The 61901-nt window shown below is 41.3% G+C and overlaps 1 protein-coding gene across 1 annotated transcript; it reads right to left on the bottom strand.

Annotated features, from left to right (window-relative positions):
- Window positions 1-11966: 11966 nt before the first annotated feature.
- ARHGEF28 (Rho guanine nucleotide exchange factor (GEF) 28) lies at window positions 11967-57395 on the bottom strand. The gene is made up of 24 exons (XM_010144159.1): window positions 57290-57395; window positions 53981-54020; window positions 53286-53409; window positions 51876-52008; window positions 51568-51623; window positions 50153-50204; window positions 49431-49578; window positions 49200-49321; window positions 48165-48302; window positions 47429-47679; window positions 46414-46536; window positions 45903-46020; window positions 44799-45053; window positions 43754-43830; window positions 42870-43048; window positions 42105-42199; window positions 41049-41231; window positions 38684-38815; window positions 37873-37958; window positions 34365-34403; window positions 34228-34275; window positions 31918-32397; window positions 28678-28978; window positions 11967-12127 (listed from the first exon to the last, which is right to left on the bottom strand). The coding sequence occupies exons 1-24, from the start codon at window positions 57393-57395 to the stop codon at window positions 11967-11969; spliced, it is 3447 nt and encodes a 1148-aa protein (XP_010142461.1).
- Between the last annotated feature and the right edge of the window lie 4506 nt (window positions 57396-61901).

Consider the following 61901-nt stretch of genomic DNA (forward strand, 5'->3'; position numbering starts at 1 on the left):
AAGCATCTATATCGCCACTAAACTCGAGCAGCTGGAAAATAAATACGTGTGTTCAGAAACTTTATATAAGGAAAGCCTAGAGTAATTTATCAGGAAATTATGCTCTGCGTGAAACTGTTCTGTGTGTCTAGGGAGACAAGTCTACCTGTACCATATAAATGATACCAGTTTCATTTCCTTAAAGGTTCAGGACTGGGGCAGAGACAAGTAAATTTACTTGAACTAAATTCACTCGAATTTCATCACAAATCTGAGGACACTCCTGTTAGATGCTTCACTTAATTTCTGGCTTTTCCTTGTGTCATGGTAGCCGAATCGATACCTCCAGTCTATTTCAGTCCTTCCTATTTAAAATGTTCTCTACGTTTAATTTAAGCATATTCAAAACCATTCAGACATTTCTGATGATTTTTCAACTTTCTCTTAAAGATTCATGTTTTCACATTGTGGATTAGATGGTACTTTTCTTTCTGAAAAGGAGTTTTCTAAATCAATGTAAGAACAAGCAGCCTCTCATTAGCAACAAGAAAAACAGAAATAAATCTAAACTCATTCAAAAGGCAGGCTATAATCTTTTCTAATTTTTTCCATAAGCCTAAGGAAGCCACATTTCCCAGGATAGCGTCTGAGATAATCCTTGAATATTAAGAAATGAGCAGAAAATGCAGCAGATTTAGCAGTCAAATTGGAGAGCGAAAGAGAGGATTGAGCACCTGGGAAAGAGGCATGCTTCAGCATTCATTAGACTCACTGTTATTTCTTACAATCTCAAAAAAAAAATCCATCACTTTTCATTCTTCAGTCATGCAGACAACTTACAGAGTTTTACACTACAAATAATTCCATTTAAAAAAAAAAATTATTTCAAGTACTGATGGTTATATGACCAGCAGACTCAGGTATGAAATTCTGACAGAAGTGCTTAGAAAATAATTTTTTAAAATAGGATACAGGACTTCTGCCCCAGAAATTGTTTATTTAATAGCTCTCAGCAAGTTATATCATTGCTCTCACCTTCTACCTCTGTAGATGAAAGTGCCTAATTTTGTCTTACTAGTAGGAGTGGTAGAAAGGCATTTGTTAATCAAGAAATGCTAGACAATTGTCCTCTTAAAACATGGAGCTTTTGGGCTTTTGCAAAATTTCACTTGGAAACCCTGCAAATATTTTTCCTCCACTGCAGAAAATATGTATCGTTCTGAGAAGTTGATTTCAACAAGATACTCTTAGAAAACACTGTGAGCACTTTTTGCATTTCTTTTTCAAGCATCTGCAGCGTGCAGTTCCAATGCTACCAGTTACTCACAAATTAGCCGTGGCTGCTCTGGAGTACTGTATTCCTGCTTCCTAAAGGCTAAAAAGACCAAGTTCAGGTAATGTTTTTTCCACGGGATTGCTTATGACTTTTTTTCCTCCCTCTTCCTTCTGGATAACGGTTTGAGAATTTGTGACTGTTCACCTCCTCACGCAAAGGTGGAGGGAGAACAGGAAGAACAGCAGTGGAAGAGCAGATGCCCACCACCATGGTCACCTCCCTCTTTGGCAGGTGCTGCTCCTATGTGTGCCCCCTGATGCCCAAAAATCTTCCCTGTGAAGCTCAGGGCACATGCTGAAACACTGTAGGAAACTGTGCACCACTCTCGCACTGTCAGGCAAAGAGGAAAGAATTTAACATCAACTTAAAGATCTCAAGCCCTGCTACAGTAATAGAGAAAATACTCACTGAGCACAGGGAAAAGAATCGGGTTTGAAATGATGCTTCAGTGCTTTCTTTGAGCTCAGCAATACCCAACAGACTTCAATAAACCAGCAAGGAGGCCTAAACTTAACATACACATGCATGTGTATAAGCCATCCCCTCTCTCTTTGCATGTATAAATTTCTGTATGCATAAAAATGCCCCCAAAAGCTATGAAGTGTTTCAGCTTTCTAGGCTAACATGAAATGCTACTTTAATCTTGATCTATTTCATAGGTGAACCGGCTCTTCTGAATTCCTGAATTTTTTTAGGAACAAGGAGGGAAACTTGTGTCTTTGATTACAGTTTTTTCATGTGAAACATAATGACCCAACTACATGCTGATTTTGATAGTCCCTTTTTTCTTTCTTTTTTAATCTGTATTTTAGCATGTGTAGAATCACTGCTTTGCATACATGAATAATTAGTTCTTCCTGAAAAGCTATCACACACAAGTTAAGGTGGGTACCTCTCTCTTCCCTTGTTTCTCACCCACCCCACCCCCACGCCCATGTTAATTATTAGCAGAAATCACAAATGACACTACATACTCCACAGCATCTGCTCAGACCTTAATTAATCCAACCTTCACATGGTACCCATGGCAACGATGCTCAACAGACTCCCCTGACTTGGAATATTCAACAGAACATCTTACACTACATATTTTATTCAAATTATGGACACAGAATAATATTCTGCGTTAGCAATGTAGAGTCAGTGTTGATGGGAGCAGAAAGAGTCCTTGCTCTACTTGACCCCTTCTCATGCATTACCTCATTAAAATGCATTACCTCATTAAAATGTATAATGGAGTTCAAGCTAAGTCACATTAAAGCAGATATGCTCTTTTTCAAAATCTAGGAAGAACACTTTTTTATGTTTAAAAAAATATCTCTGGCTTCAGAAAATGAGTAGGAGTATTTTTCAGTGCTGTGCCTGCAGCTCCTATTATTAAGGCGATTATGAAAATAGCAAAATCAATAGCAAAAAGGAATTTCCTTGCTGTATTCCCTGTCTCTCTAGTCCAATTTTATCAGCTTAGGCTCCAAGCATGTGTTCTGGCAAGGTGTGATCCCTGTTATTTAAATCTTAATGGAGGCTGGAGCAACAGCAGCTGTTCCAGTTAATGGAACGGCTACATATTTCAGTTGTTGGATGGGCAAGAGACCCCCATTCTCAGTTTTTGGCCACACCCTCTCCAGCTATGTTCAGGAAGACACCAGACTGGATGTCCCCACCTCAGTGGCGCTGGGCTGCTTTGCCAGCTGGACAGCAGGACATCCTGCCTCCCAGGATCAAAAAGAGCATCTCAGGCCCCCGGCGAAAGCACTCCTGATGGCCAAAGGCCAGGAGAAACTCACTGACAGCTCAGGATCTCCCATAGCCAGCATGGCACTGGGAGGCTGTCAGGATAAATTCTCTTAGGCCAGCCTCAGAGAGGTAAGTACAAGCTGGCCCTGCTGTTTTCCACCTCGCATGTGCCCAGCAAGCCTCCTCCCCAGGGACGGCTGTGGAAAGGGGCCAGCAAAGGACTCCTATGCTCCCAGGCCAGGGTCCCGTGGTGAGGCTGGAGCAGGGTGTTGTGTGGGGCCAGAAATAACACTTCCAGTTATCATCCTGTAAACCCACAAACTAGTACTGTGTAAAAAATAAAGAAAAAACAAAACCTAAAAAAAAAATGTGACAAGACACTCGAGAAGGGATTTGAATATAACATTGGATGGGGAGGAGAGGAGCAGGCTTGAAAAATCCTCTGAGTTTTTGCATCTCATACACTGCCGTATCTTTCCTCTGGGTATTAAATTACATCTTTAAACAGTGACAGCATACCCACAGAGCTGAAAAGAATTATTTTGCTATTGTACACAGACAACCATGGTGCTCTGAAGGTATGTACAAATTAAATGTTAATCTGAGTCCAGGGATAATCTAATTATTACTTCCTTTTGAAGTAAGAGGAACAATATTTACTGAGTAAATTATGGACCTCTGAAGGTAAAACTTTCTTTGAAGATTAAACAACACACATGTTGTTAGTTATCATAACCATACTTGAACCATGCTGCTTTGTAAAAATTTATTCTGAATTTTCTCAGAGATGTTGCATTTCAGAACACACTACTTCATACCCTTGTCAAATGTCTTTAGACAGAAGCTGAAATGGCAATGTAACAGAGAGCACGAAATAGATGAGAAGCTGCTTGTGTGATACGTGTAGTGTACTCTGTGGTGTACTTTGCAATACAGAAGAAATACCCCTTTTAGTAGAGAGGGGATACCGGCAGCATGGAGAGACCATCTGCACCACCACAGGCCAGGCTTGTGGGTCAGCTGCCCACACACTCACACCTCTGCCCTTGGGGAGAATAGCGCTGGACGGATGGCTGGTGGAAAAGGGCCCAGAGCATCCTGATCTGGAGCTGAGAGGGTAATCACGGCATAGCAACAGACCTAGAGGAAAGATCTGGCTCCTCCAGAAGAGTTTAGAAGCTCCAGTGGGACCAGACAGTGCACTCTTCCTTTGTCAGTTGTGGATACTCAGTCCATGAAAAGCCTTTCCATGGATGGAGACAATCCCTCCTGCTACATGGCTGTGAATTCTTGTGCCATATTAAACACAGTCCATCACATATAGCTTTACTTTCAGCACTAGAGCTATTCAGTAATTTAATTACATACTAAACCCTAGTTAACAAAACACCCCAACCAAGAACAACAAATTATTGTTATAATAATGTAATTTCATAGAATGCCTTATGGCTTCTTTTCATCAGGAACTCCCTGAACACTCTACAGAAGAATGAATTTCCTCTATTTCTTGTGTTTATTTTCCTCAATAATTTATTTTTAACCCCATTCACTTTTTCTGACAGTTCATAATCTGAGTTTGAAAAACTTCACGTTGAAATGGAGCATTTTGTCTTGAGTCTTTCAAGCTTGGATTCAGGCCTGCGTGTTCCAAATATCTGATGTTCTTCAGATCTCTTTTATGTTCAGGCCCATCTCTGTAATTACCCCAGAACTGCTGACAGAAGTTGCAGAAATAATAGGTTGGAAACATCTGAGCAATGTTTAGGGAAATGTTTCTGCTTATCAGGAGGCAATCGGGAAATTTAGTGGAGAGCACTAATTGAGTTACATTTAATTGAAATTATAGTTGGAAAGATTGCATTCTGGGGAATTGCAGTTGCCCAGATGTTCTGAGCTCCCAATTTCCCAGAAGGAAGAATATTTTGAGTCTGGGGTCTGTAAACCATGTTCTGTTAGTCATGTTCAGAATATTCAAGAAGCATGTTGGAGTCCCAGCCATCTCCTGGGGGTTTTTAGTTTGTGAAACTCCAATGCAAACCTGCCTGCAGAAGAAGCAGAAGTGACATGCCCTTACACCTAAATGGCTTCCCCTCCTTTTGACAGTCTCATGCAATGCGGGTATATTGTCCTTGAAAGCTGATCTCTTTGAAGAATTATGCTGTAAATCAAACGAGAACAGCTGGTGTCAGAATTAGAATGGAACCGTTTCTGCGGTGCAAACTGAGCTTTCCAGTAAAACAGCAATGCACCCTACCTTTAGTCAATGAGTACTTCATATTGTGAAATACCCTTTACCGCTCAGTATTTATTTTACACGCCAAGAGTGGTTTCCCAGGGCTGTAAGCCACCTTTCACAGCCTGCCCACAACCATTGATCTTCAAAGAAGGTACCAGAGGGATGTGAGCCACAGAGCGGGGTGACCTGATCAATACACATGCTCCCCCAGGGCCCCACCACTCCACTGTGTGTCAAAGCAGGGTTGAACATGAAGTCACCTGTAGCACCCCCTGTGGCGTCAGCTTCAATGGCACTGAATGGCTTGGTCCTCGTACAGCTAGGTTTTCTGGATTACCGAGCTGCCAGCACCATTCAGCTGGCACCCAGGTCCCAGCCCCTGATGGGGGCTGGGAAGATGAAGTCCTTCCCTCTGTACCCACCGTTCCTGTTAAGAGCTATCAAGAGGAACACGACCTGTAGCTCATCTGCAACATTAGTGAGCATCCCTAGTTTCCCTGGGAGTTCACTCACCATCCACCATCAGCCACAAGCAAGCTCTGCTTTCATCTATTCCTCCCAAATTTCACTTGATGATAAAAAATTCTCCTGAGCCAGACGCAGGAAAGTATAAACAATGCCCTCTAGCCTGAAGCTTTACATGTTTCACTGAGGACTTAAAACTAAAGAAATTATCTTGCTAAATCTACCTGCAGAAAGCCTGGGCAACAACTGTAAGGTAGTCTGATATGCTTAAATGTGTTCCACAGATTTCAACAGCAGCACCAGGATCTCCTACAGTCCCATGACTTACTGCCCAGATATTCTGCATGGTTGTAGTCCAGATACCAAATGAAGGTCAGCTGAGGCCAGGGCATTATTTCCATGGTGGAATAGAGTCTTCGAGCCATCTGGAAGAAGGAAGAGAATCTTACCCAGAGATACAGCTATGTGCCAGCTTTTTCTGCCCATATGGCATCTAGAAGCATTGCTAGATCTCAAAGTAAGTGACTGGTTCGATGGGTGTTTTAAAGGAGGACACACCTCAGCTTTGGATCCGCAATCTTTTCTTTGCCTGGAGCATTGACACTGCTCAGTCTTCATCGAGACACAAGTGGTTCTGGTATTATTCAAGCACCAGGCAACTGGAGATAATTTTATGAAGTCTGTGTGCCACCTGGTCAGTTCACCAGGTGACTGCCCACAGGTTTAAAATCGGACCATGTCTGGTTGTGTGGGACTCTGATAAGGAAAGCAACATCAGCAGAGAGGCAATTTCATTCCTTCCAGTGTTTTCCTTTTCATTGACAATTTCAGCTGTCACTCTGAAACCTTGCTCCTTACACATATGGAACACCGGTAGTACATAGTCAACAGCCTCAAAAGCTGGAGAGAGGCCCCAAAAGATGAGAACGGTTACCCTCCACTCACTGAAAGCAGGAGACACTCAGTCAGAGATATTAAAGCTATTTTTGTCTTCTTGGCTGCCCTTGTATCTTGATTGGGCTTGGTTTGATGAGTTTGTAACTGACCTGCAACAGCTTGTTATAGCATTCAACCAGCAATTCTAGGACAACTGTGCATATGTAGGAAAAGAGAAAAAATTTAATTTCAGTTAAGGTTTTACTTACTTCAACCAGGAGCGACACTAGTTTCTCACGTTCTTGCACTCTTCAAGAGGAGCACAAGTGGGCCTACAGCTGGACCTGTGAATCCTTAATGAGCTGAACACAAGGAATGCAGGCATCATGTTTGTTCACTTGCACGAGAGGGCAGGGGATTCATGCCAGTCTTCACAAGCCATCTTCAGTTTGTGGGATTGTTCATCCGTGCAGGGCTTTGTTGCTAGCAGTGGTAACCTGGGTTAGCAGAAGGTTTACACCCCTGCATAGCTCCTGTAGGCATAGTTTTGGTAGCTGTATTGAAAGCTGGTAAGAAAGTTCCCTTGGGTTTGTTAACCAGCCTTCATAGGAGAAATTCTTCGTTTCAGCTTGCATGCTTCACTGTCAGTTCTGTAAATATCTGATCTTTGCTCCACTGGGCACCAGATTTAAAAAATATGGCACCTAAACAGTTCTCAGATTATCAGTCTAACAAATACTAAGTCGTATAATAATTACTGATTTTTGTTCTGCAAATAAAAAAGCTTGTTCCCTGAAGGAGCCTAGAAAACATCCCATGGTAGGGGACACTCTTCCCAGAGGGCCTTTTTCGTATGTCTTTTCTCCTGGTCTCCATTCAGCGTATTTCAAAACCGAACCTGAGAATTCTACAGGTGCTGCAGACCTCCCTGCAGCACAGCCCTTCCATGTAACAGGTGGGAACATCCTTATCTGAGTCTGCGACTGAGCAAGCAAGAAGAGGAAGAAACCTCTGCATAGCTGATCACAAGGACAGGAAACGGCTCTCTGGGAATTTGGGATCAAACTGCTGACCTGGACAGAGCTGCTGCCAGCACTGCTCTGCATCTCAGTGAAAAACACTGACATTCCCTGATGACATACTTGGACCGTTTCACTTCCATGGACCACAAAACACTTGCAAGTTCCCCCACAATCCTCTTAGTCTTTGGTGATCTCCTGATACAAGAAGCCTAGTAGTCTATTACCCGGTGCACTTTTGCAGAGCCAATCACTTTAGATTAATTCCAGCAAGGTTATCCTTTGAGGTTTTTCCTTTATATGGAAGAAATGAAACACTCCGGTTCCGTACCAGCATGCCAAAGGGAGACTTTATGCAAAATTCAAGCCACTGAATTCAGGCCATCCTCACAGTTTTATCTCAGAATCTAGCAAAAAGTGAGACACGAAAACCTTTCTGGAGGTTAACATGGTAAGATTACCAAGAATATTCACAGCTAGTTCTGCAGTGCTTCTATGTACAGATCTTTCTTTACTAGGTATGAGAAAACAACAAATACATTCATTTACCTTGGGAAAAAAAAAATGTCACAAAGCAACAGCAATTCCATAAGAAAGAGCAGGCATCCAACCTATGTGCAGTATACTAAAGCCCCACAACCTATACTGTTTCTACCTCTGTGACACAAACTGGGCAGAGCGAAGGCTTTGGATGGGAAGCATTTGGGGTTGGAATTCTTTTCAAACAGAACATTCTTTAGAAGGTACCCAAGCAGTCGTGCTATTTGTCATCAAATACATAAGGAAAACTGCCTCAACTGCAAAGTCTGCTTTCAAAATTCAGTCAGAGCAAGTTGTACACATTGCTTACCACAGCACAGCCTCTTTGCTGTTCTCTGAATGAACGCCGTGAACGTGATTTTACCAGTGGTACATTACCACAGAATTCGCACTTACTTGATTAAGAAGCAGTGAAAATTCTTACTTGCTTTTTTAACCTAAATGGGTGGCATTTAATTAACACAGCCCACAGGGCACTTTAAGTACAATGATTCATGTACCTTACATGGCAAATATTAATTCTTTTTTTTTTTATCACTTTAGTAAACAATCTTCGGGCAGTTTTGCTGAAAGTCTAATCTGTGTTTAATTTAGTCATTTGAAAATTACATGGATAGGCTTTGTGAAAAATCTCTTTAAAATGCAGCTAAGTGTGTTGTTTACCTCTATACTCAAAGAGCAGCCAAGTGAAGCATTTGTTCTATTCTGGCCCCATTCTGTAAATGTTGAATGTATAAATCCAGTGTAAGCTTGATCCTTTCATGAATTCCTTCTTTACCATTTTTATAGATTTGTTGAAAAACATTTTGTTGCAAGTTTTCCTTAAAAATCTCCCAAATTCATTAAATATGACATTTTTACTAGCATACAATAATAATAATGAGAAAATGTAGGACAAAGTCCAGATACTACAGTGAAGGAATCTCCCCTTTGTTAAATGACAGAAGAAAGGAAAAAAAAGAAAGAAAAAAAGAAAAAAACAAAGAGAAAGCTCAGCCTGGTGCAGTGGAGATTCATGGTACAGCAACTGCTCCTTTAATTTAAACACTGAAATTAATGACTAAATTAAATTTTGAGCTTTCAGAGGCAAGATGCCTTGAAAGGCATGGCAAAAAGAAAACACAATATATGGGATGAGTTAAAAATAAAAACAACAGACCTTGCAAATTAGCCCACTTCAAAATAATGTAACAAAAGTGAAGGGGAGAACTTCTGGATATGTATTTCTAATTAGAAAAGAAGACAAATCATTATTATATGCTTGACAATGACTGAAAATGCAGCCTGTTTAAATGTCTGCGTCTCACTGGGGCTGCATTTAAATTCTGCTAAGTATTAAGAAATGCCTAAATAATGGACAGAGTTCAGGAGTGCCTAATACATCTTGTTATAAAGAGCACCTGCCGAGATCATACTGGCCCATAGTTTAAACATTTTCTACAATTAAAATACCTAAAATCTAGAAGCCACCTGTTTCCTGCCTTTGACTTCCTCGAGTGCCAGAAGTTTTACTGTAAACACAAGTGAGCAAAATAAGACGCTGCCTGATGTGAGGTGGACTCAAGGAATCTGCACAACAGCTGAAGTCCAAGCCAGCCGCTTTTCAACTCCCAGGCCTTCAATTAAAACTGATGCGAGGAGCAATACTGTCTCTTCCTCTCCCAGTGGTTAAGATGCTTACATGGGAATTCACACACCGGGCTGGGACAGCAGCAATCCATCCAGCAGCTTGGATTTGACAGTAACCAGTACCAGATGTTTCAGTGAAGCAACAATAAAAACCAGACAGAGTAATTGTGGAGAAAACGACTCAGTTTTTCCCAATTTCCCACAGGTCCCTGGGCAATGCATATATCCTGGGACATACACTGCATCCCAAGAAACTGGCCTGGCTATTCAGAAATTTGCCAAAAAGCTGTCCAGATGGCAACCCTCGATTCACTGCTGACTGGTAAAACAGAGGGGCTGTGGACTGTCCTTACTATTAGGACCCTTAAGAGAGAGGCTGGATTCTCATTTTAATTCTAGTCTAACTGTGAAAAGTAAAGAAGGTAAAACATTTCCAGAAATTCTAAAATGTTTTTTTCTCTTATAAGGAGACATATTAAAGCAGTGCTGTCAGGTGAGCAGGAGGTCATTGGAAGGCTGGAAATAGAAACTGGAAAATACATCTGCAGGCCAAATATTTCCCTGATGACACTGGCATACCACTTAATACCTGCTCACTGAGAAGGTCAGTCACTCAGTTGTTAGCCCAAGATACCAAGTGAACAGCTGGTCTGGTAACCCGGTAACATACAACTCAGAAAAGTCTGCTTTTTGAGTAGACCCAATAGCCCACCAGACCCTGGAAGAGAATCCCACCCCACCCCCCCACCATGAGGAAACATTTGCTGACAAATATCTACTATCTAAAATTCTGCCCCCCTGCAAAAGGTTTTGCAAAATGCAAGTCTTAGGGTAAAACAGAAATGGTATGATGCTTGGGGCTGATCCAGACAAACAGGCAGGGTCAATCCTGCGCTCCTCTGCCCCATGAATTAAACAGATGTGAGACAGTTCTGCTCCAGAAGCTGTGCAGCTACACCCCTCCTGCACCACTGCTGATTCCATCAGCCATGCTAGGCAGCACCTGGTCAGTCCAGAGGGCTGCCTGCATCCGCCTGAATAGGCACATCCTAGGTTTTGCCAGCTGAGGTGCCTGGAGCACAGCTTTGGCTGTGCTGGACCAAGGCAGGCACTTCTGCAGCAGGAGAGAGTGCAAACCAGGAAAGGAGATGGGTTTTATTTTTTTCCTCCTGTTTTCAAACTTCTTTGGAGGACCTGACAATGAATAAAAGTTGCAGTTTTGCAGAAACACAGAGAACATTTATTCAGTTCAACAGAACTGTACAGTTATTTCCGAAACTCAAAAAGTCATGAAGCAGGTCCTGGTTTCTTACTAAGGCACAAACGATTCCATGAACCTTAAAGCAGGAAGGTAGCTGGCTCCTACATGGGAAAGCAGCAAAGTTTCAGAAGGGTTCAGTTCACTAAAAGCCTACTATTTTCCCCTTTCTTTTCTTCTGACCAGTGAGGTGGTTTCACCTGGTAAATTTTAATGCATAAGGGCACTTACTGAAATGAGTTACAGTTATAACACAATAACAAAGTTATTTACAGCATCTCTACACAGAAACTGGCAGTAGTACCAATACGATGATAAGCTTTGGGACATGAACAAGCACTTACAATTACACAGTTATGCTGAGACCATAAAAAACATCCTCTTATGAGCAGTTCCTGAGCCAGGGGATAAGGAAAAGGACCTGATAGTTAAGGGTCATTCAATAGGTCTTCATTTCAATGAAGATTATAGCCATCATTCTTACATTGTCTTCCCACGTTGTATCACAGCTATTAGAAGGTTATTGATCCATACTCTGATATCTCAAATAGTGGGCCCATCTCTTTTAACTTGCCCTTTTAAAAAGAGGACTCAAGATAAAATCACCACTAGCTTTCACAGCTCTTGATGGCATCTTTACAATTTCAAAACGTTACAGCTCCTCAGCCACCTATTGCTCTTTGCAAATTTGAAATCATGTCATAAATTAAAGATTATAAAACAAAGGCTTCAGAATAACTTAACTGTTATATTTATCATGGGGAAAATCTTGCACTGAATATTAAATACTACCCTTAAAGCCATTTGGTGATACAGAGAGCAACTACAGACATTCAGAAAAACAAATACAATTATATTTCCAAAGTGCTACTGAGACCAGAAAACAAGCCATCAGAGGTAAACGATCTTCTCGTCTACTCTGCCTCCACTTTCTGCATCCTGCAGGCTCTCAGGCTGGTAGTTCAGCAGCAGTGTACCTACTGGTGGCGGCTGGATGGATCCTTGGTTTGGCATGCTTGTTTGGGGACCCTGGATCTGTGATGCATTCAGATCTGTAATGCACAAAAGAAGGACATGTGACAATGCAGCTTCTGCCATGCCTGTGCCATTGTAAAGAACAAATCCCGACTTTTTCATTAGCACCATTTTCTACTTTGCTACATCTGTCTAGAAAGGGAAACACTGTTGTATTACAAATTACACTACAGCCTGCTGAGGGATAAACTTATCCAAATTTACCAAAATCTGTTAAGTCTGTCCACTGTCACCACTGTCACAGTGCCACTGTTGTTATTTTTACAATAAAAGAAATTTATACCCATACTTCACTCATCAGACACACAATAACGGAAAAGGAAAAAACACTGTCAGAGATGGGCTAGAGGGAAACATACAGCACATAATTAGCACCTTTATTAGTAATAATACAATTGTAAAAATAATACAGATTCCATTATCACACAGAATTTTATTTGCAAGCCTTCCTTTTATGGATGAAAAACAATCAACTAAGCAAACCTAGTTAAAAGTCTACTTCACTGGCACTTGCAGTCTGTAATGGATGTATCCCCATTCAGCTTTTTCTGCCAAGTTTATGTGTGTTTACTTGCACAAACTATCTACTCTATTCTTCTCTCAGTCCTTTAGGCGTGACATGGAGATAATACTTGCACCCAAACACGACAAATTTTTTTAATGAGGGTCTTTCCAATTTTCTCCTGCAAATGCAAATAAACAGATACTTGAGCTCAGAAGGCACTGATGATCAGTGCACTATGTAACAAAAAATAACCACGGTTGGGTTTTCTCGCTAGTCAGCTTTCTGTACAACTCTAGGCCCTCGAGAACTACACCTTAGTGGCTGGCTTTTCTACATCTCTATTTCTGCAAAACAATTTTTAGCATAAACCCAAGAAGTATAACAAGAGAGTGTGTATCCTCATACCTAAGGGATGAGAAAAGTCTGCAATGGACAGGCTGCAATAATTTTCACCATAATCTTGGCCTGACCAACCTCTGCTATTGCATCAGGAGGGCTAACTTTTCATTACTCCCTCTGCAAAAAGGATTCTGCAGGAAGAAAAGAAGCTTGGCATCCCTCCCACAACTTGGGTAATGCCAGAAGCGAGCAAACCCAGCACTGGGGTCCTTTGAGCCCTGATCACTCATGCAGAGAGCTAAAAAGGCATTTCGTGCCTACTCTGGTCCCTACCCATTCTCACATGTATGTGTAATGACAATCTATTACAAAGGAGATAGTTGGTTGATTTGGGGTTTTTTTGGTTTTTTGTTTTTTTACACACCATGTCACTCTGACTGGTGGCAATTTAAAATGACACCTGCCCACGTTTGGCATTACCCCAGTGCATGTGGCTTTCACCAGTCTTGTTCACTGAGGCAGAACTCTAAGGCAAAACAAGCTTGCTGGCACACTGCAAAGCCTAGACTCCCTGGCTGCTCCCCACCACAGGGTGTGTGGAGCAGTGGGAGATGATTATGCAATGGGCTTGTAAGAACACCTCATATCAATGCCTCTGCCTCCAATGTCTTCTCCTCTTTGACATTCACACAGCTGGGGGAGCAAACAGGCTTTGGGACTTCAGCTCCCTCACTAAGCCACATGTATGTTATACCTGCTGCTGAGATTGTAGGGTTAGTGGCAGCAGCAAGGTATTTGTAGGCAAACAGTGCTTGATCATAGTGGCATGACACAGAATGTTAAGAAAATTAATCCCAAATTCCCTTTCTTTTACCGTTTTGCAATTAATTTAAAGGATCAAGTTTCAGACTTGGTGAAAATCCAGAGTTAGTCTTGATTGCAGGTGAGTTATTTGCAATATGAAACAGAGCCAGACTTGATTCCCTAACTTAATCAAACAGCCCTGCTTTGTTACAGATGACTTTTGCATTTATTTATTTTTGATAGTGATATTAGAAAAAGATTATAATTGGCAGCAACAGAAGAAACCAGAAATACTCTACGTCCGCTTTTCTCTACGGAAACTGGATACTTCAGTTTTATTTATTTATTAAAAAGAGCCCGACCACTGAAAGGTCCTCAACCTCTAAATACCTACATTTTGGGGTAATTTTACCCACATTAATACTCCTTTTAAGTCCTGTGAGTCTATTCACCTTAACAAAGTAATGTGCATAAGAATACTAGGCAGAGAGCACTTATTTGAAAGATCTGTTTCCAGAGTTTATGAAGTACATAATTGGAGAAGCCTAATTACAAATTTGAAAAAAACCAGAAAAGAAACACCTTACATGCAGTTATGTTCCACCATCAAAACTAAACAGTAATTGCTGTTTAGTAGCTGTAGCTGTTTCCAAACCATTTTTCATTAACTATTACAACTCTACACACCAGAGCTGAGCCATGGAAAATTTCAGCATTCTGGAGAAACAAATCAGATTATGTCGCTATCAAAATACATGATTTATCACTAGTTTAACTGCTTTTCTATCTTACCCTGGTTTGTTTTTTTTTAAATTAATTCCGTTGCGTCCGGAGAACCTGAATAGCAGAAGAATACACAGGAGATGAGAACCCAGCTGCCACTGGGCTGACAAGTAGCTTCTCGGGCTCAAAAGGTTGTGCTCAATCCAGCTGAAGAGGGAAGGGGCTGGTTTTTGCTGGGCATTGGGTGGCACTCAACACAGGACCTGCCTAATAAAAGTACAATGTGTTCCCAGGCCGACATATTCAGCCTGCCGCCGGGGAGGGTGCCTGCTGTCTCACTGTCTGGTGCCATGCTGGAAGCAGCTGAGCCAGGAGACCAGCTGGTATCACAGGCGGCAGCTCAATGCCTCCCAGAAGCAGCTGCTTGAAAAGGGTGGAAGAACTGCCAGAATTGGTAATAACAGCCTCAGGTGAAGGGAGAGTGGGAAAAGGGGACCAATCCATCAGCCAGCACCAGTTCTTGTTATGTAGAGCAGAAACAGCTGCCAAGAAACCTCCCCCAAGCTCCCCGGTGCAGCACAGGAAAACCATCTGCCCTTAGCCCCAAGCAGGAGAACAGTGGGAGAAAACCTCCTCTTCAAATGCTTCCCAAAACCAGTGATGAAACCTCCAGAATCAGCCTTGAAAGCATCAGTGGCTGCCCACTAAAGAAGACGCTCAAAAAAAAAAAAAGAAAAGGGAGAGGGTGGGGACAAGCCAATTACCTGTAGAGACAACAAGGCAGGGGGGGACTGGCGAGGGGGGCCACAAAAAAGAAGACTCCAAAAAAAAAAAAAAGAAAAGGGAGAGGGGGGGGACAAGCCAATTACCTGTAGAGACAACAAGGCAGGGGGGGACTGGCAAGGGGGGCTGCTACTGGAAATCCACAGTCTGGGAAGCTCTCTTGTTCACCAGGCAGCTGGGCACCCACGGGAACCTCCCCAGCCCCTGTCCAACCCCACTCTCTGCTGCAGTCTGACTGATGGTCAGAACTCATTATTGGCCAAGAGACAGGTAAATAAGGACCACCAGCCTTTTATAAGACTCATTTTTTTTCATTATAAACTCACCCGCCAAAATCACTCAGAAAATGAGTTTTGTATTACTCCCTTTCTTTAAATTCAGCATTTATCTATTCTTTCCTCTGCTTCATTCCAACCTGCCAAGTAATGCTCCGGCAGGCTCTGTTCGGCTCAACAGCACACCCACCAGACGCGCTCCACTGCCCCTGCCTGCACCCCTCCTGCCTGCGCAGGACTTCAATTGCTGTCTTGCTCCTGCACCCCTTGCACAGAAAAGACAAGCAAAGGTGACTGTATCTGGCCAGGTCCTTCCTCTCGTTCATTCACACCTAAGAAACACAATTTTTCCTTCATAGTTCTGTAACTGCAGAAAACATTCAGAGAGTTCCAAAGCTTTAACTGAGCTGTAGCTCAGACCTTACCACAGGGTCTCTTGTGAGACACCTAGGTCCCTGCTCCCTCCCACTTCCGCAGCAGCCAAAGGCTGTCAGTATCTCACTGCATGCCATCCCCTAGAGTTTATGCGCAAACTGGAACACCCTTGAACTGTTTCAGTTATGTGAAAATTATTTCTCCTACAGAACTCCAGGTAACTCTTCCCTAAAGAGCCAGCTCTGCAGCTGCACCATGTATACCCTAAATAAACAGAGTAGCAGACCAGAAAAATCCATTATTTCAGTGTTGTGTTGGTCAAACCCCTCAGCAATAAGAGGTGTGCTTGAGGCTGGAGACCAAGTATTCAGTGATCTGTGACACCATTTCAACCTTCTGGTAGTCTGTTCAGCCCAGAACTGCCACACCAGAGCACAGAACATCATTTAAATCCAGCTCTTTCTCCTTTTTATCTCAGCTGAGACCATTTAATTAACCACAGAATACCCAGGCATTCCCTGTTGTCTTGTCTCCCACAACAATTTTCTCCAAAGGAGGTAGAAGCTGTTTCTAACAGATCCTGGGGAAAAAAATTATAAATTGTCTGGTACACTTGGACACATACTGCCATTTCCAACATTAAAAACAAACCCAATTTCCCGTGCCTCCCCCCTCTCCTCCCCCACCCCCCGGTTTTCCATGAGTTTAGCACAGGTATCATAAAGATAGGTATCAGGTAACTGCAGAGAGATACTCTGCTCCCCCAAAATAAAAATACTTTTCTAGGCAACCTAAACATAACAGTAATGGCAGACTGCATGCCTGCAGCACGTGGGGCGATCTTTCACAGGAGTTTTTAAGGGGACTTCAGTTTTCCAAACGGGGTCTGGGTCCAAATTCCAAGAAATGACAGCTAGTATTGTACAGGAAAGGAAAACAAGTGGCATTAAGCATCCTAACTACCATACTCTACCCTTCCTGTGGCACTAAGAGAGGATTAGGGGCACCACATAAACTGCTGGCAAGGTGAAGGACAAAGCACTGGTATTTGCAGGAATAATCTGGGATCAATACATACCAAAACAAACACAGCCCACGCTCCAGAGGGTGGGGGAGGTGTGTGCACAAAAGCCAAGTAAACAACTCATTAGTCACACTGATTCTCACCTTCAGTCTGCTGTCATAGGATGTAAGCACTTCCACATCAAACCAATGGCACGGATTTTCTCCTTCACCCCTCCCCTCTACCCTGAGGACCAGAGCTCTTCAGGTAAGCCTGGATGGCTCACAGTGATGATTACGGGAAGGATTATCAAGGCAATCCAAGAGAAAAAAAAAACCTCTGGAGTCTCTCGTTTTAATAGAAAACCCTCAGTTTTTCTCCTTCAGCACTAACCCCGATTTCACAGCATCACAAGTTGGAAGGGATTGTAGAGGTCCCTCTGTTTCAAACTCCTTGAAGATGGGTCAGCTCTCAGGCCAGGTTGGATACTTGGCTTTTTTCCCTTCCCGGCTGTTTAAAAAAAAAAACAAACGAAAAAACAAAAAAAAAAAGAAGGGGAGGGGGCAGATTTGGGAGGAACTCGGCGCATAACCACATAAATTTTCCCGAAACTGCATATATGGACTGAATTAATTTGCTGTGACTTTCAGAGATCTGTGTCACATGCTGGCTCTTTTTACAAAATAAAAATTTCATTAAATGGAGTTTACGGCACTTTAAGCAATAAATACGTTAAAGATACTCAAAACTATTACTCCTCTGAATATATAGAGTTAGGTTTGGTTGTTACCATTCATTTATAGTAAGTGGTACCAGTTTTTGTACCAAGTTCATCTGGACTGACAGCTGACACATCAACTTCAAGCCAAAGCTATCTGAAGTGGCAGAGCTGCTGTATTTAATCCCTCCTCACTCACTCATGCATAATGCAAAGCACAAGCAGACACCCAAAACCCAGTGCTAAGTCTACCGGGACTGGGATATTCAAAGGAATTCTAGAGTAACAGCCTCTCATTTGCCATTACAGTTCAATAACAAACGGCAGCCTAACTCCCCTGAGCTGCTGCGCTGGAAGTCCCCACCGGCAAATCCCTCGACACCTCTTTGTCTCTAATGATGCTCCCAGTTGTTTCCGTGCAGATTCATTAGTGACAGCCGAATCCCGAGGGAACTGCGGGTACCTCTGCCACTCTCCCTTTCCTCCCGGTGAAAGACACTATGATTTGTTTTGATGCCTTTTTTTTAGTGCCGGCTAGGACTTTCCCAATTCGAGATGGATTTTCCATACTGCAGGTTGAGTTGTTTACGGAGCTGATGGTTGGAGAAAGGGAACACCACTCGGCAGCACCAGACCTAGCAGGGCAGAACAAGCCCTTTGTCCTGGAACGGCCAGGACACCACTGCTTCCCACTTGGCATAGAAAAGGCAGCTATAAGCTTTGAGGATCTGAGGACAATGCCCAGCAGTTTCACTGGGAGTCAAGATTTCAATTACCATCAAGAAACTGGGCTTTCGCACCTTAGTAAATCTGGTTTCACAGTGGGGACTGAATTTGGTACCAGGTCTCAAAAAACACTGGGGAAAAAAAATTGACTCTGAAGCTACCAAGGAAAGAGGAGCCTAATCCATTTCCCAGCTGACTGAATAAGGCAGGAAATCAATCTGAGAATTTTAATGCTATTTACTTTCAACCAGCCCAACACCATGAAAAAGCAGCAGCTGCATTTCTTAGGCAAGCAAGCACCTTCACGAATAAGAGGTCTTTTCACAAAAAACAGATGAGGAATTTGATTGTAATAGATCCTGTGTTAATTAGTGTCATTAGTTTTTGGTGCTTTTTTTTTTGTTACAAAACAGAACAGAAAGAATTCAAAGTCTGTGATGAATAAGGTCTGCAACATAACTCTTCTTCACATCCATATTTTGAACTTTTGATCATAGTAAAACTACTGGACATGCCATTATTCTACATATTTCTGTGTTTTGTTTAGTTGTTGGCTCAGGTGAAACAGTGCAATTCAGATTTCAGGTTTTGCCTCAGAATTCTTTAGAAAAGTTTGGTCCAGAGAACTCGGACCACATTCTTAGCAAAGAAAAAAAATGACATTTATTCCACCAAAACTGCTTTATCATAAAGCTTCATAATGGTTCCAACTGATTTATTTGATACTTGTCTTATAGCTCCATGTTTTGGACTCCTGTGATGCTGCAGCTGTCTTTCCTTTTATTAAATCACAGTAAACACACTTTTTCTAACACTAGCATTATCAAATAAAAGATTTTTAAAAATATCTCAAGCTCCAACACTGCCAATGAAACCACTTTAACATTAAGGTCACAGCATGCCCCTAGGTTGAAAAAAGTTAAAATTTTAACCTACTTACATGGCTATGTTATCGGTTGCGCTGGCTTTAAAGCACATGGCTTCTAAACTATTTGGGCATGCTGTTTTTTAATGAATATCAATAAAAGAGGCTTAAAAATAGGTCTGACTTGAAATCATAACTTGTCTGCACAATAAATACTCACGGTCTCACCTTGGCAGGGCAAATTGCCTGCCAGCTGTCTGCTTCTGCTTAAGATTAATTTATTTAGGTATGAATTCCCTATTAAATTGTTTCTGTGCTAAGCTTTGAAGCTTTAGATCGTCAATTACAGACACACACATGGTCCAACAGGTATTCTACTAACAATGAACACATGTTTTATTGACCTACTTCTTTTCCAGCTCATTAAACACAACTGCACTCAATGATCAAGAGAAAATAACCGTAAAACCCCAAGAACACCTTTCCTACAAAGGATCACAAGGAATGTGGCCAGCTGCCAGCGTGGGGCCACTGCATGCCCGCACAAGGCACCTCTCCAGGGGCAGGGGCAACTCATCTGTCCGCTGACAACCACAGCAGGGAAGCACAGGGAAACTCCCACAGCCTCTTCATTTGGGTGTCCAATGTCAGTGTATCTGAAGCGAGCTGCAACTGTTTCCCCCCAGCTCATAATCTGCAGAAGATATTTGGCCAGCAGGCTTAAGTCAAAATAAACTGCAGTCAGGGGACAATGCTCCTGCTTGAATGTTTGCTGGAGAAATGGAAATCTCCTGAAGTTACAGACCCAAACACCATGTCCAAAGACTTGTCAGACAAAGAAACTAGCCTCCTTTTCTGCCACCACTCAGCATATCCTTACACCTCCCTTGCCCGCAGTCCCAATTTGCCCCGAAAAAACACTGTCTCTGGCAGATGAATTCACTTCCTTTGACACAAAAGGGGACATTTACACATCAAAACTATTATTTTGAGCTCTGTGTTACCACAGACAGACATTACTGTACCGATTAACTTTGCTTCATATTTTATGGATGGTTTGGGTTGTTTTTTTTTTTAACTATAATTTTGCTTTGAAATAAACATTAAATCAAAGACCTTGGCAAACAATTGGTTTATACCCCAGCTTTTGGCCAGTCTTTCGGGGACAACACAAAGGAGCGTGCTCTGGACTTTGGCAAATGCTTTCCTGAGTAGCAGAAGGGCATGACTCTGTTACAAAAGCCGGAAGGGGGAGGTCATTTGTAAAATACCCTCAAGCCTCCTCCTAAGCACCTTCGGTTTATATGGTAGTTTTCCAACAACAGACCAGACCCATCACTCCTTACTCATAAAAGCTGACGAGATCAAAACTCGAAGTAAGCGGCAGAGTGCTACTAAGCCAATATATATAGAATTGCTGCAGAAGCAAAAGATAATGCAAAACACCTGTTTCAAATCAATTATACGCCAATCTTACCCTTTAATAAAAGCTGCTGTTTGTTGATTAATGCAGGAAAAAAAATTATGGGTATTACTCTAAGAGTGAGCATCTGAGAGAAGCCTCTTATCTGATAGCCAGACACACTTGCTCTCCCCTGAGCTCAAAACATAGGAAAATAGTTGCTAATTTTTTACTGCCGTTTGAGTATTAGCCCAGCCATTTTTATCCATTTTTAGTCATGTTGGCAGGAAGTATATGCACTGATGTTTTCTTCTTGCAGTCATTGGGAAAAAATAGAAAAATTTGAAAAGCTGCACAATCCCCCAGTTTTGCACTGTAAGCATTGGAAGTTTCAGGGTGTGATCAAATGTTTTGCAATAGGTGCCCTTTTTAATTGTTTGCTAAATGCTCTGTGAACATAACTGCTGTGAAAACAGTGTGCATAAAAGCTAAAGTGAAAACTGTACATCAAAGCCAGAAAAAAGCATTCTCAAATAAGCATGTGCCTTCATCCCCTCAAGTAAGTGCCTTCCTTGAGTGCATGGAACGTACCTGGATCCAGTTTTCCTTTTTCCTTCCCACTTCCCTCTGCCACTGGTAACACTGGTTTTATCCTTAAGCCCAAATTCATCACCACCTCCTTCTACCTTGTCTTTACTACAATTTTTTTTCCATCTCTAGTCACACAGCTGCACCTCTGTAGACCCCAGTTCTTTTTCAGTCCAACTCCCTCCACTGCCTTCCTAACACCTTTCTTCACGTGCTGCAGCTCTGCAGTGGTCCCATCCCACCACTCCAGAGAGAGGGCCACTTCCATCCAGGAAAAAAAAAAAAGGGATGCTACGTTTTAAAACACCCTCCTGCATCCATTTTCACTTTCAATTTCAATTCAAAACTTTGTGTTTAACACAGCAGCCTTTATCAGCCCTTCATCCCCTTCCCATTGCCACTCTGCTGTAATGGCAAATGACTCTGCATAGGAGACAGCTCCTCTGCAGTTCTTGCTGTCAGCAACAACCGTTCTGCAATTCTCAACCTCAATTAAAAAAATAAAAGGAAAAAAACCCCACAACTCTTTTCTTTTCATTCTTGCCAAATACGCTAGTCTCCCTGTCTGTCATGCATTCTTTAACAGAATTTATCCAATAACTTTTAAAGGCACATGAGTTTCTTTGATTTTTCTATGGCAGACCCTAAACAAATATAGCCAAATCACAGTTATTTTCATGTCATTTATGTTCCAGCTCTAGATCAAACTTCCAAAGAACACTCTAGGAATCTCAGCAAGTGACTGTTAGACTGTCTTCCTATCTGATTAAACGAAAAACAACTTCCATTCCAGCACCAAGACTCCACCCCTCTACTGCCCCACCAAGGAAATTTTTCTATGGCATCTGGGGAGGCAGAACAAGACACTCCATGAAATCTCCTCTAGCAGTTTGGCTATAGCCAACATAATTTATGCGGAAGGTAATCAGGTAATCAGGTGTTCCTGCGATGAAGGCCAGTAAATGAATCACAGACAATCTTCCTCAGTTTCTCAATAAATATTTAACAGGAGATGCTGCTGAAGAAGTTTCATATTACTAAGACTTCATTCCTTTTACACAACATGCTACAGGCCATTTCCCGGAAGATGTAAAGTATTATACTAAATAATTAAAATGAGATTGTACTTTTCAAAATAAGCCAGACAGATACACTTGGTGATTCAGCTACATGATTTTACAGCGAGTGTTTGCATGCTCAGTATCTTGCAAAATTTGATCATCCATAAACAACTGCTCCCAGCCATTAGGATGCATTATTTATTCATACTCATGCCTCTATTTCAGGCCCTAACTCCATTACAAAATGTATAAAAAACATTTTTCATGTACTAAAGCAGGTCAACCAGGTCTCCACCCTCAGAAGACATTAACTGAGGAAAACAGGGACCTCCCAAGGTATCCTCCTGACATCAAACAGCAATTAGCAAGACTCTTGTTTTGTGACTGCTTTTCCTAAGACATCACGTCTTTCCCTGCGGACTTACTGCCGAAGTCACAGCTCTGCAAAACCCTGAACTAGAGCTGTTTCACTACAAATCAGTTGTATGGCAGAAGCCCCATGTCCAGGATATTCTGCTTCAAAACATAATCCTTTCCCTCTTATCTCCCTGAAACCCATACCTGTTGGAACAGCATTACCTAAGTAAAGAATAAATCTGCATGTAAGAGATATGGTCCAAACCATTCCCATTTCATTCATGTCAGTAATTCCGCTGACTTCAAAAAACACTACACTGAAGTTGCTGAAATCATAAATATGAGGAAAATGAGAAAGATTTGGCCATCATCCTATGGTTATCTTAAGTCTGCAGGTAATGAAACCCTGAGTATGGTGTGCAGTCTTACACCAACATCAGTGGTACCTCAAAAGACAGTGACGGACAGTCTCTTCACTTCATTCATCACCTTAAGGACCTCTGCTACTTTAAAATTCCTTCCTAATGAATGTGCTCTAAATGAAAAGATATTAGACAGAATAAAATCAGACGGGCATTACACAGGAAATTCTGTACTTACATTAGCATAAATAAAACCAGAACATCATTACCTGCCTTAATTAAAATCCTATATAATACTTCTGCATCTACTGTGATTATGTTCAGAAATGAGAAAAAAGTATTTTGATATGAGCAAAATAGTTATAGAACTACACAACTCTACTGCTGCAGAGCTACAAAGCAGGTATTACTTGAAATATACTAATTGCAAATTACATATAACAACATATTTTTCACTTTGGTATCACACTGTCATGTGATTTAACCCCTTTTGCCATCTGCTTTAAACAAATGGCAGTGTTGTTCCCAAGAGAGAAAAAAAATACTTCCCCTGTGATTCACTTCCACCAAGTAACCCACAGACATGATGCCTTATGGCAGAGCATGAAACTCAGTGTTTTGTGTACGGAGCGGAGGTAAATTTGCTGTTATCTGTTGCAGAGTTAAAAGTAAGAGCTTACTTGTTCTAAAAAACTGACGAATTTGAGAGATGAGGGTTCTGATATTACTCAACTTCATATTCTTATATCCTTCCATTTTAATTTTATTCTCATTATAATTTACATTGAACACTGAATGGGCTCTGTTCTCATCTACGCAGCTGTCCATGCAAAGAGGAGAAGAGGTTTGTTGAATACAGAAAGGGCAATTTGGAATTTGCATGTTCTTAATTTGGCATCTACTAAATTTAAAAAAGAAAAAAAGTTTAGAGTAGCTGAAAATACCACATCTACTCAGGAGGCTCCTGCACAAACCATGAGCTCCACAGTCATGTCATCCTTGACTTTAAAAGACTTCCCTCCTTCCCTCTTCTCAAATGAAAGAACAACAGAAAAAATTCAGTCACTGTGCAGGGCGAACAGTGAAAAAATGGCACTATTGAAAATACTGTGAAACACACCAGAAAAACTCAAAATAGGCAGAAAAGCACCTTCACGTTCATCATTCTGCAGGTGGTAACGGGTTGGCCTGTCATTGGCTACAAAGGATGCTGCTTGAACAGGAGATGTTTTAAGTGTGTACTGTACGGGACACAATTATATTCCAGCTTAGATGACAAGTGGATGAGATGTACTCAGGAGTTTATTCAACAGACAGTACAGAAATTAACTCACAATAGTCAATATGCAGACCTGTGATGACTTTTTTTGTAGGAGCTAGTCATTACTTAACGGGTTCCAAGTGATGAAAGTGGTCTTATTTAACAAAGCCCTCAATATGGCATCCCATTAACTGCCTCCAGCGCTGGCAGCGCTAGCTACAGTTACTTGAGTAAGGCCCTAAGCTACTAAGCTTCGGCCCTTGCCAAAATCCTGTGCTGACTTGGAACTACAGGGAAGCAGCTTGTATGTCTTCAGATGGCCTTTTAACACCATAGTGCAAAGCATGTTTCACCTGATTCTTATCACACTTGCGTCAGCTTGACACTGACTGCAACAATTCATCTTACGCAAGTGTGAAAAAAGAGCTGCCCATACAGCACCATCCTCAATCTCCCTGATGCAAACATATGCAGGTACTTTTATACAACGTAGTTAGGCCATAACGAATGTTAAGTAGCCAAAAAATAACATGTTGTTCTGAAACCCATCTCAGTTATCCGTGAGAAACTAAAACAAATGAATCTGATCCTCATTTTTAAGAACAGATTCAATACAGCAATCACCATTAGCACAATCTGCCTTAAGGAATAGGAAGGGAACTTCTTATAAAGAATAAGGGGGGGGTGGAGTTATAGGATACTATACATCTTCTATGGGGTTTTTTGCTTTTTCTATTGCAAATTAAGTATTTTACAACTCTAGAAACCACAAACTTCTAGAAACACTATAAATGGATTATTTTGACAAAATCAAACTTCCTCATTTGCTGATATGAATATATTTACAAAATTCTGTTCTTTTTTAAAAAGATTAAAATCACATTAGTCAAATAGAATCCTAGTTTTGCTCCCTGGTTTTGCATTTGGCTGTTTATGGAGATCACAAGTTTTTCTGTGTTCCCCATAAAGATTTAAACTATATTTTTCACTACATAATCCATAAAGATCCTCATGCTAACACTGTAAATGTCTGAGGAAAAATCCTCCCCCAGTCAAGTTTCAGTACAAATTTCCAGGTCTATCACTTTTCAATTCTTCCTGTATGTACGATATCCAAAAAAAAAAAAAAAAAATTAAAGGAATTACCAGTGCACAATGCTGTCCACTTCAAAGCTTAAAAGAACTAAAACTGCACCGATTTCTGAAACCAAAGAGGTGAATCCATAGGTAAATCCTTAGGCACCACTTCAGTTAGTTAACCTGACATGTCAAATGCAAAAGTAATTTATTCAATTCTCAGTCTAGTCTGACACAAAACCTGTACTTCCCCTGATTCGTAATTAGCCGAAGTACTTGTCTTCTTTCATGCAGGTAATTTCATAACCATTATTGTAAAGCATTAACACATTTTTCTTTCAATCATATTTTCCTCTTGTTGACTGACACACCTTTTCTAGTGAGTGTACTTGTGCCAGTTTCAGCTTTGTGGGAACTTGCCGCAAGGTGTTTAGTGAAGTTCCCTTCCATACACATAAAACAATGATACATAATCATGATGCTAGCTATGTGAAGAGACATATGTCCTACCTTAGAAAAAATAAATAGAACACTATGCAGTGAAGGAACAGACTCAAATGGAAATGGCTATATCTATGAAGCTAAATTACATAGTACTTAACATATGGTAGAATGCAGCAATGATAAAGTCCTTGACGTGTTCAGGTGGTGCTTCTCATTAAATAGTTAGGTTTTTTGACAGATCAGACCTCTTACAGGATGCCTAAAAATTCTAGGAAAATGAATCAAACCCAGGATACTCCTTTCGTGTACACAAAATGCAAGATCTAGCCACATACGTATCTGGTATGTGGCTTTTTCCAGTAAAACATACTCAGTATTAGTTTCTTATTTCTATTTTGAGTTATTATTTAGGAATGGGTTTTGGATCATTATGACACTTTACACACAGACCTGGTTGGAAAACGCAGGAGAGTGTCATGCAACATTAATCCACATGAAAATACTAAAAGTTTCAGCTTTCAAATTCTTTCTAGCCTTTCTCTCATTCCATATCTGTTGGTTTTCCTTCACAGTGATCAGAACTGACTATATCCTGCCGAGTTGTCAGGAAATGGAGACACAAGGTCAGAGATCTTACACTCTGCTAAACTCTCTGAGAAAAAAGCATGGCCAAAAAAAAAAACCACCAAACCCAAAAAACAAACCAATAAAAAGAAAATCAGCTTCCTTGTATGCAATGCTGATACTACTCAGCTTGATTCACATTGCTTACAAACAAGTGCTTTACTTCATTTCCATCTGCAAAGTCCTTTGCTGGGGCTTCGGATGCCATCTGTCTTTCAGGGGGAAACTGCTTCCCATGCAGTGCCTCCTGATGCTTGACAGAAGCAAGTCTGAATTGCACAAACTCATGCACTGCACAATCAGAGCCTAAAATATTTGTCATCCTCTGAATCACAAATGTAACTGTGGAATGTGAACATCTCTCTGGGGAAGAGGCTCCCAGCCCTCCCTGCTCTAGCAATATGCTGAGGGGCTTCACAAGCACCATCAGGATGCTGCAAGGAGTTGTTGCACTGCTTTGCCAAAGGCAACTTGTGACTAAAACAAGGCAGTAACTGCAGGTTTTACAAACAACACTTAGCCAGAGACTTGTTAGTATAAATCTCTCTGTCTCTGTTACTCTACCTCTTGGGCAGGCTTTGTAGACGGTGCTGGTCCCCAGACTGCTGGGACTGCACTGGTGCCCCATTACCAGGACAAGATATGGGTGTCTACACAAGGTGCAGTGACAGCAGCTGAACATAAAGCTGGTCCATTGAAGGGCATCTTTACATACAGATCCACCAGCTTATCTTATAATCAGTGCAATTAAACTGGTACAAGCCAATTTAATTAAATCAGACGCTCTCATGTGGGCTCAGTAGAAAGTATTCTGGTTAGCTTGCATCTGAACATTTGCCAGCGCAAGCTAATCCACTTTTGAGAGGTTTAAAGCCACATATGTGATCCTTTTCAAATCTGCACTACCTTAGCTAACCTATTACTAAAATGACAACTGCAGTCAAACTAAAACAAGTTTCACCAGGCTAATTATTTAGGCATTTTTAGAAATATTAATCTCTTTTACTAATCAGCTTGGTTTGCTGATTGTGGTGCTGAGACTGGCTGCCCTACCTTTGATTATAAAATCCTATTTTGGCAATCCATGTACCAAGGACTAGTAAGACTGTAGTGGATGCCTGTTTAACATATGACAAGGAGTACTAAGAAGCAAGTCCTTAACTGAGGGCTTTTTTATTCTAACGACTTCATGATTTGACAACAGACAATTAAAAAACACTGTAGCTGTGTATGTTTTCAACTTCTGATCTTAATGCTTTCTGGACTTTGCTGTGACCTGACCTGCATGCAGCTGGTGTGAGGACAGAATCCTGCACTGCCAGCGGCAGAAGAATGGGAGCATGGGCACTGCTGCAGTGTTGACTTGCCTTGTCTCACCTGCATTTCACAACTGTGGAGGAAAACCCTACCACATTATTTAATCTATTACACTCAAACTGCACCATTTTCTCCTGTTGTGTTTTTACATGCTGCTCTACAAGTCTCATAATAATTAAAGAATCAGATCAAAATTAGCATTGTGTAACATGAGAAATAAGCCCCATAGAGTTCAGAGTTTCTCATTAGTGTGTCTTTAAGTCCTTCAGGGAATTTTCAGTGCAATGCAGTGCTCAGGTAAGCGGCCTCTTCCACTCATTTTGGTAGCCATTGTCAGTAATTGCCATGCAATCTACCTATCTTTGGGGGTTCTGGTAAAACACCGGAATAAAGAAAGGTAAGACAGTAAGAGCTATTTTCACTAACACAGAAACTTACTGTCAAAGATTATATTAGCCCTTAGAAGAGCTTTAATTTCCTTTCCAGAGAGTCTTTCAAGATATTTTGATTTCATTCCCGGTGAAGAAAGAAGAGGATATTTGACCACTGATTATCATTTTAAGACAGTAAATCAAAAGCTATCCTAACTAGAAATCAAGAAGTAATGCACATGTTCTAAAATATCAAATAAACTGCACTTGAAACACCAAGAGTGACTTCAGCTCACAAAAAAAAAAAAGTCAAAAAGCATTGGGAAAGGACTCGGAGAGAATATCATTCCAAATACTGTTATGTAGGCACAAACAGGGGGGTTGTGGGTTTTTTTCAAAAGTTTTCTGTATTTCTGTTCTGCTCATTTTCTCACCTACCCTCAACAAGTTTGCAAAGTGGCACGTAATTGTTTTAGCGAAATGTATTCCTTCCACCACTACCAAGCTGTCTTAATTCCTACTACTATTTATTCTGAGAGGTGGCAAACTCCCCATACTAGTTGTTAATTAAATAAAGTGTTAATTACCATTATTAAAGGCATCCTTGTTGCTTTCGCAGGAAAAAGATATCTGCTGGTAAGGACCAGCAGATTTCCAGAGTGCACTGGTTAATGTCGGCTGACAAGAAGTGTCCATTTTGAGGTCAGTCTGACTTTCACTAGTCCTTGCTCTATCAGAATTTGAGGTGTTCAGTCCATACACACCATCCTCATAAACAAGAGAAGAATCTGATCTGTTGAGACTGCTTAGAGACACACACACTACAGCTTCATTTAAGTAGAATCTATTTTCACCATGTAAGTTGTCCGATTGACTATGTCCCATTATCTGCAGAAGGGAAAAAAGAAAAAAAACAGAACAGCATTTTCATCTTTGCCCAGCACCAGAATCGTAGAATCACAGAGTATGTCAAGTCAGAAGGGACCCGTAAGTATCATCGAGTCCAGCTCCCTGCTCCTCACAAGACTACCTAAAACTAGACCACAGGACTAAGAGGAACGTTTTGAAGAATCCTTATATCAGGATACGTAACATTAACTGCCAGACAGAATGGGGATTCATAGCTAACAGTCACCTAATTTCCCAGAGTTTAACTTCCAAACATGTTAAATTCGATGTGCATTCAGGAATAAACAGCAACAACCACGTACATTTTGCTTTAGCTCCCCTAAAAACACAAGAAAACTCAGAAAATAATTGCAAAAGAGCAAACAAAGGACCGCTACCTGGGATGCACTGAGCTCTGCTGTTAATATTTCGGTTAATTAATGTTGTTAATATTTTGGAGTTAATATTTTGCCCCATGGCTCAACAAGTTACCACTTCACGTTTGTAAACCTGTGTACACTGCAATACAAAAGTAACACTGTACCTCACATGAACAGGGGCATCATAGAGTAAGACTGCAGCAGTCAAATCTAGGATGGCAAATGGCATTCAGCAAGTGACCGTGGCTTCCAGGAGCTGAAAATGTAACTGACGGGAAGACTCGCTGTCTGCAAGTGTTTATCAAGGCTGAGCTCACAAAGAAAACAGGAGTAGCAGTGCGAGTTACTGCATCCAAAACTAGCTATGTTCACTCTGATGGCAAAAACACTGGGCTGGGAATATTGGCCGACTGGCAACCACTCAACCAGCTCTCCTGCTGCAAGGAGTATGGTAGTGGAAAACACAGGACAAAAATGATCCCAAGGGAATGGAATGCGTACAAAGCCATGGGGTTTACTTACACATGAAGTATCAGATTAAGAACTACTAATCTTTGACACTCAGCATTTCAGTGTTTTGCATCTCCATCTGTGTGATCCTGGCCATCCCCGCATAAGGCTGTCATCCTTCAGCTTCCTCTCCTAAAAGATTTCAGAAGTCCCATCCACTAAACCTGACGGACAAGTTCAGTTTTGGTTTTATCATCCACTTCTTAAGCGCTGTCATCAAGTCAAAATTATACCACAAGCTATATGAGCAAGAAGTGCCTTCGTCGTTTGGGCTGGGCAAGCATATATGGGTAAGTCATGTTGACACGGTGTTCACAAAAGCCAGATGAAAAGGGGGAGGTCAGAGGCCAATCCTTCGCCCCCTCATGCAGGCACAGGCTTAGATGCCAAATGGTCACTGCCTGTTATGGGTCAGTTGCCAGCTAAAAAACTAGGAAGGTGACGGCCTGAAGAAAGACCCAACAGATTTTCTTGTGAAAATGAAAACCTGAGGGAAAGAAAAGCTATTCGGGTCAGTGAGCTTCCTATATATGCAAAAGCCAGGCAAAATGTTTTGACTCTCAGGCACTTTTGAGAACAGTAATGGAAATCAAGACTGCACTCACCGAATCAGGGACTAGAAGCCAGGTCCCACCTGCCAGGTGAGCACCCAGAGAGCTGAGTTCAGAGTTAGCCTCTATCCTGCACCCTCAACAAAAACTTGATCATTTTTAGTATTAAATGCTTACCAGCTTCAGAACTACTTTAAATTCCATCCCCTACTAATGACCATCTCCAATGAATTATACTGTCAGAGATGGAGCCACACACCAACCTCTTCCCCCAAGGTGCTGCTTGTTTCAGGGAAGCAGGACAGCAGGACCTGACATGGAGTTCACAGGAGCCTGGCATTTCGAACTCCTGGAGCTGCCACTTCTCCTCACTGGAGACAGTGCTGTTGCTCAGGAACAAGAACAACTGTCAAAGACTTCACTAAAAGCTTTATATGCCACAAGCATTACAATTATATAGCTCTCTAGTAAGAGGCAGGAGACGCAATGTACCTTGCAAACACAGCAGCAGAGCAGAATAAAACATGTTCTCACACTTAAAACAACCATCTCCTCAGTACCCACTGGTGTGAGTTTGGCTTCTGTAGGGCACCCAGCTTAAAATCACAGAATGGTTGAGATTGGAAGGGACCTCTGCAGGTCATTTGGTCCAATCCCTCTGCTCAAGCAGGACCACCCAGAACAAGTTGCCCAAGACCATGGCCAGACAGCTTTTGAACACCTCCAACAACAGAGACTCCACAACCTCCCTGGGTAAGCTATGCTGGTGCTCAGTCACCCCTACAGGCAAAAAGCGTTTCCTAATGTTCAGATGGAACCTCTTGTGTTCGTGCCCGTTGCCTTTGGTCCTGTCACTGAGCACCACTGAAAAGAGCCTGGCTCCATTTAGGTATTTGTATACAAGTAAGAACACCCATGAGCCTCTTCTCCAGACTGAACAGTCCCAGCCTCTTCTCACAGGAGAGATGACCCAGTGCCTCAAAACATCTTTGTGGCACTTCACTGGTCACCCATTCTCACCCTCCACACCTTAGCTCTATGTCTCTCCTGTACTGGGGTAGCAGAACTGGACACAGTACTCCAGGTATGGCTGGAGTAGAGCAAAAGGATTACCTCCCTTGACCTACTAGCAATATATCGTACACTGCAGCCCAGGAGATCATTAGCTTTCTTTGCCGCCAGGGCACACAGTTGGCTTATGTTCAAGTTGGTGTCCACCAGGACCCACAGGTCTTTTCTGCAAAGCTACTCTCCTGCTGAGTGGCCCCAGTATATATCAATGCACGGGATTGTTCCTTCCCAGGGGTAGGACTTTGCACTTTCCCGATTAAACTTCAGAAGGTTCAAACAAAGCCCTTGGATATGCCTGAACCTCAGCTTCCTACACACTCATTTATTATGTTACTAACCAACAAAACCCAGACATACTAGTCTATTCATCAAGGAAAGACTCTCTAGGTTTGCAGCTGGAATGTAATTGCAATGGGGAATCTCACACCTCATAGCTCCCTGTGGATGACAACAGGCTACTTTGTTGACCATGCTTCCAGTGCCAGAGGAGCTGCTTTCGCATTTTCACACTGTTTTTTTCTTTCTCCACCATTTTCTGGCCCTCTTGGAGCCTCTCCAGGCTCTGCTGGTAGTCCTGCAGCTGCAGTGCCAATCCGTGACGGCTCCTCTCTAGCAGCTCTTCCTGGCACCTGCACTCCTTCTCCCGCTGCCCCAGCTGGTCCTTCCTTGCCTCCTGTTCCCGCTGCCGCTGGTCACATTCACGCAGCCATTGCTGCTGCTCTTGCTGAAACTGCTGCTTCAGTTTGTGTATGTTAGCCAGCTCCACCCTTTGTTTTTCCAGACTCCGGTATTTTTCTTGTTCCAGAAGGAGATTCAGCCGAGACCCGTGGCCCCGACTGGTCTTCTCATTCTCTTGCAGGAGTAACCTGTGGAGCTCTCTGTGGCTGTCCTGGATAGCTAGTGCTGCCTAGACACCACAACAAAATCAGACACAATGTTTAAATATTAGCATTAATACATTTCTGTACTTTTACACAGAAGCATTACATAAAAACCTCCTGTAGTGTCAACGCTTAATGCTTTTTGGGAGGTTATTCCTCAAGCAAGTAAAGAAAATGTGTTTTCATGCCTCTACCAAGACATTTTTCTAAAAACACTCAACCATTTTGAGCACTTTTAACACAGCTTCTGGTTTACCCTTAGTATTATTATATATTGTTTATGTTACAGCTGTGCATATGCACTTCAGTTCCAGCTGGGGTCCTGTTCTGTCAGAAGATGTAAAGAGACATAGGAAAAATTATTCTTTAAGGTTAAAGAGGGCATTATGGCACTGGGAATGCTACATTTAACAAAGTATTCCTAACGCTGAAGTAGCTTATAAACACAAAACTGTACGGTTTCCAGTACAACTCACTCCAACCCTAAGGCTCTCCTTGAAAACCTGCAACAGTGCAGTCCTACTAACATCAGTCCTACAGGCAACCTGTCAACGTAGCTGAGTGATCAGGACCATACTGCTACATGCACCTGACAGAGGTATCTGCACTGGCAGAAATCTGCAGTATAGTAATGATTTCAGTTTTGATATTTCAATAGTTTATTTTACAACTGAGAGCACTATAGTCCATCCTTCACAAGGATGTTGTGACATTGTTTGCATTAAAGATTGTGACATCCTCCAATAACACAAAAATAAATAGCTGGGATTAAGAAGAAAGAAAAGCAAGAAAGCCTTAGATCTGCTGAGGCACTTATTGCACAGCCTATCTTCAAGAGCTGACATGGGAATCTACTTCAGCAGACATTCCCAGAGAATTCCACAGTCCCGTTACCCCATGCTGTCCACACCAGCAAGTTTTTTACTTCATGCAATGTGCAATTCCCACTTTCCTTGGCTCTTCCTCCAGTACTGAGTCAGTTTCAGTGATCTGTAAACAGGACAAGGACCAGATCTTCCATTTGTTTCTCTGCACCTATACTGCCAGGTCACAGTCTGAGCGATTAAGGCCTGATCTCAAGCTTTACTTTATTGTCTCTATGGTGCTAAGCTACCTGTGTTTTATTTTTTCAAAAATTCTGCCTGAATTACAAGCTTTTTATTTTGCTTTTGTGTTCCTTTAATCCTCTTAACTTCTAAACCCAAGTTTTCCAGGATTATTATAAGATACGCTAATGTCAAGAAGGTCTAAAAATTAAACGCACTCAAATGAAACATTTTAAAATAAAACTATAAAACTGCATCTCAGTAAAATAAGTTAAAGCATTAAAACTTACAATCAAACAGGAAAAATCTTCAGACTAAGGCCATACAGAATAAACACGATAATTAATTGAGAGTGAAATCTCTAAAATGGGTTGAGTTTGCTACCTCAGTGGCAGCGGCACTGTTTACTAGTAGCCAGGAGAATATTCTGAACAAAATTCTGTAATTTTTCAACATTTTCAACTACAATTTCAGAAATCTGTACATGAAATTACATCAGTCAGAGCCATTATTTTACTTTCCCCCCTAGATTTTTGGACTGTACACACACATGGGGTTTTTTTGGTTTGGTTTGGTTTTTTTGGGGGGAGGGGGGGGAACTAATCTCCAAGCAAGCAGGCATTATTCACTTCTTAAAAGAAACATACCACGGATATGGAATACAAATATATTATAAACAACTTATGCAATGGTAGGTGGAGATAAGTATCCACTGACATAATGACTAAAAGCAGGGCAAGAAGAAAACAAATCTTAAGAAGTTAATTATTAAGGCTAATTACTCTATAAAGTTAGCAGCAGAATAGTCACCTGTATGCTGTACAAAAGACGGGTTAAGTTCTGGATTGCTTGTACAATCTAGAAAACAAAAGAGAAGGATTTTCAAAGGTTTGACCACTGTTAACTAAATAGTTACTACATTCTGTCCGGGGTTTAAATAAACTCACCTCTGTCCCTGTAGATCCTGGGAAACTCATACTTCCTCCCTAGAATAAACACATATTGCTTTAAAAAGTAGTTTTAAACTTTAGAATTGTATCATCTAGGTAATTTTTTTTTTAAAAAAACTAGCAAAGACATTCATATCATCAATATATGCAGTGCATCTCTTTGTGGGTATGTGAAAAAAAGACAGAAGCAATAACCGACAAAGACTAGTAATTCATCAACACTGGAGTTTCTGTGGAAATCCCTAGAGATTCTAGGCACAACTGTAAAAACAAAAATATTTCATCTACAATTTTAATCCTCTCGTGACTAATGCTACACAGAGAAGACATTTCCATTCATTCTTTGTTTACTTGACAGTTTTGATATACAGTAACCAGACTTCTGTATATACAGTAGAGTGAGTTGAGATCACTTATACTAGGATGAAATGACACAATGTTCTTCAAAAATATATTAATGTAGCAAGAAGCTAGCAGAAGTCATGTTAGTGGGTTACAGTGAAGCCTCAGAAGTACTGTGAAGTGCTCAGCAAAGGCTGCATGCCCACTATACTCTGCAAAACCCACCAGTGTGGTTACTATTGTGAAGAGGCTCAGCCACTTCACACTTTCCGCTCTGCTCCCTTTTCCTAAGAAGCTTTCTAAATTTATGAGGTGAAGCCACCCATAATCCCTTCAGCATGAACAGCAGCTCCTTGGAGAAAGATAAGGTGAAATGGTGGAGAAATAAAACACAATCCCTTCTGAGGCTATACTAAAAAGACTTCCTGCATGATTTTTCTCTTTTTTTTCTTTCTTTCAGAAGAACAGGGGAGGGTTTGGGGAATATCTGTGCTCTCTTTCTGATATTCCTAATTTCTCTACAGAGACTCATTTTCCACCACAGAGAGCAAAACAGATGCTCCATTTAGCTGCAATAACTGAAAATGAAGATGAAAAAGGCCATCTCCCTTTCCTTTCTCCCTCTGCCCCCACCCCTGCTACACCTCTCCCCCTCCCCAGCCCAGTATTTCCCTCCATTCTCTCTCCACAACTTCACCATCTCCTGCTGTTCAGCTTTGCACAGATGCTTCTGGGCAGCACAAGGACTGATGTAACGGAGGTCTACCTTCCCTTTGCTGGGCAGCCAAGATGAGCAGTGGGCAAGGAGAAAGAACAAGGCCAAGAGGGAGAGAGGAGAAGGAGATGCTGGCAGGGTGAGGAAGAGTCAGTGCACAAAGGAGAGCCTGTAGGCTGAACAAGAGTGGGTGTTCTTTCAGTTTTTGAAGTTCTTTTTCATTTAATAAAGGGGGTGTACAAGGGGATCGAAGACTTAGCTGTCTTTGGCAGGGCCAAGGGTTAGCAATTGGCAAGCCCAAGTGCCTGTGGTCTTCTCACTGAAGCACCATTTGAGTGCTGGGGGATGAGCCCAAGGGAGGTTTAGAGGTTTAGTCAAGGTAGCCAGAGCAACAGCAGCACTGCAGCTGCACCACTATAGCTTCAGCAAAAGCCCTGTAAGTGCAGCTAGGTCCAAAGCAATGTATTCAGCTGTTTAACCTGTGCTGTGGCACACCACCACCTCCCTGCCACTCCTCTTTAGAACCTGGGTTCAGAGCAATGAGCAGCAGCAGAAGACAGTCTGATCCCAGGGCAGACGGCGCTGACAGCGCCTCAGACAACTCCCTGGAGATGCAACTTCAAGGCAGGAAGAGATGAGGACCACCTCTCACAGATGCTTGCTTGGGAGCCCAGAGGCTGTACAGGTAAGGTTCTTCCTACTGATCCTTGGTCAGCATCTAAACCCTGGAATACAGGCTTTTGCTCCAGCTGTTCAGCTCTTGGTTTCACAGGCTAGCTGGCCTCGGCCTGGTGCTGCCACTCCACAACACAAGGACAGCACACTCGACCACCAAAGGCAAGTGGGAGACCATCCACCGCCCTTGAAAGCCATTGCCTTGCCTGTTCTATTTGTTCATTCTGCCACCTCCTGGTAAGTCTGATTCTGACACAGTAAGATGTGACGTGAGCCTTGCCCAAATAAGAGGCCAGGTCAGAACAGAAACTTAGGGTGGAAGAGTTTGCTGCAGATCCCTCTAGTCCAGCTGCAGGTCAAAGCAGGGCTAGCTTCAAAGTTAGAGGAGGTTGCTCAGAGCCTTCTCCAGTCAAATCAAAGAGACTATCAAGGATGGAGACCCCACAACTTCTCTAGACAATCTGTTCCTGTTTGATCACCCTTGAAGTGATCTTTTTCAGTCGGAATATACAGTCAGAATTTCCACTGCTGCAACTAGTAGGCTTGGATACTCATCCTTCTGCTGTGCACCTCTGAGAAAAGCCTGTCTCTATCTTCTCTATAAACCTAATAGCAACATTTTCACGTGGAGCTACTGGAACTTTTAACAGGCTAGATGAGAGCCCCTCTAACCTGTATTAGGTTATTTTATTTCCCCTCACCCAGCTTTTATCCCCTCTCACTTGGACTTTTGCTTTCATCCCATTTTCTACACTCACCCTACTCCGTTCTAACACAGCAGTCTAGTAAGGAAGATGACATGGAGCTGAACGTGAGACAAGGTTATAGAAAGATTAGTGTATTAGCAAGAGTTGTCCAGAAATAGCCAGAACCACCCTCCCTCCATAGTTTCCGGCACACAAGCCCTCGTTCGGATCTGATGAAAACCACTAAGTTAACACTGAGTATCTCCTTCTTTATCAAACTTCGCTTTCCATGTCAAGTCATGTATCTTCTAATCCTATCTCTCCCTTTTTATCCCTTTTCTGGTCCTGCTTCTCCATCTACGGACTCCAAAATTACAGGTGATTTTATTTCCACACAGTAATTCATTCTGCTCTTATTCTAACACTTTGCTGCTACATAAAATTTGGCATTCCTAACTTTGCCCAGAACTGACTTTTGGTTCTGCTTTTTCCCCAGATTTGCTTATGAGTTATACAACTTTGAAAAACAGGCACTTTCCCTTCTATTCTCTAATTGCTCCATTCAAAACTTTGAAGCAAGCTGGTGTAAGACAATCCATCCTGGTTTATGTGCTTTTTCTCAGGATGAAGTCCTTCCAATGCATAAGTCTTCCCTGCATTAGCTGAGGTTTTTGTCATTGAGGGAGACTTTCATCATCCTGTTAACAGGAGGAGGGCATAGAGGGAATACTACCGTCAGCTCCATAGTGATGGATGTATTGAATGATGACAACAGAGAACCAGGCTCTTAAGTGGCCTGTACAAGTGGTACAAAACCATTGTGGTTGTCATTACAACTCACCAATCTGTAAGCTTGGCAGGAAAATTGCTCTGCACTTGGATTGTTTATGATTGCTTTTTTAAAATTCATTATTAATCGCAGTAACCTCTATTACATTGAAATACCTGGATCTGGGTGAAATGTGCCTATCCTGTGCTTTGTGGTTTGGAACAGTCGTTAGATACTCCATAAAAATCTGAACAGCATTTACATTCCCAGTGCCCAGGGTGCTGTGGGGAACACAGGAAGAAAAAGGGGTTACAATACCTTATCCTCTAGATTGGCGCCTGCCATTTCCTTTTCAACAATGAGATCGACGTCAGAAGATTCACGATCTTCTTTTATTTCTGCACCTAACAAATAAAGCCCAAATAAAATGTAAGAGAAAGGTATCAAAGCATATTGTGACTAGAGAAACAAAGGACACACTTTTTTACAGCTACCGACAGGATGAAGAAAATAAAGATTTATGTAATTTGGAGTTTCATAATGGGTTCTAGACTGGAAAAAACAAATTTGGAAGCCAGGATGCCACAGGTGGGACAATCCAGTTTTCCTACTTTAAAAATTAGTAGCGCTTCACTTATGAAAGTTTGGAGGTAAGTATAGCCATGTCATTAAAAATGCTTTGCAGCAACGGTTTTCACAGGACTTTATTTGCATTTTTGTTGAAAGAAATCCATGCTACCTATTACAGCTGAAATTATTGGAATGTGAATCCTGGTTTTCAGGTCTTCTGACAAAAATTGGATGATTTGGGAAATGGTCTTACACTGCAATATAGACTTGCTGTGGAGCTCTGCAACAATGACAAGAAAGTACATGGAGATAGCAAATCTGACTCAATATTGCTGAATGCAAGCATGTGCTACAGAAAAGGTGCAGTGAAGGAAAACTACCCCTTTACTACAATGAAGTTATATGACAATTTATGCTTTCTGAGCATTTGCCCAAAGACAACTTTTATTACATTATTTTTTATTGATTCTGCCATAGACTGAGAAAGCCTTCCAAAAATACAATACGGTATCAATTATTTTAGCACTCTGAATATGTAAAAGCATCAAATTTTACTCACCACAAGGAACAGATTCCAAGATTTCATTGGCACTATATCTGTGCTTCACACTTAATTCCTCAATACTTTCCTCTGGTGATCTGTCTGTTTCAATCACTTGTGATGTTGTTACAGCAACATGGAGACTTTCGACTAGAGACAAAAACATGCAGACTTAGAGAGGTCCCTTAAATAACTCCTTAATGCATAAATCAATTACAGAATGATAGAATAATTTAGGTTGGAAGGGACTTTTAGAGGCCATCTAGTCCAACACTCTACTCAAAGCTGGGTTGCTCAGAGCTTTGCACAGACAAGCTTTTAATGTCTCCAGAGATGAAGATTTCACAGCTTTTTTGGGCAACCTGTTTTGTTTTTATAAAATTCTGTGTTCTTTTCCTTTCATCTAACTGGAATTGCCCATGTTCCAACTCACGTCTCTTGCCTCTCATCCTATCACCATGTGCCTCCACAAAAAAATCTGGCTTCTCTGTTATCCTCTTACTAGGCAGCTGAGGACAGCAGTGAGACTGTCCCAAGTCACCTTCTTTCAAAGCTGAAGAGACCAACTATCTCAGCCTCTCCTCAGACATGGTGTGCCCCAGCCCCCTAGTCATCTTCATGCCCTTTGTTGGATTTGCTCCAGTTTGTCAACGTCTCCCTTGTCCAGGGGAGCCCAGCACTGGTCACAGCACTCCAGATGGGACTCACCGGGGTGAAGTAAAGGAGGGACTACCTCCCTCAACCCACTGGCAACTCTCCTCCTAATGCAGCAGCCTGGGAGGCAGTTGGCCGTCTTTGCCACAAGAGCACATTGCTGCCTCATGGTCAACCTGTCGTCAAGTAGGACTTCTAGGTCCACCAGCTCTTTTCCCACTGATTAATCTGTAAGGATGCTGCAACCAGTGCAGACAGTGCTGAAGGCCTTGCAGTTGCCACGGTAAACAACAGCATTGCTCTCCTCTCATCGTAAAACCTGTCAGCTTGATAAGACACGGTTTGCCCTTGAGGAATCCGTGCTGGGTGATCGCAGTCACCTTGTCCTTCACACTTCTGAAAATGCCTTCCAGAAGGATTTGCTCTATCACCATCTCAGAGACACCAGTGAGGCTGACTATTTAGTAGTTCTCTAAACATCCTTTCTTTCTTTCTTGAAGGTGATGCTTGCCTTCTTCAAGTCATCAGGAACCTCTCCTGATCACTGTGACCTTTCAAAGATGATAGAAAGCAGCTTCCCTGAGCAGCCTTCAATTTATCCTATCTCATTTCATGGATACGTGTTTATACAATTTGGTTAACCATTCCCTAATTCTATCCTTCTCTTCTATGAGCAATACTTCATTCCTATAGAGTTCGCTGTTAGCTCAGGGACTTGGTATTTCTGGAAAATCATGCCAACCAACTGCCTACAGTGTAAGCAATTCTGAAGAGTCCTGAAACCCAAGACATCAACATTAGCATTAGAGAAAATGAAAATTAAAAGTGAATAGAATAAGGTGTCAAAGTATAGGCTGCCATTCTAGCTAAAATGACAATTATTATTGCATCACTGACTTACACTCCCTATGCAAGTTTTATCCATTTTATAAACAAAATGCTCTCGATGATTTCCTAATGATCATGGAGACCAACCTTGGCTGCTTTATTGGTTGAAATGGAATTACTAGCCAATAGCTCTCAATTTAGGCAATGCTAAAATTTTGTTGTCCTTCTCAAAGAGCATACAGCCCATGCTGGATAAGGCTCAGTCTACCAGGACTCTTTTCAACTGACTTTAGCAGTATTTTAGCTGAATTTCAGACTAGGCAAGGTATCCATAAACACCACTTCCTTCCTTCCTTCAGAGGACAGCACTGTAGGTAGCACAAGGCTACCATCACTCTGTTAGATAGTATGCAGAAAAACCACAGCTCCTACAGAAATTCTGGCAGGTGTTTCTTACCAAATTTGCCAAGATCATCTGAAGTTTGGTCTGCATATGACTCTACATGATTCTGATCTGTCATCAAATCAACCAAGGTAGGTGAAGGTGGGGGACCAGATGCAGTATCATACTGCAACCCTGTGATCTGCTTCACAGGGCTGTACTGCAAAGACAACTAAGGAAACAATCCCAGGTGCAACCTAACACCACGTCCCTTCCTGCTTACATATGATGTTATGCTCTAAACGCATCCCTGTCCTACAGTCTGGCAGGTACCATTTTACACATCTGACAAGCATAGACTTGAGAGACTTCTCTTCAATACCCTTTGCCAGGTTTTGATACTGCCAGTTCTTGAGACTCGACAGAATAGCAGCACAAGGCAACAAGGCTGTACTTTGTTTCCTTCAACTATCTGCCCACGTGAAGAGCCAGAAGTCCACTTTTCCCGTGTGAACTCACCTTCCCTGAGGGCTGCTGCCAGCAATGAAGCAGCCTGTGGAGTTTCTCCAGAATCAGGTTTGATAAGCAGGTAAGGTTCTACATGAACATCCTCAAACCCACTCATATCTCCCAGTTCTGCATAGATACACAACTTCTCTTCCAAATAACTACAGATCTGCTGGTCTTGGTTGCTCAGTGATTCTGTCAATCAAAATTGAACAATTCATTAATATTTTTTTATCTTGCGAAGCACGTTTCTCATTCACCCTTCCAATCCTTACATCACATAGACACTGCTAACTCGAGTTATGCCTTTTTTAAGGAACCAAATTCATCCCACAGTCTGTCTTAAAGAAAGCTGGCACAGACCCTGGTAGAGGGCCATGACAGTGTCCTACCCTGATGAGGTGGCCTGGCTCTGCTCTGGGGCCCTCAGCTACCTCCCCCTACACTCACAATGATCAATTCTGGAAAAACACTTAGCTCAGGCAGCCAGAAGATGTATTGATCAGTGCCTCAATGTCAAAGAAGAACATGTCTTCTCAGCATAGGACGCCCTTCCCTGTGGCTCTCCACAGGAAGGACATTGCTGGAATTTCTCTCCTCGCAGTAGTATAAAGATGTGGAAGTCAGATGTAGGCAAACCAAGGAAGCAGCATTTATCCCTATCAGCTATGTTTCCAGATTAAAAAAAAAATAATAGCAGCGAAGAATTAAATGCCATTAAAAAGCACAAAGCCACGCAATTACTGAGGATTTCAGGTATTTCCACAAATATGGAACTACCTGGCCTTGATGCTAATCTGGGAAATTTGGTGCTTATTTTGAAAGCACCCATTTTTATTTCTTTTTTTACTCACTAAGCACTCATGTAGCAAAAACATGAAGTGTTTGGGGAAAAAACAGTTCTCTTTCAATAAACTCAGATTATACCATCAGATGACCCCAGCTTTCTCTGCTGTGGCTCTGTCAGTGGAGACACTCTGAACCCACCAGCCAATATGGGCACATGACTCTCTCATTCTGAACTTTCAGGATGCAGGAGCTCTCAGAGCAGCAGGAAAAGTACCAAACCTTGATATTTCTGAATTCTGGATGCTTTGGCCTCAGCAATACGTCTGTCTTCATCGGATTCACTCATTTTTCCTTCTTCTTCTTCCTCTGGACAACTTCAAAGATGAAAAACAAACAAAGGGGGATAAAGCCAAATCTGCACATTATATATTTAGCTTCAGGACGATGTTGTGTTAAACAGAATAAAGAGAGCACAACATCAGAACCGACTTCTGCTACAACTCAGAAGCATGCTATTTGTCTGCTTCTTTAAAAAGCAGTAACCAGACATGAACCAGACTGAAGGATCCCTTTTTAATTCTGGTAAGGCTGCACTCTGCAGTGAATGGGTGGCTGACCCTCATGCAGGTTTGCTGTGCTAAGCATAACCCACGGGCCTCATGAGAAGCAATGCTTTACCTGCCATGTTTAAGGAGCTAACACCAAGACAATAGGCATGATTGGGCATTTCCAAAAAATGTTTGTATGGACACCGGCAGGACTCTGGATAGCATCCAGTGCTAAATGTAAAGGTGAGGGAAGCTTACAATGGCTGGCAAGGACATCTAATGGGGAGCGGGAAGGGTCTGCTGATTCAGTCAGAAACCAGAAGTAGTATGGGAAGCTTGGCAGAAGTGATGGTGAGGTTTTGGGGTCTGTGAATCCTGAGCTCAGAGGAAAACCCAACCTCACAGGATGGATAAGAACAGAGAGCATGCTGCCACAAATATCCAACTGACCTCCCACCTGCTTTGGAATGTTAGGATGAAAATCAAAAGCCTCTACCTTTCCACTGCATCTTGAATATGCCTCATCCAGTTATTACGTTCCTCTTTGGAGTTGGTATGAACCTCATACATCTCAGGCCCTGCAGATGAAGCGCTAATCAGAAACATCCCCCTTTCTTCATTGGCTACTTCTCTTACTATGAGCCTCTGAAGGGAGATAATGGAAGGCTTCTGGTCCTGGGGAAAACAGTCACAGCACATGCAAAAAATAAATTACTATCTTATAAAACATTGCACTTTTAGAGGAGCACTATTTTTCAATTAATTGGACTAATTCTAGTCCTGGTATAGTCAGACTACATATGTTCTCATCAGGTGTAAGAGGCTGCAAGTTTTGAGCATTCAGACATCTTTTTCAGCTATTATTTTTAAAATACATTACAGTATTTATGAACAAGTAAAGCACTAGGTATGTGCTAAAAAGTAAATCCCAGAGGCTCAATGATACAGAGGCACAATATTTGTATAATGTTTATATTTATATAGTTTGGGAACCTCTCTCCATGACCTTTCATAGATTTTATGTATGTTTACTACCACATTTGCACTTAAAATTATTCTTCGGTTTTGTTTTACAGAACCAGAAGTTAAAATTTATTTTAGATAATTGAAAGAGCCCGCTCTACTTCCCACCTTCATAATCAGATGAGGCATGACACTAAAAATATCCTTGTTATTTTCATCCTTCTTCCTAAAAAAAAAATTCATTTTGAAAATAAACTTAATTTTCCATATACTGGCATATCAGTGTTCTGAATATGCTTCCAGGATTTTAGAAGAAAAAGAAATTACATGGGAATAACCTAGAAAAGGACCTAATTTTAGAGAAATATACAAATAAAAGTGCAATGTATATGTGAAAACCTCTGGTCATATACTTACCACAGCTGCAAAGACGTATTTTTGATCTTTTTCTTGTAAGAACAGTAGTGCATCAGTTAGAAGCAGAGCTAAGATGTCTTAAAATGAGAAAAGGAAAAAAAATGCTTTTTAATTAAAGTTGTTACAATCGTAGTTAATTTCCTCTTTTTCTTTAAACAAAGAGAAGCCCTGATCAATAAATATCGTACACAATTCTACAGTAAACTAAACAGGAAATATCTGTATGAGCCTATGGTCTGCATGAAGCAACTGCATCCCATCACTTTGCATCTCCCAGGAAGACTCACTTGCTGCTATTTACGCTCCTGCAGCGCTGTGCTGGAGCACTGACCAAGGGAAAAAAGAAATCCTCACTCTAATGTTAGTACAGCTTCCCCAGGCCTCTCGCAGGCAACCTGGTAAAGACTATCCCACATAAGTTCTGTTTTGCCTATGCTGTAATATGTACTCAGAGCACAGCATTGCAGTGGTACAAGTATTTCTGGAATAACGATGAACAGACAGCTTTATCAAGTTGTATGGCGAATACTAGTAAACTCCAAAAAACCCAACCCTTACATGTGATTAACACCAAAAGTCAAATTCTGGGCTAGCAAGTAAAAATCTGGCTCCATCTGAATGTGGCTTCAGATTTTGTTTTCCACTGTGGATGTCCCAGTACCAGTTAAGAACAGCATGTGATTTTTCATGCATTGTTTTCAATGGCCAGTACTATACACAATGTGAATGTACAAATCAAGAGTCTGTGCTATGGGGTGAAACTGCAAACCACTGAACTAAAAGGAGAGTACTGGAAGAACAAACGCACCTGATGGCTTTGCGTGTGAACTTGTCTTCTTACCCAGATATACAGAGGATTACCCACAAATTATGGCAGCCTCTGCAACTACGCTTCCTGCATTAGTGGCATATTCTCAATACCATTACCTCAGAAATTCATGTTTGCAATGTAGTGTAATAAAGTATTTTCACTCTTAAACCAAACAATCTTCATATGTCATTTGCAAATAAGAAGTTAAAGGATTTTACTGCTTGGATGGAATACCTTTGAAACGACCAGTTGCTGTCTTCCAGTACACTAAACCTTCATGAAGAAGTATCCTTTCTTTCCTCATCAAGTCTTGCTTTCTAAAAACATGACCATTCTTCAGCTTTGTATATGTTTTATTTTCAGTTCTACTGAGAATTTCCAACAGCTTTTGCTTTTTCTCGTATTCATTCACTTTCAGATCTACTGCTGCAACCATGTCCTTAATTAGGCAAAGGGCTTTGCACAGGTCTTTATGTTCTTCTGTTCCTTCTGTAGGAAACAAAAAATAAATAACATAGTGGTCAACACATTCAAGAGAAGGTATCATTCCTTACTTTCTGGTAACAATCAACATGATGCAAAGCTTAAACTGATAAATATGTCATTTTAAGTTGAACCTGGCAATCAATTTACTAGAAATATTAGATGCATCTACCTTTGACTTATTAAAAGATTACACATACCTCAGATTTATTTGTTTGTCAAAAGAACAAGCTGAATAGTTTCTGACATATTTATGTTAAAAAATTTTAGTGGCTATGTAAATCACATAGTATATTACTCTTCCGGATAAGTAAAAAAAAATCCTTGAAGCAGGACTGCAATCACAAAGGTTTTGCATTTGAATATGCAACTTTCTAAAATACTCGTTTATTGCCCATTTGGGGAATAATATCTGAAAATTACTAGCACTTCCAAAATGCTCTACGGAATTCCAGAGGTCATTCAAGCTTTGTTTGAAAAACTGGAGAGTTAATGAAATGTTTGCCTAGTCTTACTTACAAGAGATTCCACCATAATTTCAAAGAAGGTGCAGACTGCATGCCTGAATTCATTCACTACCCCTAGTCAAGATATTTTCCTAAAACATGCTCTTTCTGGACTTCTACTTAGCCAGCTGGAATACTGGAAATCTTCACAGCCCAGCCTTGACAAAGACTGCATTCATTAGACACCCTGTTTAGGTGACACTGGCCTCAGCTGTAGATAATTACATTGTCCTGGTACTCTACAGTGCAGTGAATTTCATCTTTTGTTATACTGTAGGGGTGCATATTCCTTACATTTAGAAACCCACTAGGATCACAGACACGAAGCCAGACTTCAGCTTTTACTCACCTTTTGAGTACTGCAATATCCTTTCAACCAGAACAGGGTATTTGGTGATTCGCTGGGTGACAAGCAAAATGCACTCAGGGATTCCTCGGCGTCGCGCCAACAGGTTACTATTCCTCAGCTGCACAGATACAAACATATACCTTAAGTAGCAAATGCATATTAATCCACCAATTGACTAATAAGAAATATGATATAAATGCATTAGAATAAGTTAAAACAAAATGCTGATTTATCTGAACCATTCCCAAGGAACAGTTGCTGCCCTCAGGAATGAGGTGTACTGTAACAGGAACATATGTGTAATCCACATTGGATGCCAAAGCCTTCTAAAAGCTGAAAGAAAAAATGTAATTTATCAGCTCACTTCTTAAGGAGGAAAAAACTTTGGCATGTTTATTAGCTATTAAAAATGAGTTACTGAATATTCTTTCAACCCTAAATCTAGGTAAAAGTTATGTATTTTTTTCCTGAGCATTTTGTCAATAATGATCACGTTTCCACGTAAACTTACTTTAATAAAATTCTGGAACTTCTTGTTTTGTTGCAACCCCTTGAAGAGATTAACAGCTTCCTTCTGATGGCTGCAAAACTCTCCGTATATTTTCTTCATTTTAGCTGCATTTTCCTCTGAAAACTGAAGAAATTCGTGAGTGGTGCTCAACATTGCACCTAACAGGAAAGTGTACACCTTTAATTAAAGCATCTTGTACAAATGCAGAACTTTTATACTATACTTTTCTCAAGTTCCCTGAATTTCACTAACAGGGCCTGTCACTACAGAATGAACATGGGCTAGCTGGTTTTAGGAGCAAGAAGAGGAACACACGGTGGAGAAAGCAAAAGCAACCTCCACTTCCGTCTTACCCGTAACAGCTAGAACAATTGTTATAACAGTGTTTCCTTCACCTCTTTGCAAACACAGTCCCTTTGAGGCTTATTTGCATATGTCTGATCTCCATACCACTTCTAGACAAGGTTAACAGTTCATGTTTTTTATTTCAGTGGAATGAAAACAGACTGACACAAGGCGAAAAGCCACATGCCTGTTTGCATGGAGCTGAAGTGTGACTAGCAAGCAGTTAGTTAGCTGTTTTACAGTCACCATAAACACGCTGTGACCATCCCTTCTCCAGTGACCAGCAATTCAAGACGCGCCATGCCAGATCACTGCAAGAAATGAACAGGTAGTTTCTTTTCCATCATCAGTCAATTCTGGACACCTCTGCTCAGCTGTTTAAAAAGTTAATCCATTTATTTCATTTTTTGTAGCCCATGGTATGATAGCAGCAGCCTTCTGTTGTGAACTTCCCTCATCACTTCTACCATATAGGTAGAAGTTCATCCCAAGTTCACAGTAACCTGTCAGTAATGATTTTCTGTCATTTCATCCTGCAGTAATCTCCAGAGGACAGTCTGAATTTTATGAAGCAAGCATAGCCCTCCCTGTTCTTGTCCACAAAAGTAAATAAATTGTTTAATTTGGCAACCTTGCATACATAAAGGATTAACAGAGCTGATGCCTCTACCTGCTGCACAAGGATGTCTCCGATTCTGCTGATGATGAAATTGCGTTCACTCCCTGCCTGACATGATTCCTGTCGCCTCTCCTTCATTCTGCAGAAGAACTGCTTGTGCATCTCTAGTAGCTCATCTAAGCAGGGGAATATTCTGTCCACTGTGCTGTGGTCCAGCTGCAGTTCTTCCTTCATCCCTTTCCTGAATATTTCAGACATAATGAACAGGGTATGGATGTGATGCACTTCTGTTTGCATCAGCTCTGCAGTATAAAAGAAAACAGCATAGTATAGTAATCACTGGACAATGCTGCACAGCTTCTAAGACATACTTCAGCAATATTCAAATACATAATCATTTTTTCTGTGTGAGCCTCAAGTCTAATAAATTATATTAGTAGGAAGATCTAATTTACCTGGCTCTAGCACTCCAGCACTCACTCAACTGTACCCTACTGCACAAGCTGGGGTTGCAACTGCTTTAGCTGGGTATTGGATGAGGTTGAGGTTCCTTCCAACCTCAACTCTTCTGTGAACAGGGCAGACATGTCTTTCTCTGGCAGTCACGTCTTTCTCTGGCAGTCACTACTCTCCATTTCATTAGCTCTAGGACACATTTCTGACAAAATGTTCTTCGAACCTTCTTATTTTTCTGAGTTCTTTCTTCCAGACATAAAACATATAGTTTCCCTCTCTATTATCTAAGCCATATTATTCTTAAACCTACATGAAGCCTTGAAATACTGACCGAAAATGACATCCTGCCTCTTGATGACTTCCTTTTCTTGCTTGCTACAGAACATCGGATCCACAACAAGACTCCAGGACTCTGCCTCAAATTCTTGTGCATCTGTGCGATCAGTCCACTGAGACAAATCCACATCATCTGTGACAAAATATGTACCTTATTACACCAGGACTATGAACAGTAAGAGAAGTCCCTTTGCACATGCAGTCTGTTCATATGGTAAAGGGAACACATCACAGAGAAGAACTTTGGATGAGGCTTCTGCAAACGCTGGCAGTGGCTTTATAACAGAGAAGCTTGCCAGATGTCAGTAATATTACCAAAGTGTTGAAATGCAGACATGACAGCAAGGGAGGAGAACTAAAAAAAAAAAAAAACCCAAAAACCCCCAAAACCTTTCTTTTCTGAGATTAAATCCTTTTTATACTTCTTTGCCTGAAGAAACTTTTTAAAATTTAAGAACAAAATCAACATTTTCAAAAGTAGATGTCCACTGAGAGATTGCTACACCATTCTTTGTGAGTGAATGCCCTTCGGCTTTGAAATTCAGTCTCACATCTAACTACAGCCTATTTCTACTCACTTCACAAGGATATGTAAGTCATTTTAGTAGGGCAGTTCACTGGCGGGAGGCAAGATTTCGGGGCTACTGAGGAAAGACAAATGACGTAGGTTTATGCTTTGCAAAGTACACTGTCAATGGAGATGATTAGATGAGTACAGAAGAAAATTATATTGCTGTTCTGGTGCTGCAAGAATGCAAATACATTTATGCCCTTTGTTTTAAAAAGCAAACACTGTAGGAAAATAATCTAAAACTCTTATCAAAAAGTCATTGACAAGGAAGAATGGAAAAGTCCTACTTTAAGACTAATGTGTCTGTACCAGTTTAATGAGGGACACAATTCTAATTATTAAAAATATGTCCTCTTCTTTTAGCATATAAAGTAGCCTCCTATATCAACAATGGTGTTTTTCTGTTTTGCTCTCTTCAATACAGGTTATAAAATGCAACATCTGTGCAATGTTTCTCACCTTCCATCATAAAAAGATCCATTGAAGAAAAGGTCCCTAATGCTTGTAACATCTCTTCAGACCGTGACTTGGACCTCCAGGTGCCAGTCTCAGGGTCTTGTTCAGAAAATGGTGTAGATCTCCTACAGTATAAAACAAACAAAAAAAATCCCACAATTATTTAACGGTTTCAGTTTTCCTAGAAACGCTGAATGATGTACTCAGCATAGTCCTCTGGCAGTTGCTCTCTACCTTTCAAAACTGGCACTGGGGACACTCTTGGACAAGAAGTGGGACTGTTGCAAGGCTTCCCTCCTTCCAGCAGGCAGTCCAATAGGCACAGAGGAAGAAGGATGCTCTGGGGAGAGCATCATCTGTGAAGTATCTCCAGGCAGGGAATCTGTGAGGCAAAGCACAACACAACATTTTGACAAACAATGTAGAGAATGCCATCAACAGCACACTTAACTGAGAAATGCTATCCAGTGTTCAAACTGACTGATACTGGGTATCAGGAGTGTCTGCTTCCCATGGCACAAGACTTTGCTGCTCTCTAACGGAATATAAAGATAAGATCACAGGTGAAGTGAAATAGCTCTGGTGTGGGTGTTATCGTGAAGAGAACAATCTCAAATCATACATGCTCTAACACTGCAACTTGATCATAGCAGACACAAATATTTGTGCATACATACAGTAAATACATACTCAAAAGCACAAGACAGAACTGATTGTTTTTGATTTGCACTCTCACTGAAAAGCAGAACATAGTAAAACTTCCACTCATTTGAGTAGAAGATGAGTTAATTTGACAGTAATTTCTTCAAAATACCCTATTCGTATTAAACACATTCTTACAGATACTGAAGTGAAAAACAGAAACACTCAAATGACGCAGAAAATTGTGTTGTCAGTCCCATGATTTTTAACCCAAGCTTAACTGAGAAGTGCTAGGTTTACACTTCCTAACTTACTCGTTACACCAGCTTGGGGTTTGTTTTTATTATGGTACCTCTCCTGGGATTTCTGAAAAAAAAAAAAGAATTATTTCATAAAATTGCAATGAAATCACAACTGGTAACACACCAAATAGTTAAGTGAGTAGCTCACTTCCATGTAGTATCATCACACAGCAGGATTTTAATAAAGTGGTCCTAAATTATGGTCCTAATTTCTACCAATAACTAATAAATCCAAGTTTATTATTTATTGGTAGATAACAATATTTAAAGTAGAATGATACTATTTGTACTGCAACACAAGACTGAACCTCTATTCTAAATCGAGTCACTGAGTTACAGCATTCTACTTTATCTGAATGTTGCCCTGTGAAGGCTGCAAGAGAAGGAGTTCACGTTCATGGCGGCTTTCTACGCAAATAAGCTAGAAACATTTGTGGCCGGGAAGGAAGGCTGCGTCTCAGAGGCAGAATTGATCCCTCTTCCAAAGTGGACTTTCTCAAAACTTGTAGCAAAAGCCTGCCGTGCTTAGGCGTGTATTTCACTTAAGGTGGGTCAGTGAACATTTTCTGCACCTTGGTCTTTTTGAGATGAGTTAGGAGTGGTGGGGGCTCTTGTCTCGACATTACAAATAATCATCCAACCCCAGTAATTAAAACAGCCAGTTCAGCTGTCCTAATGCCCTAAAGTTGTCCAGAAATTTGTACAATGCTATGACGTGGCTGCTATAATCAAAAGAAACAAAACACCTGATATATGTCCATTTTAAGACTTGGTTTTGCTGAAGAGTCTATATGGAGACATGTTCTCCCTGCCATGATGCAAAACCCAGTTACGCCAGAAAGACACATTCCACTAACTTGAAAAATGACATGTATCACTGTGGCATACTTCTCTGCAAGTCTCCTTTTATTCCATGAGGGCAGCAGCCTTACACATCTGTTTTTGAAAATTATGTCTTTCTCTTTACAACCTCACCATGCATGTATTCCTACTTAAAACAATGCAGCAGCGCTGATTTTGCCCTGTCTGCAGTGGCAGCTGAGCACTGGAAGTGACTGCCTAGGTAGGACTGTGGAGTCTCTTTCTCCAGAGATTTACCATAGAGGGGGCTATCTGTGGTTTTGAGCAGCCTTTCTTTTTAACCCCTTTTGCGGCCCTCCAGGCACAACATTTCACAATTTTAGCTTGCAACTCTTCAAATATAGAAATAGCTCTTTGACTCACTTTTCACCCTCTTCTAAAAAATTGTTGTTCAAGCACAGTGCTTGCTATTGCTCACATTAGACATTTTGACACCCTCGCAGCCCTCTGCACATAGACACTGGGTCTGAGGAGGATGCATGTACTTTCTTTTTAGCTCCATGACGTTTCCAGACCCTTGAAAAGCAGATACAATCCAGTAAGAATGGTGCAGTACAGGAGCTTACCTTGGTGCACACAGGAGCACACTCCTTGCAGCTCTTATGCACAATTACGTTGCAATCTGAAAGAGAAGGTGTATTTCAAAGCCCAGCACTGAAGAGGGTCCCTATCCTGCAGGAAATGTTACTCTGAGGCTTTGCCTTTTTATTCTTCCAGGTCCCTCTTCCTTCTTCCTTGCCAACCTTGGCTCGGTACATACAGGAGGTATATCCAAATAAAGGTAAGGTTTCTTTTTGAAATAGAACACTGAACCAGGATATTAAAGCAGATACCAGAGCACGAAGTTCACAAGCAAAAGCCAGCAACTACTTACAAGAGCACTGCAGTGACTCCTTTCCTAGGAGGGCCTTTTCACAGGCTATACATGGGATGACTCCTGAGAAGGTCCCGTTTGTAAAATTGTGCCTGTTCAGTTTCTCTTTATCTTTGGTATCTTTACTTTTTGTCTTCATCCCCATCAGCAGAGGCAGGATAAAAGGAAAAAAATCAGAAAAGAAGATAAAACAATTCAATCTGGAAGACTGTAACACTATACTATATTATTACATCCAACATTGTTGAAGTCCTAAAATGATGCAGGCATTGCTTCCACTGGCAGCTAAGCCAGCAAGCATTATCAAGAAAGACTGGAAGAAACATATTTATAAAGCTGCAAAAAGAGAGGAGCCAGAAAATAAAATTTCAAAAGTGTTATTGACTCGCTGCATACACAAACAAATAAAAATGCCTAAATCTCCCTGAGGCGTACATGAAAGGAGGACATGCCTCTGCAGCTACATAAAATTAGACAACTTGTCTTTCTATCTTAGAAGACATTAGAAATAACCTATTCTTAATGAGTGTTAACGAATTTAATAAATTCTGCCTATTTTTACAGTACTGCTGTTGGTGTGAGTACACACCTTTTCCAAGCAGCCCTGGTAGTTATTCTTTAGGATAACACACAGGCACAGGCTAATGCATGGCTGCTGGACCAGACATAAACGTTCACAGACAGGTTTGCCCCTCTTGAAGGTACTGCCTCAGACAACCATCTTCATATTACATGTACGTTAGGATATCATGGGGCACAGTAGGGAGTACTAGAAAACCTGCAAAACTGCTGAAAGGCCAGCTGGAAAGATCCTGTTGGCTGAATCTGTCTCTCAAGCTGCTAATTGATGCCCTTAATCTCAGATATTTCAAAATTAAACATTCTAATCTATCTTCCATAGGACGTACATATGTGCAGGCCTCGAATGTGCAAATCTAACACTAAGCGGTGTTACTCGTGCAAGAAGTGCCATCAACTTGAAATAAGCAAATTCAGCTGATTACATGCCAATGTAAAAGTTACTGCAAGAACAGGCCCACACCTCTTAATTTTATTTAACAAAAAATCTATTTCTTAAAGGCAATTCATACATTTAAACTTTGGCTAAATCATCCAGTGAGACTAGTAACATCAAAAAAAATGGTAAGGAAAATACTTGATATTGTTCAAGTAATCAGGCTATTGTTTAAAAGGAATGCTGGGGGTTTTTTATATGAAGGCCATTTAAGGGTATTCTGTGTCAGTTTTAAAATTAAAAAAATTAAGATAAAAGTTTCTTCCTATTACTTACGTGATTTTGTAATAAACAACAATTTCTCTTTATGTAAAAATTTAAGGCTCTCAACTATAATTCATTTAATTATAGTGACATAATTATAAGTAGTAATAAAGACATAAATCCCCAGTTACCTTGCACTTATTCCGTGTGCTGGTCATTCTGTTCATCAGAAAGCTGAAAGTCCGACTCACTTTACATTTTTCAGACTCATTTTTCAAGGGTACAGTATATTTATTCCATTCCTCCTCCCGAATCCTAAAACACAGACAAGTGAAAAAACCTCATTCCAGTGAGATCATTTAAAACAGAGCAGAATCTGCATCGTGCTTGTTTCACCTAATGTTTACAATTACATGTTTTATTGTAGGTTTAGCTGATGTTATCAAAAAGACTGCAATCCTTCTATATAAAAACACTAGCCCATGGAGCACTCTGAATTTTGCAAAGTGTTACAAGCTTGCCAGCATCACAGCTGGTATCAAAAGCCCTCTTGCTTTTATTCTGGACACTGTTTTAGATGTCCCTACAGTGGATAGGAGCTCCTACAGAGGAAAGGAGCACATCCCTACTGTGCGCATCCCACAGAGGTGTACAGCAAGTCCCGCAACAGGCTGTGCGTGGTGAGGACAACACACAAAGAACCAAGCTGAGCTCTGCACAGTATTTAAGTGTGGGCTTACGGATTCCCCGGGCAGGGACTGCTCCCCTAAATCGCTGCTAAAAACACTGCCGTGAGGGGTGTGAAGGCATCTTCCCCACTCTGCTCCCTAGATGGCATTCTTGCACAGACCTGCTCCCAGAGCCACAAAATGTGGGTGAGACATACCTTTTCTCTCGAGACTGCTCGGGCAGACTGTACGCTCGCTCTGCAAGACATAAAGAGTTTTCAGGTGCTCAGATTGCAAGGTATCCAGGTTTATTTGAAATGCACGACCTCCACCAGGCCATAAGAAGCTTGTCATTTATGGCTCGCAATGAAATTTGAAAATAAGGAAAACAAAAACATCTTCACATTAAAAGCAGCTTATCCTAAGGTAAGACCAGTGCCTATTAAGCTTGATTTAGTTGACAAAACCTGCCAGAACTGAGATGTGTATCAGTGAATGCCAGTCTCTGCAAAGAGCTTATTTTCAAGAATAAGAGAAAATATTTCTCTTGTTCTTCTTAAAAACCCAGACTTCAATGATTCATAATTCGTTTTGTTTTTTACATAGTTTGTTGCAAAATATCTTAATGACATTCTTCTAGCATTTGCAATTACCAACCTTATGCAGCTTTATCTATACTACTAAAAATTTTCACATCCCTCAATATAAAGACCAGTATTACTACTCTATGTACTGCCCAGGGTGTGCAATTTGTTACAAGTTGATGTACTGGCAACAGTAGAGAGGACTCAAGGAGAAACCTTCCAATGAACTGTCTAAGAAGCAAAATAAAAGATATATAATTCAGTTGGGTTGTTTTGGAAGGAAAGAAAAAGCTATAGAGACCTCTCTACCATTTCAACACTAGAAGCCATTCAGTTTTGCAGACATTTTATGTAAAGCTACCACCGGTATAGTTCAGAAAGATACTTAAACATCTGCCTAAGACAAAAAATCAGACTACATCTTCTTTGAAGTTAAGATACAAACCTAAACATGCTTCACTGAATTATCGTGTCTTCAGACAAAGGTAAACTTCAGGTTAGTGAGACTTAGAATATTTGCCAAAGAAGCAGCAAGACTAAAAGGGCATTTCAGTTAGTGAAACCTGTGCCACAGGAAGCTTTCAGAAGAAATGAAGGTCATGTACTCATGGGAGATGAAGACAGCCTCATGTGAAACAGCACCGTGAGGTTGGCACTGAGGTGCTTACTGCAAGGGTGGAGCAGAGACATTGACTTAGAGAGTGAAAGAGCCTGAAGGAGGGATCAATCGCTGTTCATGAGCATACCATCTACATTTACCCTGGTAAAACCTTATCGAGAAAAAGCAGGTATTTGTTTTAAACCTGAGCATACCAAAAAGCTTCCATTAAAAATGGCTGATTTACCCCTTTTTTCTCTTGTATTTAGTGTGCGCAAGACGATCCTGTTGCCAGCCTGAATTCATCTCCTTTGTCTTACATTCCATTACAACATCCAAGGTCAGCTACAACTCCCTCTTGCACAACTAAGCCCTAAGCAAGATGTCCAAAGCACTCGCAGCTGGGCAGAGGGGAAGAGGCAGGCTTTAAGTGCACAGACACCTGCACAGGCCCAGACATAATAACACCACAGCCCATAGAGTTAAGGGTGAACTACCTATCGGACCTAGGTTCTCGGACCAAGTTCTTGGGCTAGTCTGATGCTGAGATGCAACTAGGCACAGGTGTGCCTATCTCACAGCAATTACCATTGCTAGCTGCCAAACACTGTTCAGTGCTTCTGTCCTTGCAAAATGCTGGCAAGGAAGGGATGAGGAAGGTAGTGCTGGTGCACGGAAGCACCAGTAGGAACCTCAGCAGACCACAACCCACCCTCCCAGCAGCACACCACATCTGCAGTGCAGGCTGCAGAACAGCCTGTTTCCAAAATATGGACAAGAAACAGATCCCATCTTCTCCACAAGATAAGTAAAGGTCCAGCTCTGACTGCCCCAGGAGGAAGGGGAGAAGAGAATAAACACGATATAGGCTCAAGCCCAAATCAGGTCAGAGCAGGTAATGGTGTGTGGATGAAGCTTAACAGGCTGTGACAACAAGTCTCTTAGCTGCAAGGTCAAAGTAATTCTGTTTTGACTTTAAGCACATGCCACAGGGTATTGCTAATCTGTCAACCTCTACTTCCGTGACACACTTCCCTCGTTTTCTTCTGCCTTGTTTTGCCAAAGACTGCTCAACTAATCTGTTGGTCACAAATGGTTACAAATAGATTAAGTGATGTGGAAAAACACAACACAGCTGCATGCCACAGGCTGCAGTACATACTCCTCCTAACAAGGCGACATGGTATCTCCCAGCGAATTTGAGCAACCACAAACAAGTTGCACTGTTTAACAGTTTCTTAAGGAAAAAAGATGTCTGCAGTCACTCCATGTCTGCCCATCAGTGCTCCCCATCTCACCTTCGCAATCTGTTAACTGATTTCAAAGTTAATGATAAGATTTCTACATTTTCCGTGTGTCTTCACATTCTGTGTCACAAAATCACAGGTTGGAAGGCACCTTCAGAGATTACCTAGTCCAACCTCCCTGCCACAGGCAGGGACATCTTTCACTGGATCAGGTTGCTCAAAGCCCCATCCAATCTGACCTTGAACACTTCCAATGATGGGGCATCCACAGCTTCTCTGGGTGTCCATTCCATCTGGCTCACTGTAACTCAAACATCTTGCCACTTGTGCAGGACTATTGGAAAGTTAATATATAACTAACATATACCGGCAAAAGAGACAAGCTGGAAGTATGGCAACATGCAATGTTACAGGGACAGAGGTGAAGTCTGTTGAAATGCGAACATTTTCTCAACGATGCAATCTATATGTAAAGCACAGTACATGCATTTCATGCTTTGCATCGTTTTCAAGTATAACCCATACCTTCATTGCAAAAAGGTATGCATATGTCTTCTAAATATGAAACTGTGTCTAGAAATAAAGCATGTTAGAAACAATTTGTAAAAAATTATAAGCTTCTTGTAGAGACATCTCTGACCCAACTTGATGGAGAGGGTGGGTTTTGCTCCCCACCCTGTGGAGATGACAACAGCCCATCCATGCTTCAGAGATTCCCAAGGTCTACGCTGGGGGCATTGGCTCTCTTTGATACCTCTTCTGCATCATCCTGATCTTCCTCACTGTCTCTGCTGGGCACCCAGCAAATGGCTGGTGTAAGCATCTTCCAAAAATAAGGTTACTGCCCTTGCCTTTGCGTACTTTTTCTGACTAATGCTCTCTCAGTTGGTGTGTCCTCCCAAGGGTATGTATCAGGGGAGGGCATGACGGGGCATTAGGATGAGAGAGGAGCGAGGGATGACGGTATGCATCTGAACGCTACTTTCACATGGCGAGGTCTTTGTACAGGACAGGCCTGAGCAAAGCCGTCAGCACTGGGCCTGAAGCAGGCAGACATGGGATAAGGCTGTGCAGAAAAAACAAGGCCAGAGCACTGACCTTCATTTGAATCCCCAGCTGTGAAGTTCCGAGTAATGCGAGGTTTTCCTAATAAACTTTTGGGTGAGGAGCAGGAATAGGAGCGTGATCGAATCCCAGACACCATGCATTCCTAAAAGAAATTGCAGCAAATTAAGTCATTTTGAAAAGCATCAGCAACAAAAACAGAATCAATCAATCAGTGACAGAATTTCTGAAGAAAAAAAAAAACAGCTGACCACATGTATTTGTTTTCTTGGCTTCATTAAAGCTGTAAGTTGAAGTACAATTTTTGATGACTTCATTTGAAGTCTTAAGAAGTGTGTCATACTTCTGCCAGGATAAATCTTTGTATATTACAGGAAATAATTAGTGGGTGCAAGTTAGACTAAAAGACAGCTTATATTCTCCAGTCTGGTGGCAAGAGCGATCCAAACAGTGTTGTTGTTGTTATATCTGACGACCAAGCTATCTTCTTTTATCAAGGGAGCCATTAATACCTTAATACTTCAAGAACATTCCATGGAGACTAACACCCTCCCTTAGTAATTATTGATATCAAAGCCTCCAAAGAAAGGACTTAGCCTCTTTCTCTTTTCTCTTTGTATTTTTTTATTGTACGGAAAGATTTTCTGATCCCCAAATATACCAATGACAACGCTTCAATGGAAACCCTCTGATACATCATCATAATACATCATAAACATTTCAACAGAGCCTACCCCTAAACTGCTTACCTTATTGTTTTTAAAAAGTAGCCCTAACAGAATTCAGTGTTTGTGCTGGACTCTTTTTCTACCTTCATGTAATCAGTTGCTGAAGGTCGGATAAAGCTCTACAGTGGCAAGAAGACTGTCTAATAAAAACATAATGAATCCATATGAACAAAAAATAACTCTCTATGTGTCTGAAGATCTCAGAAATGGCCCCATGGTCTAATGAAAACAAATGTAGCCAGGATACTTTAGAAAACCATAATGAAAAGGAGAGATTGCACTGGTCAATGTGCATAAACCAACTGAATTTCCCTGAGTCTAGGAATAGTTTTAAAACAGGCAGCAGGCTGGGTTTATATTTACAAAGCTGTTACTCTCTCACATAATTACAGCTGGTTAAACATTTCCTCACTAAACATACTTTGGTTAGAAAATGCTGATTCACTGAACCTGAGATATTTCCTTTGAAATGCTTCTGATAAATGATGTTTTTTTCAAAGCTGAAGCAAATCTCTGATGGACCCTTCCCATCGGTGCTGCCGAGCCCAGACACATCCAGGGAGCTCTGCCTTCACAACACTGTGTATGCTGCTCTCTGGAGGAACTAGCACTGCCATTTAGTAACTCTTTCTTTTTTCCCATTCAGATTCAGATGTTTCTCATACACTTTCAGTGATTTACTAAAAAGGAAGACAACGTGAACCAAGATAGTATCAAATACCTTGGGCTGCAGAATTGTAGATAAGTCTAATCCATCTCTGCTACAAGTCACGGCCTCTGAAGAGCCGAGGGGAGGGTAGTGAACGTGGGATCTGTCCGAAACACCTCCACTTCCACCATCTACTTCGAGATCATCAAGACTTGAACTGGAACAGACAATGAAGTCTTTAATTCCCATGAATTCTAGTAACAATTCATCCCAACCTTAATGCAACAACAAAGATACTGATGTATATTCTAATCGATGACAACCCAAACCACCATGATTATGTCAGGTAAGTCACGTTCTCAGTCTCCTCTTGGGTTTGCAGTCAATTAGTAAAGGTACTCAGTCACTCTCTGCAGGACTCACCTGACCCAGCCTTGTGGATCTGCAGTACAGACATTTGCATCACCCACAATCACGCAGACTCCTACCACAGTCAGCCAACTCTGGTGGATGATTTTCAGACCCATATTCAGCATCTCCCTTAAAATCAGACGTTTTGTTCCACACACGTTTCTGTCTCTCTATGTAGATGATACAGAGAACTGGAACAACTACCTCAGATTTCAGTATTACGTGGGTATATACAGATATTTTGTGCATGTGTGTATTTGAAAGACATGATGTGGTTATTCACAGCTGTCTTTTTTTCCTACATCCATGACTTGATGGAGGATGGAAGAGAAAACTAGTAAGAGAGCTGAAGGAGGGTTTGATTGAGTTTATGAGGTTCATTTCAAAAGATATAAACTTAAGAACATGTATGACTATAAACAGAATGAAAAATCTCCGGCTAAACCAATACTTCAAACACCTGGAGATTATTTGTCTGGCTAGGGTTCCGCAGCAGCAGTGTACAGTAAGGTTTCTCAATAGTACCAGGGTTTCCCAGGACGGGTCCCGTTAGCAGCAAAAGCAAGTTCACGGTCTCTTCATCAGAGTGACTGGACAGAATGGTTGACTGCTTGCAATAGCATTCCAGCCTTACAACATAAAACTTTAAATTATCCATGGTATTCTAAATAGCTGATGTTCCTACTAGGAATAATAGCACAACAATTCCTTCAGACACCACTAAAATTCATTTCGTTGAAGGGCAAATACCTTGATACTCTCCAAAACTACTTAACACACTTCTGGAGACCATCTTTCGCAACATTTCCTAGTAATAGCCCATGTGAAGTCTCAGAAACAACTTATTTAACTGCATTATCAATTACCGTCAAATTTTAAAATTGGAAAAGCAGTATGTGTCTATATCTACAGAAAAGAACACATGTCTTACTGGGGGAAACTTATCCAGGAAAATATTTTGACATAAAAAGCTGATTTAAAGATCTGCTAAGTAACTTGCCACGTCACCTCAGATGCTTCAAGGAAAGTAGTGCTGCAATTACATACTGGTAAGTCTTCTTTTGTGTGTAATATTTGGATCACCTACAGTTGACATACTCAGCCTAATCACATCTCTCTGAAAATTCATATAAGCTCTCAAAGCTCAAACACAGGTACCTGACCTAGGTCTTAAAAAAGGAGGGAATATCTAACACTGTATAGGAGAAAAATGTTTATGACAGAGAGGCAGAAGACATTTATAGTGAACTACAGGATATCGCTGTAGCTAACAAAAATAAAAGGTTTGGGAAAGAACAGTTCTTAGTCCAACAATTCTTGTCTTATCTGTGTTAAAAGATTCTTACTAGTGGGACTTCATAATTGCATAAGAAACCCAAAATTAAGGTAGAGAAAATGTTATTGCTCACTTCAATCAACAACGAAAATACACTACTGCTCCCTTATTGTTTTTACATAGATATGATGCCCTACTTCCAACTAGTCTAGGCACTCTTAAAAGATAGGAGACAGACCTCAGATTTCCTCCTGTACAAGAAGGAACTGAATTCATGTTCTAGCCAGAAAAACAATATAGCCTTTTTATCAAGGAAATATATTAATTGTTATAAACAAAAATTACAGTTTCATTTTCAAAGATCTCTGCATTCATGAAGCCAACCAGTTCACAGCATAATCTAAAGCCATCTGGAGGAAGGTCCTCAGACAACTGCCTCTGCTAGCAGCAAACCTTGTGTACCAGCAAAAGAGCAGAAAACAGTCTGAAACTGTAAGAAGTGTTAGCTGTACTCTGCCCTGTATCTTGAGGGTAAAAAATTATAGGCAATCAGAAATAAGCTGGTCGTTCCACAGGCCAGTGCAAAGAATGGAAAGACGCCCAGAGAGTTCAACAGGTTTAGGAATATTTTCTTACTGGAAAATGTAACTGAAGAAAACTAGGCTGAAGAAATTCTGGTTTCTGACAAAACCACCTCAGTAGAAACTCTTACAGTGAGTAGCAGATTCCTTTCTTTCTAAAGAATATATACAAGAAAAAAAGGTACAAAAGTATAAATTTACATTGAAAATTAACTTACTTAGAGGTTTTTATAATTATTCTATGAAAACAAATTACAAGGACAATTTATCAGTGATTGAAAAGAGGGACTTTACTCCATTATATTCTGTAAGCACCTGGGAGAAGTCCCACACTCACTATCACTTGTTCTCGTGGGGAACTTCAACTTACAGGATGTCTCCTGGAAACAACACAGCAGAGAAGAAACAGCCTGCGACGTTCCTGTAGTGAGTGCAAAATCGCTTCCTGACACAGCGGGTGACGGAACCAGCTAGGGAAGGCTCCCTGATAGACCTGATCTTTGTGAACAGACAAGGACTTGTCTGTGGGTGATGTGAAGGCTGGAGGCCATCTTGGGCACAGTGATCACCAAATGATGAGAGTTTTCAATTCCTGGAGAAGTATGGAGTGAGGTCAGCAGAACTGCCACTTGGGACTTCCAGAGGGCAGACTTTGGCCTGTTTAGGACAGTGGCTGGTAGAGTCCCTTGGGAGGCAGCCCTGAAGAGCAAAGGAGTCCCTGAAGGCTGGACTCCTTCCTTCAAGAGGAACGCCTAAAGTTGCAGGAGCAGGACGTCCCCATGGGTCATAAGACAAGCTGGTGGGGAAGGAGACCAGCCTGGCTGAACAGAGCACTGAACTCAGATAAAAAAAGAGTTTATGACCTTTGAAGAAGGGACAGACAACTCAGGAAGAAGGTAAGGATTTTTGTAGCAACCCAGGAAGAGTACAAGGACTTTGCGAGGCTGTGCAGGGAAAAATTTAGAAGGCCCAAAGCCCAACTAGAACTTAGTCTGGCCAC

The sequence above is a fragment of the Buceros rhinoceros genome, unplaced genomic scaffold (assembly GCF_000710305.1).
Source record: "Buceros rhinoceros silvestris isolate BGI_N320 unplaced genomic scaffold, ASM71030v1 scaffold19309, whole genome shotgun sequence".
Lineage (NCBI taxonomy): Eukaryota > Metazoa > Chordata > Aves > Bucerotiformes > Bucerotidae > Buceros > Buceros rhinoceros.

Excerpts from the sequence above, each read along its gene's own strand:
- ARHGEF28 (XM_010144159.1), bottom strand. The coding sequence starts at position 57,395 with ATGGTGTCTGGGATTCGATCACGCTCCTATTCCTGCTCCTCACCCAAA. Across the intron at positions 43,831-44,798 it reads AGCAACTGGTCGTTTCAAAG|ACATCTTAGCTCTGCTTCTA; the intron begins GTATTCCATCCA and ends TCTCATTTTAAG. Across the intron at positions 12,128-28,677 it reads CAAGGATGCCTTTAATAATG|ATCTGAATGCATCACAGATC; the intron begins GTAATTAACACT and ends TGTGCATTACAG.